The sequence below is a fragment of the Macaca thibetana genome, chromosome 7, assembly GCF_024542745.1.
Source record: "Macaca thibetana thibetana isolate TM-01 chromosome 7, ASM2454274v1, whole genome shotgun sequence".
NCBI lineage: Eukaryota > Metazoa > Chordata > Mammalia > Primates > Cercopithecidae > Macaca > Macaca thibetana.
In genome coordinates, this window is record NC_065584.1 from 87987062 (window position 1) to 88059150 (window position 72089).

The 72089-nt window shown below is 34.3% G+C and overlaps 4 protein-coding genes across 4 annotated transcripts; 2 read left to right on the top strand and 2 right to left on the bottom strand.

Annotated features, from left to right (window-relative positions):
- Window positions 1-9074: 9074 nt before the first annotated feature.
- On the top strand, window positions 9075-10204 carry LOC126958028 (olfactory receptor 4Q2). Its single transcript, XM_050796067.1, has one exon. The coding sequence runs from the start codon at window positions 9176-9178 to the stop codon at window positions 10115-10117; it is 942 nt and encodes a 313-aa protein (XP_050652024.1). The 5' UTR covers window positions 9075-9175; the 3' UTR covers window positions 10118-10204.
- An 11070-nt stretch (window positions 10205-21274) lies between these two features.
- On the bottom strand, window positions 21275-26376 carry LOC126959401 (olfactory receptor 4K14). Its single transcript, XM_050798351.1, has 2 exons — window positions 26209-26376; window positions 21275-22354 (listed from the first exon to the last, which is right to left on the bottom strand). Exon 2 carries the CDS (start codon window positions 22323-22325, stop codon window positions 21393-21395), a length of 933 nt encoding a protein of 310 aa, XP_050654308.1. The 5' UTR covers window positions 22326-22354; window positions 26209-26376; the 3' UTR covers window positions 21275-21392.
- An 11257-nt stretch (window positions 26377-37633) lies between these two features.
- Window positions 37634-38548, bottom strand: LOC126957934 (olfactory receptor 4K13). Its single transcript, XM_050795884.1, has one exon. The coding sequence runs from the start codon at window positions 38546-38548 to the stop codon at window positions 37634-37636; it is 915 nt and encodes a 304-aa protein (XP_050651841.1).
- A 30970-nt stretch (window positions 38549-69518) lies between these two features.
- On the top strand, window positions 69519-70448 carry LOC126958196 (olfactory receptor 4L1). The gene has a single exon (XM_050796380.1). It carries the CDS (start codon window positions 69519-69521, stop codon window positions 70446-70448), a length of 930 nt encoding a protein of 309 aa, XP_050652337.1.
- Window positions 70449-72089: the final 1641 nt, after the last annotated feature.

Here is a 72089-nt window from a genome sequence, read left to right on the forward strand (position 1 = left end):
TACATGGGGAGGCTTTAGAAAACTTACAAACATAATGGAAGGTGCTTCTTCACAGGGTGGAAGGAGAGAGAATGAGTGCCAGCAGGGCAAATGCCAGATGCTTAGAAACTATCAGATATCATGAGAACTCACTCATTATCATGAGAATAGTAGCGGAAAAACCACTCCCATGATTAAATTGCTTCCCACCAGGTCCCTTCTATGACATGGGGATTAGGGGAACTATAATTCAAGATGAGATAAGGGTAGGGACACAGCCAAACCACATCATTCTGCCCCTAGCCCCTCCCAAATCTCAGGTCCTTTTTACATTTCAAAATCAGTCATGACTTTCTAACAGTCTCCCAAAGTCTTAGCTCATTCCAGTATTAACTCAAAAGGCCAAGTCCAAAGTCTCATCTGAGACAAAGCAAATTCCTTTTACCTGTGAGCCTGTAAAATCAAAAGCAAGTTAGTTACTTTCTAGATAAAATGGGGGTACAGGCATTGGATAAATAAACCCATTCAAAATGGAAGAAATTGGCCAAAACAAAGGGACTACAGGCCCCATGCAGGTCCAAAATCTAATAGTGCAGTCATTAAACTTTAAAGTTTCAAAATGATCTCGTTTGACTCCATGTCTCACATCCAGGTCACACTGATGCAATAGGTGTGCTTCCATGGTCTTGGGCAGCTCTGCCCCTGTGGCTTTGCAGGGTACAGCCTTCCTTCCAGTTGCTTTCATGGGCTGGCATTGAGTGTCTGCAATTTTTAGGTGCATGGTGCAAACTGTAGGTGGTGCTACCATCCTGGGGTCTGGAGGATAGTGGCCCTCTTCTCACAGCTCCATTAGGTAGTGCCTCAGTGAGAACTCTGTGTGGGTGCTCCTACCTCACATTTCCCTTCTGCATTGTTCTAGCAAAGTTCTTCATGAGGGCCCCACCCCTGCAGCAAACTTATGCCTGGATATTCAGGTATTTCCATATATCCTCTGAAATCTAGGAGGAGATGCCCAAACCTTAGTGCACTTCTGTGCACCCACAGGCTCAACACCACGTGGAAGCCTCCAAGGCTTGGGGCTTATAGCCTCTGAAGCAATAGCCTGAGCTGTGCCTTGGACCCTTTTAGACACAGCTGGAGCTGAAGCAGCTGGAATGCAGGGCACCATGGCCTGAGGCTGCACAGAGCAGGGGGGCCCTAGGCCCAGCTCACAAAACAATTTTTCCCTGGTAGGCCTCTGGGCCTGTGGTGGGAGGGTCTTCTGGGAAGGTCTCTGACATGCCCTGGAGACATTTTCCCCATTGTCTTGGTGATTAACATTCAGCTTATCATAACTTATGCAAAATGCAGCTGGGTTGAATTTCTCTTCTATCAGGTCATCAGGTTGCAAATTCTCCTTGAACACTTGCTGCTTAGAAATTTCTTCAGCCAGATACCTTAAATAATCTCTCTCAAGTTCAATGTTTCACAGATCTCTAGGGTAGGGAGGAATTGCCACCAGTCTCTTTGCTAAAGCATAGCAAGAGTCACCTTTATTCCAGCTCACAACAAGTTCCTAATCTCTATCTGAGACCACCTCAGCCTAGCTTTCATTTTCCATATCACTATCAGCATTTTGGTCAAAGCCATTCAATATGTCTCTAGTATGAAAGGAAAATAAATCTCGGAACCCCCAAATCACTAAGCTAAAAGTCAAGCTGGGAACTGCTTAGGGACAACCTACCTCCCATTCTATTTAAAGTCACCCCTCTGCTCACTGAAATAAATGCATATCTGATTGCCTCCTTTGGAGAGGCTAATCAGAAATTCAGAAGAATGCAACTATTTGTCTCTTATCTACCTATGACTTGGAAGCCCCCTCCCCATTTCCAGTCTTCTTGCTCTTGCTTGGAGTTGTCCCACCTTTCCAGAACAAACCGATGTTCATTTTGCATATTTTGATTGATGTCTCATGTCTCCCTAAAATGTATAAAACCAAACTGTGCCCTGACCATCTTGGCACATGTTGTTAGGACCTACTGACGCATGGGCACACATCCTCAACTTTGGCAAAGTAAACTTTCTAAATTAACTGGGACCTGTCTCAGACTTTTGGGGTTCATACTAGGAAGTTTCAAACTTTACCACATCTTCTTGTCTTCTGAGCCCTCCAAGGCTCTAGAAAGTTCCATACTTTCCCATATTTTTCTCTCTTCTTCTGAGCCCTCCAAACTCTTCCAACCTCTGCCTGTTACCCAGTTCCAAAGTTGCTTCCACATTTTTGGGTATTTTTATAGCAGCACTCCACGCCTGGTACCAATTTACTGTATTAGTTCATTTTCACGGTGCTATGAAGAAATACCAAAGACTGGATAATTTATAAAGAAAAGAGGTTTAATTGACTCACAGTTCCACATGGCTGGAGAGACCTCAGGAAAACAATAATGGTGGAAGGCACCTCTTCACAGGGCAGCAGGAGAGAGAATGAGTACCAGTAAGGGAGATGCCAGATGCTTAGAAAACCATCAGATCTCAGGAAAACTCACTCACAATCACAAGAACAGCATGGGGAAAACTGTTCCCATGATTCAGTCACTCCCCACTGGGTCCCTTCCATGACATATGGGGGTTATGGGAACTCTAATTCAAGATGAGATTTGTTTGAGAACACAGCCAAACCATATCATACCCAAAAGAATATAAATCATTCTACCATAAAGGCACATGCAAACATACATTTATCACAGCATTATTCACAACAGCAAGGACATGGAATCAACCTAGATGTCCATCAATGGTGTATTGAAAGAAGGAAATGGAGTATATATACATCATTGAAAACTACAAAGCCATCAGAAAGAATGAACTCATGTCCTTTGCAGCAACATAGATGGAGCTTGAAGCCATTATCCTAAATGAATTAATGTAGAAACAGAAAGCCAAAATCTGCACTTTCTCACCTATAAGGGGGAGCTAAATGTTGAGTACACATGGACACACAGAAGGGAAATGTAGACACTGGGGTTTACTTGAGGGTGGAGGGTGGGAGGAGAATGAGGATTAAAAAACTACCTATATGGTTCTATACTCATTACCTGGGTGATAAAATAATCAGTCTACTAAACCCCTGTGACACCCAATTTACCACATGTAATAAAGATGCACATATACTCCCAAACCTAAAATAAATCTTGGAAGGAAAAAAAAAAACTACCTATTGGATATTATGTTTACTATTGGGTAGTGGTTTTTATAGAAGCCCAAACCCCAGCATTACACAATATATCCATGTAACAAACCTGGATATGTACTCCCTGAATCTAAAATTTAAAAATATTACATTGAAAAAATATAACCCAGAAAGTTTTCAAATCAACAACTTAACTTTACAACTTAAGGAACTTGGAAAAAATAAAACAAACTACACCTGACCCTAGCAGGAAGCAGGAAATAATAAAAAGTAGAGATAATTGAAATAGAGAACATAAAACCATAGAAAAATTCAATGGAATAAAAAATTTGTTGTTTGAAAAGACAACAAAATTGGCAAACTTTAGCTAGCTGAACTAACAAAAACAGAGAGAAGACTCAAATTACTAAAATCAGAAATAAAAATGAGAACAGTACATTACTACCAACTCCAGGGAAACAAAAAGAAATATAAAAGAGTACTATGAATAATTGCATACCAATAAAATGAATAACCTGGATGAAATGTACAAATTTCTAGTACGAGACCCAGGAAGACTTAATAATGAAGAAATAAAAAGTATGAAAATATCTATAACTAGTAAGGAGATTGAATTAGTGATCAAAGTCTCCCAACAAAGAGAAGCCTGGACATGATGGCTTCACTAGTGAATTTTACTAACATTTAAGGAAAAATTATTTTGCATCCATTGTCCTCAAAATTTTTTCAAAAAATTTAAGGGGAGGGAATACTTCCTAATTTATTCTTTGAGACCAGTATCACCTAGATACCAAAGCCGGACCAAAAAAACAAAAACAAAAACAAAAACAAACAAACAAAAAAAAACCTACAGGAAAAGAAAACGATAGGCCAACGTCACTTCTTAACATTGTTGCAAAATCCTCAACAAAATACTAGTAAATTGAATTCAATAGCACATTAAAAAGATTATATACTGTGACCAAGTGGTATTTATTCCTAGGATACAAAGATGTTTTAGCACAAAAAATCAATATAATATATCACATTGCATTAACAGATGAAGGGAGAAAACGATACAGAAAATCATCTGAAAAAATGCAACATCTTTTTATCACAAAAGCACTTAACACTAGGAATAGAAGGAAACTACCTCAATACAAATTAACAGGATACACAAGTTATCACATAACAATTGTATTTCTATACACTACTTATGAACAGTCAATAAAGAAAATTAAGAATATATATTATATATCTCTTTATACATATATAGAGAGAGAAAGAGAGAGGGAGATGAGAAAGATGAGAGAGAGAAAGATAGAGAGAGAGAGAGAGGAGATTTATTAGGGGAAATTGGCTCACTGATTACGAAAGCTGAGAATTCCTCCACCAGGACCCTCAGCTTCTTGGAAGGTACCTGTTCACATTGAGGGAGGATATTCCCTACTCAGTTCCCCGACTCTCACAGCAATCTCCTACATAAACTCCTTTACAGACACACCTTGGGCAGCCCAGTCATTCTAATCAAGGGCCAAACCACCTGGATTTCCATTCCAGAAGAAGGAGGACAGGTTCAGTGCCTACTGAAGCATTGAGAATAACTAATACAATGATTGAGACTAAATAATGCTTTATCAGCTATCTGGGTATCCACTAATGCAATCCATTTGTAACTAAAAATCAACTACCACACTAGGCTTCATGAAAATTAAGAACTTCTGTTTACTAAATGATACCACTAAGAAAGGTAAGCCACAGATAACATTAGATAATTATAATACATATATCAACAAAGGAGTTGTTTATATCATATATAACGGATTCCTACAAGTCAGGAAGAAAATGCAAGTGACTCAACAATTGAGCAAACAAATTGAATGGACATTTCATAAAAAAAAGATTTTCAAATAGAAAATAAACATATGAGATGTTCAGCATCATTACTTATCAAGGATATGCAAATTAACCACAATTAGTACCCAGCAGAGTGACTAAATTATTTTTCTTTTTAAAGGTAGATGTTGAGGAGAATGTGGAGCAATGTGAACTCTGTTACATCAGTGGTGGTATTGTAAATTTATACAACTGTATCTGAAGAATGTTTTATAGTTTCTTATCAAATTAGATATACATCTACTTTAGGATTGAAAAGTTACACTCCTAGTGTCCATCCATCAAAAATGAATGTAACGTCTGTCAAAATATGTACAGGAATGTTCATAAAAGCTTTTTTTCTATAAGCCAAAAATGAGAAACTACCCAAATGTCCAGCAACAGTATAATGCATAAATTGTAGTATGCTTAAATAATGGAAGAAATAACAAAGATTTTCAGTAATAAAAACATACAATGTCACATGCAATAACTAGAGTAAATTTCAGTCATAATGTCAAATCAAAATAATCAACACACATAGAAAGGGTATATATTTTACAATCCCATTTATACAAAGTTCAAACACAGGCAAAATTAATCAAAGGCGATAGAGGTTATAAAAGAGGTTAGCTTTAGACGTTTTGTTGGGAGGAGGAGTGAGGAAGTCATTTGAGGCATTGTTAATGTTCTGTCTCCATCTGGTTGGAAGTTTACATAAGCAAAAATTCATTGAGCTGTAAATTTAGGTTTGCAGTAAATGTTTCAAACATTTGCATTGTTTAATATCCTTGAAGTCTAGAGAACTTTCATACATTAATAAAGAAAATATGATAAACAGGAATTAAAGAGACAAACGAACATGCAATTTTTAGAATTAAAGGTGTGTGACTAATAAAAATCTGAAAAGATGTTCATTCATAGTGCTGCTGAGGCAAATGCAAACTAAAATGTACTATCTTTATTACACATCACATTTGAAAAATTATCATTAAAATTGAAGAATGATGTTATCTAGTGTAGGAAAGAATATGAAAATAGCATTGCATACACGGCTCATGGAAGTATGCATTACTACAGTTTTTTGGGGAAGAAATACCTGTCCACATTTGTCTCACAAATTTTACTTTCAGCCTCTGTCTGTTACAAATACTGAATAGCAGTCTGAAGAAATATGAACAAATTGTTCACTGTAGAACCTTTTATTATAATGATAAAATAATAGATGATCTACATGCCCATTGATAGAATATTTTATTATAATATACCATATTTGATGGTTTTAATATCACATATCAGTTAAAAAATAATTAGAGCTATAGCTGGGAGTGGTGGCATGGGTCTGTAATCCAGCTACTCAGGAGGCTGAGGCAGGAGAATTGCTTGAACCCAGGAGGTGGAGGTTGCGGTAAGCCAAGATGGGGCCACTGCACTCCAGCCTGGGGGACAGAGCAAGACTCTATCTCAAAAAAAAATTGGTAATAATAATTAGTGCCAAATATGGCACATGAAATCACATGCACAATGTATTACTGTATTGAAGAAAGCCTTTCTCTCTCCTTCTCTTCCCTCTCTCTCTTCTCCTCTCAGTGCTGTAGAGGCAGAAGTAGAAGAAAGGGGAAACTTTTATATTTACTTAAGACATTTTTGTAATATTAAACAGAATTAAATTAAATCTAAAGTCAATAATTCTGACTAGAAAAGGTACTCCAGATAAAGCAGTACAAGCAAAGGTGTACTGGTAGAAGAAATGCAAGGCCCCTGAAGCCAAATTTTCCTTAATGTTTCATCATCCTTTCCATTAACCTCAGCCGTGTGGACCAGGGGGACCCTTACCTCTCTATAAAATCCAGCTGACATTATTACAACTCTCATATCTTCTTTTCCCCTTCTATTAATTGCTTTCTACCCTCACATCCCAGTATCACTCAACACCTATATTTTTATGTTTCATAATTTCGAAAAAGTATTGATTAAACATTTTTAATGATTTCCTTTGTGATTTGTCTGTGAGTAGCTGAATCTTGAAATCCCTAAACATCAAAATTTCCTAATGGTGGCCAGTGTAACCAGGGGTTTTCATCTTAATTCATTAATTTTCTTGGTCGATAATATCTAGGATGGTTGTATATTGTTAATGTGCCAGGAGTCCATGACTGCAGGACCTAAGAATTTACAGACAAGAAGGTATGTAATTTGACTTAAAATCTATTGTACTGACAGCCTTTTTTCATGCTCCTGTCATCAGGACCCACCTGCAGAATCAGTATTCAATAATGTGCTCTTTTTCAATATAATATTGTCTATGCAATGTTATACTGTATAAATCAAACAATGCATTTTTAAAAGGTTTTCAGAATATATGGCTAGCAAAATTAACAATCTTTGCCTCTGGGAATTGGGAATATAATTATTTTCTTCATGTTTTTCATGATTCTGAAACTGAGATTATTTGATGTTATTTCTAGACAACAACTTTTACTCTCAAAACAAGTTAAATGGGTTATAATTAAGAGAAATTGTTACCTGAAAATTAAGTAAAATGTTAAGTAATAATTAAGTTGCAGAAAGATAAAAAATCCATTTTTTTATTTTTGTGTATAAAAATAAAATGTCATAAACCCTACAGATATGCATAGGAACTCTCAGTAGGTAAGAAAAAAGTCTCAATTGTTAAAGTGAATTTTTATAAATATTTTATTGCCTTTACATGTAGTCTAGTGTCTTACATAATTTAACTTTTCTGTGTATATAGATTGTATCATATTTTAAATATAGTTTTGTGTCCTGTGTTTTCTCTTATTATGTGACCATTTTCTAAAGTAAATAAATATGTTTTAAGCTTCAGTTCAACAAAATAGTATTTAAATTTGGAAATTTTACCTCATAGTGTCTTGATATTTTTAACCTTTAGCACATAATTGGATGTAATCTTTATAGTTACATAATTGCCTTAAATAAGGAATATGTAAATTTTAATATTTTTAAGCTTTTATTTAGTTTAAAATTAATTTTATTTTTAACATTTTTATTCTTGTCGATTTGCCCAAATGAAAGTATACAGTTTATAGATTTAGAAGTGGCACAAATTATAATAAGATGAAGAAAATTCAATATTTAAACTTTAAATTGCTATCTAATTATTACGTCTTAAGTCTTCAAAATGTTGCTCTGTGTATGGCAGAACTGAGCTGTAGAATCTGAGTGAATAATGGCTATCACGAAACACCAAAAACACCCCTCCCTGCAGTTCTCAGTGGACCATCACCCATTTCATCTCATACAGTAGCATGTTCCAGCTATTGCTCGTGTAAACGGATAAAATATACACAACATACGAATTGCTATTTTTGTCTCAGAGAAATAGTGGGTTTTTATTTGATTTGATAGACTAGTCGAAGGAGAGTCATTTCAATGCATGAATAACCATTTTATAATTATATTTAGATCATTATAAGCATAATGTATACCTACACGCCCACAGCTATGATTTAAGATAAAAAATATATCATTGACAATAATAAACTAGAAATAAGTGTATTATAGAATATGGTAAGCTGGAGAGGCATATCAAAGAAAATATAGTAAGAGGTCATTGAACTAGCAATAATCCCAAGTGGAATGTGATCTTTCCTGTAGCTATTTGCACAGGTTAGAGTCCTACAAGAGTTTTCTTGATGGCAAAGGGTACAGGGATTCCCTTTTCTCAAATAAAAGCTCTACAGATCTAATGTCCATTTACTGGAATCTGAAATTCTACCTTTGATTTTATTTTTTCCCAAATATTTTTATTAAAAATAATATTTCAGAAAAATAAAACATTTCTTGAGACTGAATGTGGAAAAGGAGAGAGAAGTAATGTGTTGAATGATGGAAAGGAGAAATGCATCATGTGGAAGTTAGCGGCTTGGAGCCAGGTAACTTCATGTTCTAATTAACATTGACCATGTTGTTAGTGTCACAAGGTTGCAGTTGGTGAAATAATATACATTTATATTAGGTAAGGAGAAAATAATTTCTTTCAGCTAATTAATCAGGATGTATCTTAGAGGATGAAAAATCTCTCTTTTGAAATGAGCAGAGTCTTGTATTTGATATGAATTACCTCATTCATTTTAAATATCACTAATGCCCTATTGTTTAATATCTTTGATCTAGGTAGAACCAGGTCAAATGGATAAAAACCAAACAGAAGTGGTGAGAGAATTTTTCTTGTCAGGCTTCTCACAGACATCATCTATTGAAGCAGGGCTATTTGTTCTATTTCTTTTCTTCTATGTGTCCACTTGGGTGGGCAATGTCCTCATCATGGTCACAGTGGCATCTGATAAATACCTGAACTCATCACCCATGTATTTCCTTCTTGGCAACCTCTCATTTCTGGACCTATGTTATTCAACAGTAACGACCCCTAAGCTTCTGGCTGACTTTCTTAATCATGAGAAACTCATTTCCTATGACCAATGCATTGTGCAACTCTTCTTCCTCCATTTAGTAGGGGCAGCTGAGATGTTCCTGCTCACAGTGATGGCCTACGATCGCTATGTTGCAATCTGTCGCCACCTGCACTACACCACTGTCATGAGTCGGGGGTTATGCTGTGTGTTGGTTGCTGCCTCCTGGATGGGAGGATTTGTGCACTCCACTGTCCAGACCATTCTCACTATCCGTCTACCCTTTTGTGGGCCAAACCAGGTAGACAACTTTTTTTGTGATGTTCCCCCTGTCATCAAACTTGCCTGTGCTGACACTTTTGTCATTGAATTGCTCATGGTATCTAACAGTGGGTTGATCTCCACCAGCTCCTTTGTGGTGTTAATTTCCTCCTACACCACTATCCTAGTCAAGATTCGCTCCAAGGAAGGAAGGCGAAAGGCACTTTCCACGTGTGCCTCTCACCTCATGGTGGTAACACTGTTTTTTGGACCCTGTATTTTCATCTACGCTCGTCCTTTCTCTACATTTTCTATGGACAAGATGGTGTCTGTACTCTACAATGTTATTACACCAATGCTAAACCCCCTCATCTACACACTTCGGAACAAGGAGGTAAAGTCAGCTATGCAGAAGCTCTGGGTCAGAACTGGACTTATGTGGAGAGACCAGGAGACATGAGACATTGATGTGAATTTTTCAAAGTAGAAAATCTGAGGTTAAAATAATTACTTTTTGAATAATGAGTTAGAAGGTAATTGCCTAGTTTTTAAATTTATTTCATTAAATCCAAATAGTCCTATTACTGACTTTATCATTCAACTGTACACTATAACTAATCTGTTTACTTTTTTATTGAATCAAATCTGTTTTTCTATCAGATTTTCTTTTTTCATCTCATCTATTCATCTCATCAAATTTTATTTCATCCACTGTTTCCATTTAGTTTGTCATTTAGAACTGGTACAAACCACTTTTTCTAAGCCTTCACTGCCTTCTCTACCTTGCTTTATTTTTTTCCTTCAATTTTAAGTTATTCTAACTACAGATGGTCCCTGAGTTATGATGATTCACCTTATAATTTTTTTGTCTTTAAGATGGTGCACAAACCATACTTTGAGTATTCATATAACCATTTCATTTTTCACTTTCAGCACAGCATTCCATAAATTACATTCAACACTTTATTATTATAAAATATGCTTTGTGTTAGATGATTTTGTCTAACTATAGACCAGTGTCAATGTTCTGGGCATGTTTGAGGGAGGTTAGGCTAAGCTATCATGTTCAGTAGGTTAGTTTTATTAAATACATTTTTGACTTACAGTATTTTCAACTTACTATGGGTTTATTCAGACATAAACCCATCATAAGTGAGGAGCATCTGTAGATATCTGCAGTCAATTTAAATGTATTTATTTCTGTACATATTTAAGAGAATATCAGTTAGATATATTAGAGTGAATTCAATTATGACTATATAACAACAAGCTAATGAAATACATTAGCTTCATCACCTTATCACATGTAATGGAGAGAGCAGCTGCTCAATATTGTGGGTTCAAATATCCCTCTTTGAATTACAATTCATGTAAACCTGAAAAACTGAAGCCCTAATTTCCTCATATGTAGCATGCATAAAATGATGTGTACTTCTCAGTGCTGGTGTGAAGATGAAAAATGAAAACAGACATGAATGTGTCTACTATGGTGCCTGCCTCATAACACAGTTCAAAAATAATTTATTCATTAAAGTTGATTTTTTCAATGATATAGGGTATAGAAGGTAAAGTTCTACATTGGCCGACTTACCATATTGCAACAACAGTTTGATCTGCCAGTTTGTGCAGGATACTTGAAAGTATATAGAAATGAGCTCATGACATTTTCACACCTGTCAATTTTTGGGAAGTTTATTTTATATTACTGTCGTCATTGTCGTCAAAAAAACCCTCATTGACATTGGTTGTATCCTTAAGTTACATTAAGACATATTCATAGGCCTGTTTACTGTTTACCAAATCTTTATAATTAAAGATAAAAAATTAAATTTACATTCAAGTTTACAAGAAACTGAATGAAAATTAAAATATAAAATACAAAAGAACTGTGAAGTACATTGAAGTACTTACAGCTTTTTTAGTCTTTGGATTTTAAAGCAATCGTAGCAACAAATCTGCATGACAAAGACAGAAGCTAAAGAGGTTTGGTAAATTTATTAATGACTGAGTTTATATCTTTATTATCTTTATACTCCCAAACTAACGTAAATACCTAAAACAAAATAAATAAAATGGGATGAAAATGTGTTAAATAAACGCGGGAAGCTTTTATATCTTCTCTCATCAATGTGGCATTGACAACAGAAGAAATATTTTAGAGAAGTTTTCTTTTCTCATATTTAGTAAAAATAACTTGTAAAAATTTCATTGAGACATAGAAACGCTTTCAGAGATGTTAAAGATGCAAGAATTCACCAGACTTGTATTTTATTTTATTTTAAGTTCTTGGATATACGTGCAGAAGGTGCAGGTACGTTACACAGTTATACATGTGCCATGGTGGTTTGCTGCACCTATCAACCCATCATCTAGGTTGTAAGCCCCGCAGGCATTAGGTATTTGTCCTAATGCTCTCCCTCCTCCTTCTCCCCACTCCCCGACAGGCCTGGGTGTGTGGTTTTCTCTTCCCTGTGTCCATGTGTTCTCATTGTTCAGCTGTAAGTGGGAACATGTGGTGTTTGGTTTTCTGTTCCTGACTTCGTTAGCTGAGGATAATGGCTTCTGGCTCCATCCATGTCCCTGCAAAGGACATGATCTCCTTTTTATGGTTGCATAGTATTCCATAGTGTATATGCAAACATTTTCTTTATCCAATCTATCATTGATTGGCATTTGGGTTGATTCCATGTCTTTGCTATTGTGAATAGTGCTGCAATGAATATATGTGTGGATGTATCTTTATAATTGAATGATTTGTATTTTGGGGGGTATATACCCAGTAATGGGATTGCTGGGTCAAATGGTATTTCTGGTTCTAGGTCTTTGAGGAATCACCACACTATCTTCCACAATGGTTGAATTAAACAAATTTTAAAATTTTATAGCAATACATCTAATGATTGATACATTTACATCTAAAATCCAACATACAATGTTCCTGTTCAAATAAAATATGAAGCTCAGAATTTTTTTAAAAATTACTAATTTTGACAGTGTGGGTCAGCTTACAATGAAATAACAATCCCTAAAATATTATTCACTTAACAAATGTTTATTTTATATTAATGCCACAATAATAATATGGGATGCATGTCAGCCGTTGATCTCTGCTTCTTGTAGTCACCAATAGATTCATGCTGATGAATTATTTACTTCCACATGTAATTTCATTATTGCTTGGGTAGGAAAACAGCCACGTGGTGAATCTCACCCTGGCTCTTGAATCTTCTCATATTGCATTGACCAAATGAATTATACCAATAAGTTCAATAATTGGAAAAACTTCTTTAAAATATGATTATTCAAGGCACTCTGCAGAAGACTTGGAAAATCTGTAATAGACTGGGATTCATTAAATATATTAAATCTATTCTTTTTTTTTTTTTTTTTTTTTTTTTTTTTTTTTTTTTTTTTTTTTTTTTGAGACGGGGTCTCGCTCTGTCACCCAGGCTGGAGTGCAGTGGCCAGATCTCAGCTCACTGCAAGCTCCGCCTCCCGGGTTCACGCCATTCTCCTGCCTCAGCCTCCCGAGTAGCTGGGACTACAGGCGCCCGCCACCTCGCCCGGCTAGTTTTTTGTATTTTTTAGTAGAGACGGGGTTTCACCGGGTTAGCCAGGATGGTCTCGATCTCCTGACCTTGTGATCCACCCGTCTCGGCCTCCCAAAGTGCTGGGATTACAGGCTTGAGCCACCGCGCCCGGCCTAAATCTATTCTTAAATTTCTTCCCACAAAGAAAACCTACATTAGCGAATTCTTTAAACATACAAGAAAAACATAGCACCAACGTTATACAAACTCTTCCTGTGAGTAAAAAAATAGAGAATACTTTTTATTTCTTTTTGTTGCCAGCATGTTTTACATTTCAAAATCTGACCATGTTATAATAATAATAAATTAATTATAAATTAATCTCACCTATGAACATAAATATAATGATCACTTAAATAATTAGCAAATTATATCTATTGATACATAAAAAGATAATACAATATGAACCACTTGTCTTACTCCAGATTTGTAAGACTAGTTGAAAATTCAAAAATCAATCCATGTAATTAACTATGTTTACAAATTGATAGATGTAAATTATTGCAAAATTCAATACCAATTTATTAAAAAAAGATATCAAATTTGTAAACTACGAATCCCAAGTAACCTTATGCTAGGGAATCCTTAATCTGATAAAGAGTATCCACAAAAACATTCTAAAATAAATATTATGCTCACTGTTGAAATATTAAGGACTTTCATGCTGAAACTAAGAAACAAATAATACTTGATATTGCCACCATAATTCAACATTATTCTGGAGACTTAGGCAGTGTAATGAGACAAGAAAAAATAAAACGGTGTAAGAAATGGAGAGGAAGCAATCAAATATTCATTATTAACAAATGTCACAGTATACATATATAGATAACTCAAGAAAATGTACAGAAAATCGAATTAATAAATTAAGTTAGCATAATCACAGAATATGAGAAAGTCAATAGTCTGAAAATAAATTGTAGACTCCCAGTTCTGGAGTAAAATGGAGTAGATACACTTTCCCCTACGCATGCTACTAGGCACAACTAAAAACTCTGGATATTATAAAATGCAAACATTAAAAAAAAAAGAAACTCTGAAAGATAGAAGCAGCAAATCAGGTAGAAACTTCAAGACCCAATACATGGCATGGTAATTTCCCTTTTTGCATTTTTTATTTCTTTTAATTTGCCTCATATAAGTCCAATTGGGTGTTGGAGAAACCAGCAGCCCAAAAACACACCAACAGACGCAGACATAAATAGTACCCCCACGCCCCCTCGCCAAAAAAAAAAAAAAAAAAAAAAAAAGAAGAAGAAGCCTGCTATCTCTAACCAGAGGACAAGAAAAAAAGAAGCCTGGAAAGATAGAAAACTTCAAGACAATAACTGTTCACCATCCACAAAAGGCCACAAATAAGCGATGGCCTATCTTCCCCCAAAATAAAGTAAGGAGTCCAGATTTCTAACCTTTCTGGTAGTAATAACCCTCTTCCCATTGGTGTCATTAGAGGCTATGTGAAGAGCTGGCAATTCTACTCCATCCAGTGAGGTAAATTTCTCCTCACTGCCAAGGTGATATCAAAGAAGGTTGAGTTGGAAGCCAGTTCATCAACACTTTCCAGCAGTAAAGAGTACCCCCGTCACCATAGTGTCAGTGGAGGTCATATAGGGAGTAATAAGAAGATGACCTTTTCCTTCCCAGCCAGCAGAGACATAGTAAGGAGCTTGGACCCTCACCTCTGCCCAGCAGTAATGAGGCACCCTGCTGGGCCTTCTCTATAGAATCAACAGAGGCCAAGAGGGGAATCTAATTTCTACTTCCGTTTTGCAGATGGCATAGTGCCAGATGAAGCCTGATAAAACAAAAGATTTTAATAGTATCCAGAGTCTCATTACATTGAAAAATTTAGGATTTAATTTAAAAAACAAAAACAAAAACTCCCACCATACAAACCAGAAAAATCTCAGCTAGAATGAAAAAACAGTGAATAGATGCCAATTCTAAGATAAAACAGATACTAAAATTATCATAAAATTCTTCATTGAGAAATTACAAGCATATTTGAAGGAAATACAAAATAAAAAGTCTCAGCAAATAAATAAAGACATAAAAAAGAAACAAATGTAAGTGGAGGTTTTATTATAGAACTGAAAAATATAACAGAAAGAAAGAAAAAGAGAGAGAGACAGAAGGAAGGGAGGTAGGGAGGGAGGAAAAGAAGGAGGGAAGGAGGAAGGGAAGGAGGGAAAGAGGGAAGGAGGGAAGGAAGGAGAAGGAAGGAAGGAAGGAAGGGAGGGAGGGAGGGAGGGAGGGAAGAAAAAAGGAAGAAGAAATACAGAAAAGCAAGCAAGAAGGACACCTCAGTGAATGGAATTAAAAGCATACTTGGGAGGACAGAGGGAAGAATCAGCAAACTTCAAGACAAAACAATAAACATTGAAAATGTAAGAATCCTAGAACACCAAAAGATAAAACAATAAAAAGAAACATATGTGTAGATACAATAGCCTTTACTTCTCTTGAGTTTTCCAAATTGAATTTGACAGTTAAAGCAAAACTTATTGCATTATTTATTGTTGTACCCAATGTATATAAATAGTTAGGAAAATTTTGTATTTAAAGTATGGGAGGATAAAGAGACTGAAAGAATGAGATTTCTATACTGTATTTGAACTGGTAAATTGATTACATAATGTAATAGCTAGAATGACCACTAAGAAACCTGTAGAAAGAGATACACCAAAAACTCTATAGATAGATCAAAATAAAATTCTAAAAAAACATTACAGTCACCCACAGGATAGTAGGGAAAATAGAACAAATTAAAAATGAGGGAAGAAACCAAAATCAAAAATAAAATAGGTGACTTAATCCTAACATATCGACATTACTTTAAATATAAATGGTTTAAATTCACCAATTTAAAGACAGAGATTGGCAAAGTAGAAAAAAATGACCTTTTACATGCCATCTAGAAGAAACTCAATTCAAATATAATGACACAGGTGTGTGAAAAATAAAAAGATGAAATAAGATGCACCATGCAAAAAAAGACACTAGAGTAACTGTGCTAGTATCAGCTTTATTCAGAGCAAAGAAAATTACCAGGGACAGAGTAAGATATAACACAATGATAAAAGGGACAAGCCATAGCAATTCTAAATATGTATGTACCATACAAGTTAGCGACAAATTATGTTAAACAAAAACTGATAAGACTGAAAGAACAAATAGACAAATCTACAATTATAATTAGATACTTCAACATGCCTCTTTACACAATTAATAGAGATAGTTCATTAAGTATATAGAAGAATTCAACAACACTAACAACCAACATGACCTAATTGACATTTTTAGGACACTCCATCAATGACATCAGAACACACATCCTTTTCAAACACCCATAGAACATTTACCAAGATAGGTTATATCCTGAAACGTAACACAACAACCTAAATGTCCATCAATGATAGACTGGATAAAGAAACGTGGTACATATACACCATGGAATACTATGTAGCCATAAAAAGAACGAGATCATGTCCTTTGCAGAGATATGGATGGAGCTGGAGGCGATTATCCTTGGCAAACACAGTTACAGAAAACCAAATACCACATATTCTCACTTATAAGTGGAAGCTAAATGATGAGAACAAGTGGACACATAGAGAGGAACAGACATTGGGGCTTATTGGAGGATGAAGGGTAGGAAGAGTGAGGGGATCAGAAAAAATAACTAATGGGTACTAGGATTAATACCTATGTGATGAAATAATCTATACAACAAACCCCCTTGACACGAGTTTACTTGTGTAACAAACCTGCACATGGACCCCTGAACTTAAAATAAAAGTAAAAAACAATATTAAAATTGCATGACATTTGCCAGAAGCCATCAAAATAAAAGTATACAGCTTTGAAAACAAACTAAAAAAATGTAAAATAATTGAAATCATATGGAAGATGCTCTCTAGCTGTGATTCATTCAGACTATAAAGTAAGAATAGAAAGATGAGACAATCTCCAAACACTTGGAAACAAGCCAAATCATTTATAAATAAGACATGGTCATAGAAACAAAATTGAAATGAAATAAAAAATACATTAAACTGAATTAAAATGAAAATATAATATACCAAAATTCAGAGGACAAAACAAAAGGAATACTGAGACGAAAATGTATACCACTAAGTGCTGATATTATTAATCTTTTTTGATATTGTTCCATGTATCATTGTTTTAGTGCTCTTCTTTTGGTTACATTTCATTTTTGCATTTCCAGTATATAGAAATACAATTGACTTTTAAAAGCTTTTTATTTTAAACACAGAGCCACCAAATGTTGCAAAATATAATGCAAGCATACCATTCCTAGATAGAACATCAGATTCTAGATATTGGATACTGGGGAGAAAAGGTTGCTTAAATGAAATCTTAGAGTTGCAGAAATTAGTCACTACCCTGTGCATGATCCACAGGTCACTCATGATGGAAGGAGCCACAAAAGCCAATGTTTGGGGATACATTTTCTTAAAAGTCTTTCTGACCTCATCCTCTTCAAACTGCTTCTGAGTTCAAATAGAAAGAAATTAAGTGAAAAAAATAGTTTGCGCATTTATAGGAAAGACATTTTACTTCATATGAAAACCCTTAGGCCGGGCGTGGTGGCTCACACCTGTAATCCCAGTACCTGGGGAGACCGAGGAGGGCGGATCATGAGGTCAGGAGATCGAGACCATCCTGGCTAACACGGTGAAACCCCCCTCTACTAAAAATACAAAATATTAGCCAGGCGTGGTGGTGGGCGCCTGTAGTCCCAGCTACTTGGGAGGCTGAGGCAGGAGAATGGCATGAACCTGGGAGGTGGATCTTGCAGGGATCCAAGATCATGCCACTACACTCCAACCTGGGTGACAGAGCAAGACTCTGCCTCAAAAAAAAAAAAAAGAAAAAAGAAAAAAGAAAAAAAAAGAAAACCCTTAAATTTGAAACTCTCTTATGAAAATTTAGTATTTAAAATGACTTACATTAATAAAAGTCTTCAGACAAAATAATTTGATTTTAACATTGTTTTAATATTCATGTTGAAGAAAAGCATGAATATATCAAAGAGAATTAGGAGAGGAAGCAGCAGATATCTTAATGATTGCAGTTAGAGACATGGAGGGATATTTAAGATTCCTTCAATTTCACAGAAACTTATCATTGACCTGGTCTTATAACCATCAATAATGTATCTTAGGAGGTTGTGTTTTTAAAAAATTAGTATATCCTAATGATGGATTTCTAGGATATTTAATTATGAAAATGCATCCTGGTCCATTAATAGAGACTTATATGTTAAGAAAACCCTTCCAACCATTCCTTAATAGCATTTACTCCTGCAGATAACATCAGCAATTATTCAGTGGTTCTCAGTCATAACAGTGAATGAGAATCACCTGAGGCAATTTATAGTAAAAAGCAGATTTCTGGCATTGGTTCCTAACGTTCAAATTCAGCTGGCCAATTATGGAACCATATTATTTGCACTTTGAAACATTCACTGTAATATGTATTTAACTTACCTCATTTCAAAATCAGAAAATGAGCTTTGTAAATGCTTCCTCACAATTCAGGAAGCTTCCTCTAATTTGAAATCTGTGGCTTCTTATGAACTGACGGTGACAAGTTCTCTGCAAATGCACATTGTTTGTGAAAAACAAAAACTGGTGATTTCTCTCAAGTTTCACTAACCTATCAATAGCCAGGTTTACTCAGTCCAAACTACTAGATAAACCCCAGGAATGTCTGTGCCTAGAGAGTGCAATGATCCACATTTATCTTTATGGATCTGGACAAAGCAATGTGGAGAGTTGAGCAGAGATTAGGAATGGAGCATGAGCCATTGGATAGTTCTGAGAACTCAGAAACACCTCATGGGATTTCGTATATATTTGGGCATTTACTACATGACTATTCCTATGCTAAACACACACACACACCAACTATATATATATATTTATATACACATACACACATTATATATACATACAATATATCATATGTATTTATAGTGCATAAAGCATATACACACTATATATTATATATAAATATATTTTAAATATATAATTATATATATAAAATTTAATAAGAAAGAATCCTAGAAAATCAGAGAAAAGTTGAAGGAATAAAGTCTTCCTAAAAATCAGCATTGGATTAGGTTTCTCTTTGATGGGCCTTCAGAGGATATCCTGTTTATTTCTATCATAGTTTTCATTTTGCCTCATATTTTGTGATTGTCTGTATACTTGTCTTTATTTCACTAATTGAATAGATCCAAGTGTCTGGTAATGTATGTTCTTAAATACTCTATCTCCACTCCTAGATCATTGCCTGGAATCTGAAATGTTGTAGGTACTTGAAAAGCATATAATAATTGAATAAATAAATATATAGATAGTATTTATTATATTTTGATTAAAAAATTATGTCCAAAGTCTGCAGCAAGTCAGTGATCAGTATTACATCAATAACAACAAAGAAAATTACTTTTAAGGCAGATCTTGATTTCTCTTTAAGTTTTTGTTAATGTTCACATATATAGGTGTAATTGATTGTAAAACTTGACTATGTTCAAAGTCTATAAAATAAAAAAAAGAGTATTATAATAGGCAAGGGGACTTTATCTTAAGGCAGAAATTGTTTTCCTTCTGTGTTCTTTTATATTTATGCATATGTTTGGATTGCAATTATAGGGCAAGTTGTAAGTACCCAGAAGCATGCCTTCCTGGATTGAATACAATATCCAAAGTCATTGGTCGTTCCATTCAATTGCTTAAGTAACTCAATCATTACTCAATTTTCTCCTTTGGTTTAATATCTCACAGTCAACCCAGGAGAAAATTGCTTGAGTTCCCTGCACGTTAATTTAGTAAAAATGAAATTTAACTCTTGTTTATAATTGTCTTCTTAAGATCCATGGACATGTAAAAATTCAGCACATCTGCATCTGTGGCATTCAAACATACGCTTCCTGATAAATGACTCCCCAGGAGACAGAATCAAATCAGAAAGAGATGCAGTTTTTATTGAAAATCTACTTTGGGTGAAAATGTGTTAATTTAATAATTGAATATGTATTAAATGTAACACTATCATTTATGTTTACATTATAAAATATTTAGCTGTAAAATATGGATTTTTCAATGTTAAAATGGATTTCTGTAATGAAAATCACTGGAATGTATTCATTTTTTAAATAAAAGTGTTCAGTATAACACACATCTACTAGGAAAAGTATATTTTTAAAATCAATAAGATCTTGAAATGGTGCTGTCTTTTTTCTCCTTTCAAGCTTCCAAAATTAGGACAAATATTTGCTGGGCATTACTTAATCCCAGGCATGCCTCCCTGTGCCTAATGTCTCGTGTTTTGAATAATGCACTTTGCAGTACTGAGCTATGATTAGGAAATAAAAATGTCTTTTCATATTAACTTTTGGGGCAGAATAAACTAGTAAGATAAATCTGGTTTTAGAAAATGCAGAGTTCATTCCAAAATATATGTGTGGAGTTGAAGATATATATACATATGTGTTATGTGTGTGTGTATATACACACACAGATATATTTTCACAGATATATATATCATTTTATCTTATTTTACTAATATATACACATACATAGATACATTACATATATACATATACATGCGTGCATGTATATGTATATTTCTGTGTATGTAAAATACATATATGCATACATACATGTAAGTATATATTTGTAATATAAAATAAAATGATATATTTTTGTTGAAATCAACTGTTTCTCTGAATAAATGATGTATATATCATTTCTCTGAATATATAGTAATATATATAGCTTCTCTGAATAAATGACATATTTTATATTACATATATACATGTATGTATGTATATATATTTTAAGCTTTGTATATATATACAAAAAATATATAAATACGTGTATATATTTGTTATATAAATACATACATTATGTATATATGCAATACATTATATTTACAAATTTGTAATATAAAATAAAATGATTTTTTTTGTTGAAATCAACTCTTTCCCTGTAATATAACACATTACAAATTATATCAATGTAGTGTCAGAATGAAATCTTTGAGCAGAGTTATATTAAAGAAATTATATCCCCTGTATGAGTAGAAACATGTCACACTATGGAAGGCTGGAATTCATTGAAAAGTCATGAGTTGGTTTTGCAGTTTCTTCATAGCTGCTTTCATCTCCTCATTTCTCAGTGTGTAGATAATGGGGTTCAGGAGTGGAGTAAAAATGGTATAAAACACAGACAGCAGCTTGTCAACAGAAAACCTACTGAAAGGCCACACATAAATAAAAATGTAAGGGCCAAAGAACAGCGTCACTACCATGATATGTGCAGAGCAAGTGGAGAGTGCTTTGGATGTGCTACCGGCAGCACGCTGTCTGACAGTGAGGAGGATCACAGCGTAGGAGATCAGGAGGAGCAGAAAACAGCTCAAGGAAAGCAACCCACTGTCTGAGATCATAATTATACCCAAGACATAGGTGTCCATGCAGGCAAGTTTGATCACCAGAGGGAGGTCACAGAAGAAGCTGTCTACCTCACTGGGGCCACAGTAAGGTAAATTTGCAGTGAAAGCCACTTGACTGATGGAGTGCACAAATCCAATGACCCATGAAGCCAGCACCAGCTTGATGCAAGTCTGCCAACTCATCAAAGTCATGTAATGCAAGGGTTTGCATATGGCTACATATCTGTCATAGGCCATGGAAACCAGGAGCACCATCTCAGCCCCACCAGTAAAGTGCAAGAAGAAGATTTGAGCCATACATCCTCCAAAGGAGATGAGTTTTCGATCACTAAGGAAATCCCTGATCATCTTGGGAGTGGCAAATGAAGCCAACCACATGTCCAGGAAAGATAGGTTCCCCAGCAGGAAGTACATAGGGGAGGAATGCAGGCGGGGATCAGAAATTACAGTGACCAAAATGAGAAGGTTACCCAGCATAATGGCCACATAGATCCCGAAGAAAAATATAAAGAACAAATTTTGAAGATGTCGTGAAGTGCAGAGTCCATGAAACGCAAATTCTGACACCAAGGAATAGTTCTGCATGTGCATTGCCTCGAGTTTCAGACTTTGTTTGTAATCTAAATAAAGAAAAAAATCCTGTCATTTGCAACAACACCTCAAGGACATTGTGTTAAGTGAAGTAAGCCAGGCACAGAAAGACAAATATCAAATGATGTCACTTAATATGTGGAATATAAAAAAGTCAAATTTACATAAATAGAAAGTAAAATGGTGGTTACCAGAGACTGGGAAGGAGGAGGGTGAGGGATAAGTTTGTGAAAGAACAAAGTTTCAATTAGACAGAAGGAAAAATTCAAGTGATCTCATCATTGTGATTATAGATAATAGCAATATATTATACACTTGAAAATCACTGAGAGAATAGATTTTGTATTCTCATCACAGAAAATAAGTATGTGATTTAGCCATTCCATAATGTTTACATATATGAAAACATCATGTTGTACATTATAAAGGTATATAGTTTTTATCGTCAATTAGAAAGAAAGAGAGAGGGAGAGGAAGGAAGAAAAGAAGTAAGCAAAAGTGCCTGTCAATTGCTTGGCACATGAAAGTGATCAACTGAGTGCTATCTCTGTATAATTTTTAACTTGCAAGAGATACTGTAACATATAGAATGTCATATACTACCAAGCATGTATATTTGCCTTTTTCACACTTCAGTGATTCCTGAGGGGCAATTAGACATTCTGGAAGACTTCTGCATAGGTGAGAGTTGTAGGAACTTTTTTTTTCCCCTTCTTTCCGTGGCCTTTGTCCATATAAAAACATGGATCAATCAAGTGCAGTAGGTGAACCAAAATTCCTTAAGAGGACTGAGAAGGTGAAGATTTTTTCAGGGGTACTATCTTCTCACTATCTGTGTCGATATCACTGCCCAGTGGATAATTAATTATTCTTAAGCACTAAATATTGAAGTTAAAGCTTCACTTAAAAATAATGTCAACACGTAAAACATGGGCAACTGAATGTACATTATTGTCTCTTCCTCTTCCTCTCTCTCATTTACACATACAAACACAAAACAAAACCTAGCAAAGGCATGTTGATAGGTAGATGTATCTACGTATCTAAATATGATTAACATGTCTTTCTCCTGAATCCAAGAGAAGCAAATTTTGTTTCTCAATGACAAAATTTAAAGGAGAAAAATTACTTTAAGCTAAAACGCATGTTTTGGATATAACAACTATGGGCGGGGGATGATGTATAAATACAGACGAGCTCCCAAATCGTGTACCCAAGTTATGTATGTTGCTTAGTAATGCTATAAAAGCCTCATTTATTGTGTTATATGTGAGTTGTAGAATGGCTCTTCTTATATTCTCACATGACATCTTTGAGGAAAATTTGATCTAAATAATAGCTCAGTTTCATAAAGTTTTAATCTAAAGTGTTAATCGTTGCTATCAGGGAGGACAGCCTATAATTGCAGGCCACAGGACTCTTTCCTCTTCCTTGCCCTTCATCAACAACCTGGATATGACATAATTTGCAAGTTTGCAGATAGCACAAATCTGAGATGATTTACTTACAGACTTATAGAATATTTCAATATTCTGGAAATATGGGCTGTAACCAGCAAACAAGAGATAAAAGGTGAAAGGAGGAAGAGAGAAGAGTGTAGACTGATAATTATCAGTCTAACAGAGACATACAGTATTATATTATTAACACATTTCTTTATAATCATGCTTTTAATGTGTTATAATTTTTTTCTCAAAAATGAATAAAAATATTTATGGTAAAATGTGTTGTAGTGCTTTTAATTAAGTGAGTGAAAAAGGATCCAGATCTGGTTCAGGGCATTCATATCTTATTCTCCAGTTAAATTTCAGCTCAAGAAATGGCTTCCTATAGAGCCATAATGTTGAGACTTCTCCCATATTAAATCTGCTTGGAATATTTCTTTTTTTTTCCGACCACTATAAAATCACCTATTCGAAATGTTTGCTCAATTATTTTTAAATTATTTTACAAACTTGGTTATCTCCGTAATACTTCCTTTGGAATTCTGAAAATCTCAGTCCCTTCCAGGACCTCTCCTGGCAGTAGTCAAGCTATCTACTTCCTTATTCATTTACTCACTTACACACTCATTCATTCAGACTGTATCTATAAGACACTAACACGTTGTTTTCATCTCACTTTATTTGGCATAAAAACCAATCAATACAAGAAGAAATAAATCACTTAACCTAGGTTTTATTTAGTTTCTTCACCCCACAGATTTTTATTTTTGCTCTTATCATTTTTAAATTAATTGCATTTGGGATAAAAAACCATTGATTTAATTGATTTATATATAGATTTATTATTTATAAACTTTCTCTGAAATGATTTAGAATGACTTTCTTTTAAAAAATACTTTAAATTATTATGTGGAAGCTAAACAAAATAAACTGATGGATATAGAGAGTATAAAAATGGTTACTAGACAATGGGAAGGGTAGTGGGGAGGGTTGGAGGATAAAGGGAGGATGATTAATGCGTATAAAAATGTAGTTAGGATGACTTTCAATGAAAAAGATATTTCCAAGACCTCTCAACAAGGATCAGAGCATAAAACCAATGAAATAATTTTTTGGGGGGGGGTTTCACTATTACACATGATTGACTAATAAGTTCATCATGTTATTTTGAAATGTAGCTCTGAGTTTGCAGATGAAATGGAACAGAATTCACAGGTTCCATTATTAGTTATTTTTTATGAGCAATAAACTGGAGTCTCACTCTTCTCACTGAGAAGAAAATACTGTATAAACCTTTTTATAAGGGGTATCACATAGAATCCTTCATGATAAATTACAAAAAAGATGCAGGACTCTCCTTCATATGAGCTTTTTAATGTTGCTCCTTTATAAAACTGAAGAATATACCATAAAAGAAAAGTCTTGTAAGGCTTCTACAGGGAAATAAGGTAACTTATTCTAGTTGTGAAATAGCGTAACAGTGAGAATTTGATACAGTAATAGATTTTTAGAATCTAAAGGGATTAATGATTATCATATCTTCTTTAGTCCACTCAAATAGCACCCATCTCACCCAGACTGTTGTCAAGATAACGAAAATTCAAAATTCCTTTGGTTCTCCCTGAATTTTTATAAAAGTATTACATTAAATCATTTAATTGCAACACTTTTTTTTGACAATTAGATGCTACCCATCTTTAGTCTGAAATTTTAAATCTGAAGCCAAAATCCCCAGTGGGCACAAGGGACATAATCACAAAGCAAGCATTCTTAGGAATTTTACTTAGATTCTTCTGATACCCATTCTAGCACACACATCACAGGTCATAGAGCTACACTTTTTCCTTTTTATGCCCCTGAAAAATTTCACTTGTAAATCTAAAATATAATTGTATTTAATATACTGTTTTATGAAGATTAAGTGAACAGAATGTTGAAATAATCAAATGGAAAACTCGGGAGACAAACATAAAGGAACTCAATTTGCTACTGAATCAAAGATGTTCTACAGTTAGATACTGGTGATGGTTGTACAACTCTGTAAATACACGAAAAATCACTGAATTGTACATGTAAAAATAAGTGAACTTTATGATATATAAATTATACCTCAATAATGCTTTTAAAATGGATATTAAAAGAAATGTAATAAAAGTCTCAATTATAGTTCTAATTTCTGAGAACTCTTTATGATGTGTAAATCATCTAAAAGCAAATAAACATTAAGTTTGTAATCAGAAAATGACATTGATTTTGTATACAAACCAATGGTATTTTTAAATTAAAATATAAATTCAACTGATAATGAAAAACATTAATTTTAACTTGCAAGTTATTATGATGTAATCCAATGATTTAATATATAAGATAATATAATAGTCTCTATTCAACTTATATCTCATGCATGTTCATATTTATTACAAAAGTTCTTTACTAACCTGGAGTTAAGATGCTCAGTGCTGACACTGTAGCTCACCCAATTTATATTTTACATCTACTATACTTAAATGGAGCTATTGAAAATACACATATTTTATCCCAGAGATGATTTAATCATCTTTCTTCTTCCCCTTAAAAATAATTCGGGAAAAGCATTATCTTAAAGTTAGAGAACTTCAGATTTGAGTCTTCCTTGGAGTTAAGATATAAATATACCCTGTCTCCCACCAATTAAGAATGCTTTAACTACGGACCATTTGTGACCAATGACCATAACAAAGGCTGGGGAATAAATCATCTGAGGATGGAAATTTGCAGTAATGAATCATGTTCATTTCTCCAGGTGACAAAAGGAAAATAATTACAGATCTGCCAGATTATATAAGCTGGATTTATATTAGTATATATAGCTGCATTTATTTTAGTAATTCAAGCAGAATTATATATACCATTATCCAGTTAATCAAGTATAAAATGACAAATTTATCTTTAAGTAATCAAATTAACAAGTTACACTCTAAAAATATGCTGAAAATTTGCCAACTTTGCACATTATATAACTTTGATCAAGCATTACACTTTGAAAAAGATTTACTCATACAAGGAGAATCAGATTTATATGTGCCAAAATATTTGCCTTCTCTAGATTTGTATGGTCAGGCATGATGAAATCTCCAGGTGTGTGGGTTACTTTGTTCATCATTTATTATTGATAGCCTACTTACTTCCCCAAATCATTCAAGGTTAATGCAGGATTCTTCTACTAATGGGTCCATGCTGAAGATAAATATTTCAAAACATTCTGATAAATGATCATCACATTTACAACTATTCACATGACATTTACAACTATTCACATGACATTTACTTCCATATTAGGTATGTAGGTTCTACTAAATGTATAAGACATTTGACTACCAAGACAGCATCTGAGTAGAGTAAAATGTCTCAAGTGGCACATTGGCATTAGATAATTGTGTTTCACTTAAAATGAGTTGCAAAATCTAAGTTCTGTTTCTGTCTTTTAAACATACAGATAACGATTACTAAAGGAAGTCTGCAGAAGCAATCTATCAGTTTCAGTGTGATTTGTTTCTGAAATGCAGTCATTAGGTGGTACAGATATATTGTGTAAAATAAAGAATTATAGAGAAGTTTTTGATAAACAGATTAAGTGAATACTGGATTTGGAGATAAGGAAAGATTTACTGAATGTGGTGGATTTATTTATGATTCAACATAGAGGGTATTTTTGGGTAACATTAACATTTAAAATGGTGAGACTTGAGTAGAGTGGACTGCTCTCCATAATGCGGGTGGAGCTCATCCAGTAAGTTGAAGGCCTGCATAGAGCAAAAGGACCAGACTTTCAAGGGAAGGGAGAATTCCCCATCAGACCATCAGACTGCCTCAGACCTTCATCTGTGTCATCAGGTCTCCTGGGTCTCTAGCCGGCAGGCCCACACTGTAGATTTGGGACAACTTTTTGATAGCTACTTTGGAAACATAGAACAGACCCACTAAAAAATGCTAGTAGATCTTGACCTAGTCATTTCTATGTTAAAATATGTCCATATCATTACTGATTAATAGATCAAGAATTATTAAGCAAATTACTGATTTATAGACCAAGAATTATTAAGCAATTTACTAATTTATAGATCAAGAATTATTAAGCAATTTAAATTTGCCAGAATAATTAAAATCAATTAAAGTATATGTATGTGATAGAAGAGAACAACACATGAAAAAATATGTTTTCAACAAACATTTTAATATATGAAGAAGGATTCATGGTGTTTTGTTAAGGCGAAAAAAAGAGGACGGCTAACTATATATACAGTATAAATCCTTAGGTTGCATCAATGAATGAAACAGGTAAGAATTACTTTCCTCTTGACGCTTACAATCTAGCAGAAAACACAAACACATAAATAAAAATAAATGAGTCATCTGTGATAAGCACTAAGGAAAAAATTAAGCAGAGTAAGGAATATTGAGAATGCCAGAAGAAGGATTGCTTCAATTGCCTACAGTGGCAAATAGTTTGGTAATGTGCTGTTTATTGGTTCTCTTCTCCCTTCTCCCATTTCCTCACTTTACCAGAAAACTACCAGATTTTCTTAGGATCACTTTTGGCCAGTAAAAGTATTTGTACTCCAATCTTGATCTCAGAGACTTCTGGATGAGTACAAGGTAGGACAGTTAATACTAGACCTGCTTCTACAGAACAGATTCTCAGAATGAGATTTTGAAATTAAATTGCTCACAAGCCCAATGCAACAGTCCCTCATTGTTGATGGTAAGTAAGATCACGAGAATCTCTGGCACACTGTATATCACAACTACCAGACTCTCACTTGTGATGATTTAAGTTGGGTTAGAGACCTAGAATTTGAGAGCAGGACAATGCTACTTTATAAAAATAAGGAATTGGCTGGTTATTTCTAGTTGGCATCGAAGTGCTTGCAGAAGAAAATAACAGGCTCAAGTCAGTCAACTATCAACTCAGGCCACAGTATAAAAAATAGAAGACCCCATGACAGTATACAAAGCAATCTCTGTTGTCTAGAGTCTAGGGACAGCCAGTGCTATAAATCAGGACAGATACTAATTGTGAGAATAGTGAAGTTACAGAGAAAGCTGAATTCACAAATCTGGAAACTCTTTTATGCTAAGGTCTAATAAGAGAAATATTAGAATCTAATATCTGATATAAGAATATCCTCCTTTGAACATGTCGGGCCAGCAGAAGTGGCTTCCTCCTTCTTACTGGAAAGTAGCACTTTCACTTTCCCTGGAAAAAAAGCTGAAGGCTCTAACTAAGATATATGCATTGCAAAATAATACACATTCATCTTAAGATCAGTCCCATCTATCCTCACTGCTTCTAGGTAAATAACTAGAGTATAGGTACATAATATGAGACTGGGGAAATACTAACCCTACTCTCAAATAAAAGAGAAATAACCAACAGAACTTCGTGAACTGGTTAATATGCACTGGAAAATGAATGAATGTTGGAGGCTGGAACAATGCGTGGGGGCAGAGTGTGGGATGATCCATTCTGTCCAAGGTAGAAATGCTGGAACTGCCTTGGCATATCTTAAACGAAAGGCTCAAAAGTCTAAGTAAGCTTGGAAAAATCAAATGGATTTAGCTTATAATACTAGTGCACCGACCAACTGACAAGGTTACAAGCGAAGGTCTAGAGGGTCTTTCACTAAAGCTTAAAGAATGGACTCCTTATTGTCAGTCACAACAATAGGAACCTGGACTATAAGAGGATGGGTAGCAGTCATTAGCCATCAGAGGCAACTATAATAATTTTGACAGTGTGCAATGAGTCTGTAACAAAAAGCTTAGATCTTGACCTGCAGGTGTCTGTTATGATAACTAGATGGAGCAAGAGCTATAGGCAGCCAACAGAAGTATTGCTTGACTTACATATTCCAAGGAAGAAAAAGGAAATCAAGAAGTGGTAAGCAAAATGTTGGTAAAGCCACCATAATGGAATAAAAACAATCTATTACCCAGTTTCTAAAAATGAGTGAGTCATGAGATCTAGCACCCATCAATTCAAGAGGCCAGGTCCATTTGAAGAAGAGCTCCGCACTACAGTAAGTATATACAAAAACAACTCCCCCAATCATTTCCCAGAATTAATTATGCCCATTTACTAGAGTAACCGAACAGTGAATAAAGGGAATATTCAGATATTTGAGGTCTAGAGTCTGAGACAGTACTCATATCTGGGAAACAAAAATCCCATTATGGTTCCTGTTAGAGTAAATCCTTTCCAGTGGGTCTATTTGTGTCATTTTCCTGGCTCCTGATGCATAATTAGAATGAATATACTAAGTGGCCAACAGAATTTTCAGATTGGTTCCTTGGCACATAGAATATGAGTATTGAAATAGAAAACACCAAGCGGAAGTCCCTGAAACTGCAACACCGACAACAATATGGCTAACTAGAAGCAACGTGACATCCCAGATAGAAAGGCAGATTGTTGTCATTTTAGAAAGCTTTAGTTTACCAGTCTGATATCGCAAAAAGGAAAGCAAGCAACCAAACAAGAAAGAAGAAAAAATAGAGGTGAGAGAAAGGGGGGAATGAAGGAAGGAAAGAAAGGAAAAATTTAAAAAATTATGACAAAATACAATGGAGTGAGGTAAATATAACCAATTGGTAGGTCCAAATGCAACGATTGTGCTGAATATAGTGTATTTACTAGAATTCACTGATACAGGTTCTAGTAATTATGTAGCCATCAATCTGACAAACGTGTTCTCAATTCTTAACATGGAAAACAGTCGTTTGTAATTTGAACTCACTTTGAAATGACGGCACTATGCATGCATGATCTTATTCCAGTAGAATGTTATTTCTCCTGTCATAATATTGTCTGAAGAGATTTTGACTATCTGGACATCTCGCCAAACACCAAACTTCTCTACTGTATTGATGACTTATGAATGGTACCTGGGGAGTAGTAACTGGATGTTACTACTACTAGTCACTAATGTTTCCTGATAAGACACCTGCATACCAGGGAAGATATTCAGGTACCTGCCACATTAATAACATTTTTAGGCATCCAGTTGTCTGATTACTACAAAACATAGCCTTGGGAATTCTCCTCCAACCAATTTATCAGGTAACAGAGAAGGTTGCCTTTTTTTTCTGTTTTAAAACAACTTTGTTGAGATATATTTAACCTGTCACAAAATCATTCATTTCAAGTATACAATTCAATGATTATTAGTAACTGTACTGAGTGATGCCACCATCTCCAAACCTCAGTTTTAGAATATTTTCATCTCTCCAGTAAGATCCTTCAAGCTCATAATAGTTAATGCCTACTCCCTACCTGGCTCAAAACAACCACCAGTTTACATTCTGTCTCTATAAATTTGCAATTTTTAGATATTTAATATAATATAAATTATATAATGTCAGATCTCTTGGTGGCTTTCTTCACTTAGAATAGTGTATCAGAGGCTCATCCATGATGTAGCATGTGTCAGTGTCAATACTTTCTTTCTTTGTGTTGCTGAATATCACATTTTATCTATCCATTAAGCAAATGATGGACATTTAGGTTGTTTCCAGGTTGGGGCTATTATGAATAATGATGCTATGAGCATATGTGTCCAAGTATTTATGTTGAAATATATTTTCATTTATCTTCTGTGAATATTGCTTGTTCATATGACAGTTTTAGGTTTAACTTTTTGAGAAAGTGACAAATTGTTTTCCAAAGTGACTGTATCATTTTACATTCCCAGCAGCAATTTATGAGAATTGCAACTTCCCTATATTCTCACCAGCATTTGTTATTGTCTATCTTATTTTGAACAGTCATTGTAGAAAGTATGAAACGGTATCTTATTGTGGTTTTAATTTGTTTTTTTCCTAATAAATAATGATGTTGAAAATCTTTTCATGTGCTAACTTATGTGTTTTCTTTGGTGAAATGTTTGTTCAATACATTTTTTTAAATTTTATTTTTAATTGACAAATAATTATGTCTATTTATGAGACTTAATCTATACATTGTGTGAAGAGCCAATCAAGTTAATTAATATATGTACCACCTCACAGACTTATCCTTTTTTTTTGTGATGAGACATTAAAAATCTATTCTTTTAGCAATTTAAAACATAGAAAACAGAGCCAGGTGTGGTGGCTTATACCCGTAATCAGCTACCTGGGAGACTTGAGGCAGGAGGATAGCTTAATGTCAGGAGCTTGAGGCCAGCCTGGACAAGGAGTCTCTAAAATGTTTTTTCTAATCAAGCAGTTGCAGTGGTGCACACCTATAGTCCCAGCTACTCAGGAGGCTGAAGTAGGAGAATTGCTTAGGGCCAAGAGTTCCAGGATGCCTGGGCAACAGAGCAAGATCCCATCTCTTCCTTTCTCTCTCTCTCTCCTCTCTCTCTAGATACATATATCTAGAGATGTGTATATATCTTCAGAACATTATTATTAAATGTGGTCATCATGCAGTGCAATAGATCATTAAAAGTTGTTCCTCCAGTCTGAGATTTTGTACCCTTTCCTCTTCATTATCGCTTCGCTATTCCCTTCTCAGCCTTTAAAAAATGTTATTTATTTATTTAAATTATAATTTAAGTTCTAGGGTACACGTGCACAACGTGCAGGTTTGTGACATAGGTATACAAGTGCCATGTTGGCTTGCTGCACCTATCAACTCATCATTTACATTAGGTATCTCTCCTAATGCTATCCCTCCCCTAGACCCCCACCCCCTGATAGGCCGCGGTGTGATGTTCCCCGCCCTGTGTCCATGTGTTCTCATTGTTCAGTTCCCACCTATGAGTGAGAACATGCGGTGTTTGGTTTTCTGTCCTTGTGATAGTTTGCTGAGAATGATGGTTTCCAACTTTATCCATGTCCCTGCAAAGGACATGAACTTATCCTTTTTTATGACTGCATAGTATTCCATGGTGTATATGTGCCACATTTTCTTAATCCAGTCTATCACTGATGGGCATTTGGGTTGGTTCAAAGTCTTTGCTATTGTAAATAGTGCAATAAACATATGTGTGTATGTTTTTTATAGTAGAATGATTTATAGTAGAATGATTTATAATCCTTTGGGTGTATACCCTGTAATGGGATTGCTGGGTCAAATGGTATTCTAGTTCTAGATCCTTGAGGAATCCCCACACTGTCTTCCACAATGGTTGAACTAATGTACACTTCCACCAACAGTGTAAAAGCATTCCTATTTCTCCATATCCTCTCCAGCATCTGTTGTTTCCTGACTTTTTAATGATCACCATTCTATCTGGCATGAGATGGTATCTCATTGTGTTTTTGACGACCAGTGATGATGAGCATTTTTTCTTGTGTCTGTTAGCTGCATAAATGTCTTCTTCTGAGAAGTATCTGTTCATATCCTTTGCCCACTTTTTGATGGGGTTGTCTGTTCTTTTCTTGTGAATTTGTTTAAGTTCTTTGTAGATTCCGGATATTAGCCCTTTGTCAGATGGGTAGATTGCAAAAATTTTCTCCCATTCTGTAGGTTGCCTGTTCACTCTGATGATAGTTTCTTTTGCTGTGCAGAAGCTCTTTAGTTTAATTAGATCCCATTTGTCAATTTTGGCTTTTGTTGCCATTACTTTTGGTGTTTTAGTCATGAAGTCTTTGCCCATGCCTATGTCCTGAATGGTACTGCCTAGGTTTTCTCCTAGGGTTTTTATGGTTCTAGGTTTTACACTTAAGTCTTCAATCCATCTTGAGTTAATTTTTGTATAAGCTGTAAGGAAGGCATCCAGTTTCAGCTTTCTACATATGGCTAGCCAGTTTTCTCAGCACCATTTATTAAATACGGAATCTTTTCCCAATTTCTTGTTTTTGTCAGGTTTGTCAAAGATCAGATGGCTGTAGATGTGTTTTTTCTGAGGGCTCTGTTCTGTTCCATTGGTCTATACATATCTGTTTTCATACCAGTACCATGCTGTTTTGGTTACTGTAGCCTTGTAGTATAGTTTGAAGTCAGGTAGCATGATGCCTCCAGCTTTGTTGTTTTTGCTTAGGAATTTCTTGGCTATGTGGGCTCCTTTTTGGTTCCATATGAACTTTAGAGTAGTTTTCTTCCAATTCTGTGAAGAAAGTCATTGGTAGCTTGATGGGGATGGCATTGAATCTATAAATTACCTTGGGCAGTATGGCCATTTTCGCAATATTGATTCTTCCTATCCATGAGTGTGGAATGTTCTTCCATTCGTTTGTGTCCTCTTTTATTTCATTGAGCAGTTGTTTGTAGTTCTCCTTGAAGAGGTCCTTCACTTCCCTTGTAAGTTGGATTCCTAGGTATTTTATTCTCTTTGCATTTAAATATATAACTGACACATAATAATTGTACATGTTAATGAGGTATAATATAATGTTTCAATGTATGTATGTGTAGTATAATAATCAATTTTGGGTAATTACTATATCCATTAATTTAAACATTTATCATTTCTTCGTGATGACAACATTCATAATCTTCTCTTCTAGCTACCTTGAAATATATACTACATTGTCATAATCATCCTACTGCTTAACAGAACACCAAGCCTTATTGTTTCTGACTAAATGTAACTTTGTACCTATTGACCAACCTCTCCCAGTACTCTTCCTCTCCTTTACTTTCCCAGGCTCTGGTTACCAGTTTCTACTCCCTGTGTCTATAAAATCAGCTTTTTTGGGTTCCAGATATGAGAGATTATAGAGCATTTATCCTTCTGTGCCTAGTTTATGTCACTTAACATGTCTTTTGGGCTCATTCATGTTGTTGCAAATGACAGGATTTGATTCTGTTTTATAGCTGAGTAGTATTTCACTGTATGTGTGTGTATGTATGCATGTGTGTTTATACATATATATGTACTTATATATGCTGCATTTCTTTATCCATTCATCTGTAGATGGATATCTAATTTAATTCCATATCTTGGCCTTTGTGAATGGCACTGCAATAAATATAGGGGTGCAGATGAACTGTTTTCATTTCCTTTGGGTATATGTGAAGAAATGGGATTGCTGGATCATATAGTAGTTCTAGTTTTATTTTTTTGAGGAACTTCTGTACTGTTTTTCATAATTGCTTTACTAATTTACACTCCCACCAAAAGTGTATAAAAGCTCCCTTTTCTCTGTATGTTTACTAGCGTTTATTTTGTTTGTTTGTTTTTTGATACTAGCCATTTTAACTGGGTCAACAGGATATCTGATGTGTTTGTAACTTGCATTTCTCTGATGATTAGTGATGTTGAACATTTTTTCATATATCTGTTGTATCATTCATAACTCCTCTTTTGAGAAATGTCTTTTTAGATCTTTTTGCCCATTTTAAATTGTTTGTTTTTGAGTTCCTTACATGTTTTGGATATTAGCCCTTTATTATATATATGGTTTGCAAATATATATATATTTCAATATGTGAGTTGTCTCTTCTCTGTGTTAGTTGTTTACTCTGTTGTGCAGAAGCTTTTCAGTTTGATGCAATCCGATTGTCTATTTTTGCTTTTGTTGTCTGTGCTTTTGGAGTTCTATATAAGAAAACATTGCCAAGATCAATATTGTGGAGATTTTCCCTGTTTTCTTCTCTTAGCTTTACAGTTTCAGGTTTTATATTTAAGTATTTTATCCATTTTGAGTTTATTCTCGTGTATAATATAATGGTCAATTTTATTCTTCTGTATGTGGATATACAGTTTTTCCAACATCATTTATTAAGAGATTGTCTTGGCCGGGTGTGGTGGCTTATGCCTATATCCCAGAACTTTGGGAGACCAAGGTGGACAGATCTAATATAACCAGCTTAAAATACAACCAGCTTAAGTATCTCCCCTCCCCGCTGCCCACCGAGCCCCCAACACACCCATCCATGTCTACCACCCCGCTCAGAGGCTGAAAACAAGTGAAGCCAGGAGTAGTAAAAGACAAACAATTTTATTCGAATGTGAGCAGATGGGAAATGGCCAGGCTCATGCCTTTAACAGATCATTCTCCGTTTGGGGGCTGAGTAAAGGAGTTTAAGACGGAAAAGATATGGGAAATATGTGAGAATAGTGCAGGAAGGTGCAGGTCTGCGTGTCTTGTTCTGAAGGTTATCTTGAGTAATGGCCTGTCCTGAGGTCTGATTTGCCTTTTCCTGACTGTGGCCTGGTAGCGGTGGTTTAACTGTAAGTAATTCCCGTCTCAAGGGAGGATTCTGCAGCCAGGTTTCCCTGCCTTGTTTGTTTCAAAATCGGCCCCTAAGATTTCTAAGCAAGCACTTAACTAGATAAGAAACACTGTGTATGAATGTACCTGGTGGGAAAGGGAGATAAAGTCTTACAACACAAGACTACATTCTGAGATTCAGAAAGAAAGAAAAAAAAAGTTTGAAAATGCATTTTGAGGCTGGGATCGTTGGCTACAATAATTCAACTTGTATATAAAATGTTTTCTCCATAAAACTGGTTGTTCAGTATAAAACAACTAAGGCTGATGTTAGATGCCCTTTATGTAACAAATGATCTAATGGCATGTTAGAGACCTAATATTCAATGTTTTATCTTCAGTCTCTGGAATGGCTTTTCTGGATACTAGGTATCCAATAAAAGGCATAAAGTTCTTTTTGGATTTATGCTGAAGTTGAAAGACAGTAGCCATCTCCCATACCAGTTGCCTTAAATTTGCTTTTGCCTTCTATTGAGTTACAGGCCTAGTTGCCTAGATGGCAAAGAGAAATATGAACAGAGCTAAGAAGGAGGAGGTAAACTTGGAACAGAAGCAGTACAATGTACAAGTATGGACAGGAATGGTCTATACTTACTTTTTTTCCCTTCCTGTCTGTCTTTTAAATTTCAGCATGACATGGCTTTGAATTCCAAAGAGTGTCCTATATTTTCTATTATATGATCAGACTACATTTGACATACCTCTCTATCTCATCTCTTGACATCATAGCCTACGACCCAGCTCAGTGAAATTATGTGTAGGTTCTCCTCTGTGTCATGCTTCTACGCATTCTCAACATACTATTTCTTTCTCATGGAATGTCTTTCTTCTCCATCTAGCTGATGCTAACTATGAGTGGAAACCTTCCTGCCCTGCCCTGATTGAGACGTCATTCCTCTGAACTCTCAAAGCACCCTGTGCATCATGTAACAGTGCTGTTCGTGCCACAGAACAATTACTAATTTAGTTCTCTCTATCCATCCATAGGTATAAGTTTCTTGAAGCCCTGGCTATATCTTCTGGCATTCTGTAGGCTCACAAAATATGTGAAGAATGGTTGAACACACTGTGCTTACGGCAAGCAAGTTAGTATAATTTAATACACACTAATCATGGATTACCCAGAACATGCAGTTTTCTAGTCTGTAAGGCACTTGGATAAATTACTGTGATGAGATGTCATCTGTGTGCTTTCTCTAAACATAGATTACCACCACCAACAACAGAAATCGTAACAATAATAATGTGTTTTCTGAGGTTTAAGAGTATGCTAAAATAATAACGAAAGATGCATATAAACAAAGTTGTATAGACGAAAAAACTAAATCACAGGTAACTTATTTATTTTGTTCAAATTTGCATCAGAGAAACAGATAAAGGTGGGAGTTAAATGTATACAAGCCAAACTGTAGATGTTATGTGTTTGACCATAAAAGATCACGAAAAGGTGTTTGCTTTTTAACAATTACATCTACTGTTTCCTCATACAGACTTGAACTATTAGCTGGTACACAAGTTATAGCGGTTTTTGCCAGCACTTTAATTTTGTCATTTACTTTAATGGCAAAAACCACAATTACTTTTGCACGAACCTGATACATTAAAAATGAGTTTCTTAAATGTTCAAACAAACAAGACAGTGTCTCTTCAAAAGTGTCAACTAAAAAGTATGTTTTACATTTATATGCAGAGTATTTTTTTAATGGCTGCTTTTACCTCTTGATTTCTTAATGTATAAATAATAGGATTTAAGAGAGGTGTGAAAATTGTGTAAAACACAGAAAGAATTTTATCTACAGAGTATCTGCTGAAAGGCCATACATAGATAAAGACACATGGAGCAAAGAACAGAGTCACAACTGTGATGTGAGCTGAGAGAGTGGAGAAAGCCTTAGAGGATCGACTAGCAGCACGGTGCCTAACTGAGAATATTATGACTCCATAGGAGAGAAGCAAGAGGAGGAAGCAGACCAGTGACAGGAGCCCACTGTCAGCAATGACCAGGAGCTGTAGGATGTAGGTGTCCTTGCAGGCAAGTTTAATCACAAGGGGAAGGTCACAGAAAAAGCTGTCTATAACACTGGGACCACAGAAGGGCAAATTCAACATGAAAGCCATTTGACTAGATGAGTGCACAAATCCAACTGCATAGGAGGATAACAATAGCCCAGTGAGCACCCGTGGGCTCATGATGGTCATGTAATGGAGGGGTTTGCATATAGCAACATACCTGTCTATTGCCATGGTTACAAGCAACATCATCTCACTCCCACCCAGGAGGTGCATAAAGAACATCTGAGAATAACATCCCCACCATGAGATGGTCTTACGTTCTCGGAGGAAATCTACGATCATCTTAGGGGTAGCAAAAGAAGCCAGGATCATATCAATGCAGGAGAGGTTGATAAGCAGAAAATACATTGGTGTGTGAAGGCGTGCATCAAAGGTCACAGTCACCAAGATGAGAAGGTTTCCTAAGACAATCCCCACGAAGACCACAGAGAATCCCAAGAAGAATAAAATCTGAAGATTTTGAGATTTGCAAAGTCCCAACAAAATAAATTCAAATACCACTGAATGGTTTGTTCTTTCCATATTGTCAACTTTATCCCATAATGATCAAAATAAGTGAGAATAAGGGGTAGGGAAATGATGCATATTGGAAAGAAATGTTCACGTTGGTGTCCACATTTGGCACTCAGTCAAGGCACTTGAACTTACAAGGACCCTTACTTTTGTGGAATTTTGTCAGTCAGTGATTTTACTAATGGCCCAGAGAAGTATACCAAATAGTCAGTAGAATTCAGAATATAAGTTTCTGGAAGACAAAAATAAAAACATTAATAGTACATGAAACCACAAATATATAGGTCGTGAATTAGAATCAGAAGACCTCTACAGGACACCTGGGTAAGCTGCCCACTGGGTGACATAGGACAAGTAACTCTCCTTTTGAGGATTTTCTTCTCAGTTAAAAAAAAATTGGACTCTATGGTATCTAATGCCTCTTTGTGCTATAAAAATCTCTATGAATAAGATAATGATTCTGGTGAGTTTTATAGTCACATAATAATATTGAGTTTTATTAACATGAAAATGATATAGAAAATACATCCAGCATTCTCAAGAACCATGTTTTGAAATGGACTCTGGTAAAGATACATGAATTAGGTCCTGAGAAACTTACCTTATTTACTCCATGCTCCATTCTTGCATTAATCCCTCACAGATCAGTATTAGTAATAGCCACTACATACTTTTGAAGTGTCAAATATATGTATAGTATATATATTATTTATAACATGTCTATTATATAAATTTCACATATTTGTATATAATTATTTACATAATTTGTTCATTCAACATTTCATATTTTTCACATCAAATACATCCTCTATATGGTTAGACAATGTGTACAAACAGCCCACAGTCAAATGTAACAACTAATTTCATTTTCAACTTGTATTTATTCATTCATTTACCTGGTTATTGCTATGTAGTAGTTAGCTGGTTGGCCTGTGCATGGTTATTTGTCATAGGTTTCAGAATGACTTAGCTTGACGTAACATTTATGTTGGTAAAACAAATACAGTTCTTTCAGTATAATCATCTAAATTTATGACAAAATTTGTCATCAGCCCGTGCTTATTACAAACTGGGTCTATTGGTTCAGCTTTTTAAAAAATTACCTTCATTGCTAATATTTTTAAATTAATCTAGGTTTTTACAAAACACCTTCAGTAAATAAAGTATGTGTAGTCATCTTTTTGTGCTGTTATTACTTACAAGACAAGGGAAGAATACTTTTGTGATGGCGCCTTACGTGAATCCCAGGAATGGCCTTTTATCTCCTTTTCCTGTATCCCTAACAGTTATCTGCAATTTACTCTCCCAATCATCAGAAACAGGAAAAAGAGAGACCGCAGTGCTATATGTTTCTTTGAGATAATCTCATAGGAACATTTATCCAACTAGGGATTTATTTTTTTTCCTATGTAAACATATCTGTTGGCCAATTTCCCGCTCTGAGAAAAATGATGCAAAATATTAAATTGCATCAAATATGTAATTAGAGCCATTCACTTATATGTCTAAAAAGGTTATAGCTCCCTTCAGTTTTATGTCTCATATTTAAGAATTCCTACTAATGCTTCTTTTTGAAACCTAATTTTTGAAGCTGCATTTAAACAGAACAGAACAATTTTCAAATACATACAAAGCAGTTTATAAATGCTCCAGCATCTGGAATAGTACACATCAAAAGCACTAAGTGAATATCTGTTGAATGAATAAACTATGTAGTACATATTCATCATCTAGATTAAGTCAGTTGACTCAATCCACAGAAAAATCCACAAAATCGGGGATTTTAACAACATTTATTTTTAAATGTCAAATTGAATGCTGAAGTATTTTTAAAATCAGAAATATAACAGCCATTTTAAAAAAGCGGTTAAAATACGTTTTTTTCTTTTAATTATCTTTTAAAAAAGTAGTTTATGCTATTATGAAAAAGCACATCACAAATAACAGAAAGATAACTGACTGTGAACATTTTAAGAGTTTCTTAGATAGCTTTCCAGAAAAACAATACACACTTCAGTACAGTGTGTGTGTTAGTGTTACGGGTATTAATATTTACATTTATATCATTTTTATTAAGACTGAAAATTTTATATTATATGTATAGTTATTTTTCTTGAGTTTTTAACTTATTACATTAAAATATGTTGATATTAATATACAGAAACATAACTTTTTAATAGGTATATAGAATTCCATTTTGTAGATGTTGCATAATGTAATCTCCCCACAAATATAGTTTATTCTTAGGAAATTCACATTACTTATAAAAATTCTTTTTCATCATATCACTTTCTTCTTTATAAACCTGTGGTAACTGCCTTATCAATCCCAAAATTCTCCTGGATAGTCACAATCAACTCCTCACTCACCCTAAAAATCCAATTTTGTTTTCTAATATTTCAGTAAAAACAGCCTCATGGTTTTCTGCATTATTGATACTTTTTTGTCCTATTCCTACTTGTTTTATTATTTTTAGCTAAACAAGTTCCTCTGTCTATATGTAACCACATTATTCAGTATATCTCAAGCCTTCTCTCCTAAGTAGTAAAAACTTTTCTAGACATGGAACTCATATCAATCTCCACTATATCTGTGGTTCATTTCACTTACTCTGCCACTTAATTACTTTCCAGTTATATCATTTGTGCTGATATTCTGAAACAGAAGGAACACTTGAACAAGAGTTATACAAATTTGTTCTAAGCCTAGATCCCTTCATTTTTCATTCTTTTTTCCTCAAGTTAATTTTAAGTTCCTTGAATACAGACAAATTACTCTTATCTTCCTCATAATACATGTTATGTAGGTTGTCAATAGATTTGTCAATAGAGTGTCTGACTAGAAGCAGACATATATCTAAAAAGAAAACCTTTGAAAATATTTTGCTGGGCATTATGCAACTAATGATATTTAACTATGGAATAGATGGATTGCACGCCAAATAATTTTTCAACTTTTCAGTCTTTTCTGCAACTTAAACTAATCAATAATTTTCCTTTACAGAAGAGTTTGTAATTATAAACCCTACACACATACATATGCATGCACACTTTTTTTTTTTTTTTTTTTTTTTTTTTTTTGGAGACAGAGTCTCGCTCTGTCACCCAGGCTGGAGTGCAGTGGCCGGATCTCAGCTCATTGCAAGCTCTGCCTCCCGGGTTTACGCCATTCTCCTGCCTCAGCCTCCCAAGTAGCTGGGACTACAGGCGCCCGCCATCTCACCCGGCTAGTTTTTTGTATTTTTTAGTAGAGACAGGGTTTCACCATATTAGCCAGAATGGTCTTGATCTCCTGACCTCGTGATCCGCCCCTCTCGGCCTCCCAAAGTGCTGGGATTACAGGCTTGAGCCACCGCGCCTGGCCTGCATGCACACTTTCAAATGGTGTTGAGGAAGCGGGGGAGACAGAGAGAGAAAAGAGAAAATGTTTGCTTTCAAAAGGATCATTTTAATCTTTCTGGCATCCCTCCTTCCTGCAGAAACAAAGATCCTTAGCTTTCTTTTTACTGTGAAACACTTAAAGTATATTCTAAAATGATTCATGCTACCTAACTTCAAACAATACTACAAGGCTACAGTAACCAAAACAGCATGGTAGTGGTACCAAAACAGACATATAGACCAATGGAATAGAACAGAGGCCTCAGAAATAACACCGCACATCTACAACCATCTGATCTTTGACAACCCTGACAAAAACAAGCAATGGGGAAAGGATTCCCTTTTTAATAAATGGTGCTGGGAACGGAAAACTGAAACTGGACCTCTTCTTTACCCTTTATACAACAATTAATGCAAGATGGAATAAAGACTTAAATGTAAGATCTAAAACCATAAAAACCCTAGAAGAAAACCTAGGCAATACCATTCAGGACTTAGGCATCGGCAAACACTTCATGACTAAAACACCAAAGGCCATGGCAACAGAAGCCAATATTGACAAATGGGATCTAATTAAACTAAAGAGCTTCTGCATGGCAAAAAACTATCATCAGAGTGAACAGGCAACCTACAGAATGGGAGAAAAATTTTGCAATCTATCCATCTGACAAAGGGCTGATATCCAGAATCTACAAAGGAACTTAAACAAATTTACAAGAAAAGTAACAAACAACTCAATCAAAAAGCAGGTAAAAGACATGAACAGCCACTTCTCAAAAGAAGACATTTATGAAGCCAACAAACATATGAAAAAAAGCTCATTATCACTGGTCATTAGAGAAATGAAAATCAAAACCACAATGAGATACCATTTCATACCAGTTAGAATGGCGATCATTAAAAAGTCAGGAAACAACAGATGCTGGTGAGGCTATGGAGAAATATGAACGATTTTACACTGTTGGTGGGAGTGTACATTAGTGCAACCATTATGGAAGACAGTGTGGTGATTCCTCAAGGATCTAGAACTAGAAACACCATTTGACCCAGCAATCTCATTACTGGGTATATACCCAAAGGATTATAAATCGTTCTACTATAAAGACACATGCACACATATATTTATTGCAGCACTATTCACAATAGCAAAGACTTGGAACCAACCCAAATGCCCATCAATGATAGACTGGATAAAGAAAATGTGGCACATATACACCATCAAATACTATGCAGCCACAAAAAAGAATGAGTTCATGTCCTTTGTAGGGACATGGATGAAGCTGGAAATCATCATTCTCAGAAAACTAACACAGGAACAGAAAACCAAACACTGCATGTTCTCATGTTCTCACTCATAAGTAGGAGTTGAACAATGAGAACACATGAACACAAGGAGGGGAACATCACACACTGGGGCCTGTCACAGGTTGGGGATCTAGGGGGAATAGCATTAGGAGAAATACCTAATGTAGATGGCGGGTTGATGGGTGCAGCAAACCACCATGTCTTGTGTATACCCATGTAACAAACCTGCACGTTCTGCACATGTATCCCAGAACTTAAAGTATAACAAAAAAACTGGGGATAAAGATACATGAATTTGGAAATCAATATTTTAATTCCAATGCATGGACTCATGAGCAATAACTATAATCCAATGAGTATTAGAAGCTAAAATTTAATTACAGGAGACTATATTCATCAAAATATGAAGAGAAAAAGACAAATTATAATTGAACACCTACTTGTTGTTTGTACTGCTTAAGGAATAAAAAATATGAAGATAATTCATTATGTTCATGACATTGTAATATGTTGTTATTTTACTTCCTGTAATTAGACATATATTCCATCTCATATTAATATTTTGTGTATGATATGAGGTAAGGAAAAGGAATATTTATTTTTCTAAGTGAATATCTAATTGCTCCCACACAATTTATTTAAAAGGCTATATTTTTCCCCGCTGAATTACAGCAGCGTTTTGTTCTGTATCAAATGGTTGTATGTATGCTAGTCAACTTCTGGCTCATGAACGCTATTTCATTAATCTTACTTGTATATCCTTACACCATAACCACAATGTCTAAGTTACTATAAGGTCTTAAAAAGCATTCAAATCTAGTAGCATAAACCTTCCAGCTTTGTTCTTCTTCTTTAGTGTTGGCTATTTAAAGCCTTTTGCATTTTCACATATATATTTTTATTGTTGTGTTTTTGAGACTTTACTGTTTTTAGAGCAGCTTTAGATTCATGGCAAAACTGAGAAGGTACAGAGATTTCCCAAATAACCCCTGCCCCTCACATGCATAGATTCCCCCGTTATCAACATCACACATCACAGTGGTACAGTTGTTACAATTGATGAGCCCACATTGACATGTCATAATCACCCAGAGTCCATAGTTTACATTCTAGTTCACTCTTGGTGTTGCACATTCTGTGGGTTTGGATAAATGTATAATGACATGTATACATCATTATAGTATCACACAGAGTATTTTCTTTTTTTAAATTTTCTTTATTATTATTATATTATACTTTAAGTTCTAGGGTACGTGTGCACAATGTGCAGGTTTGTTACATATGTATACACGTGCCATGTTGGTGTGCTGCACCCATTAACTCATCATTTACAGTAGGTATATCTCCTAATGCTATCCCTCCCCCTCCCCCAACCCCACAACAAGCCACTGTGTGTGATGTTCCCCTTCCTGTGTCCAAGTGTTCTTATTGTTCATTTCCCACCTATGAGTGAGAACATGTGGTGTTTGGCTTTCTGTCCTTGAGATAGTTTGCTGAGAATGACGGTTTCCAGCTGCATCCATGTCCCTACAAAGGACACATACTCATCCTTTTTTAGGGCTGCATAGTATTCCATGGTGTATATGTGCCACATTTTCTTAATCCAGTCTATCACTGATGGATATTTGGGTTGGTTCCAAGTCTTTGCTATTGTGAATAGTGCTGCAATAAACATACATGTGCATGTGTCTTTATGGCAGCATGATTTATAATCCTTTGGGTATATCCCCAGTAATGGGATGGCTGGGTCAAATGGTATTTTTAGTTCTAGATCCTTGAGGAACCGCCACACTGTCTTCCATAATGGTTGAACTAGTTTACAGTCCCACCAACAGTGTAAAAGTTTCACATATATATTTTTAAATTTTCTTGTGCATTTTCACGAAAAAGCTTGCTAAGATCTTTAAGGGAATTGTACTAAATATGGTGGGAGGGGATTGGATGTCTGAATAATAATGAGTCTTCTACTTCTTAAATGTAATATATTTCTTATTTTTCTTAAGTTTAAAAATTTTATTCAGCAGTATTTTGTAATTTTCAGTGGAGATGTCTTGCATACTGTTACAATTAATTTTAGTATATTGATCTTAAATTCAGAAACCTTCTTGACTTCATTTATTTATTGAGACAGAGTCTCATTCTGTCTCCCAGGGTGGAATGCAGTGGCGCCCTCTTGGCTCACTGCAACTTCTGCTACCCAGGTTCAAAGGATTCTCCTGTCCTCAGCCTCTGGAGTAGCTGGGACTGCAGGAACGCCACTGCGCCCAGCTAGTTTTTGTAATTTTTGGTGGAGACGGGGTTTCAGCATGTTGTCCAGGTTGGTCTGGAACTCCTGACCTCAGGTGATCCACCCGCTTTGGCCTCCCAGAGTGCTGGGATTACAGGCATGAGCCACCGCACTCGGCTACTAACTAATTTTAATAGAGATTACTTTATTCTTTTGGAATTTTTATTAGATAATCATGTTGTTTCTGCATGAAAATAGTCCTGTTTATTCTTTTCCAGTATTTATGCTTATTATTTCTCATTTTTGTATTATACATTTGCTAGGACCTCTAATAAAATATGCATAGAAGTAGTAATAGTGAAGACTGTTTTTCTGGTCTTTATGTTTTTCAATCCTGAATATAACTGACGGACAACTATTGCTACTATCTTTAATCAAATTGTTGAGGTTTTCTTCTATTTCTACGTTACTGATAATTTTATTTTTTAAATTATAAATGAGTGGCTGAATTTTATCAAATTGTTTTGGGGCATCAATTGTTATGACCATATGCAGTTATCCTTTATTCTGTTAATGTGATGAATTATATTGATTAATTTTTCAGACGCTGTCAACTTGGTTATCATACATTTTATGTATTTGATTTTTAAAGATTTTCTTTATATTTTGCTCTATAGTTTTGTATTTTTTGTATCTTGTTAGGTTTCATATCTTTAGTAAACTTGATATCAATTTTATTCTAGACTAATACAAATATTTGTGAAGTGTTCCTTCTTTCTCTGGATTTGCATTATCTCATTCTTAAATGTTTGGAAAAGATCATCAATGAAGACAACTGGTTCTTCTGTTTTTTAGAAAGACTATTTAATTTTAATTTTTAACTCTTATTTTAAGTTCTGGGGTGCCTGTGTAGGTTTGTTACATAGGTAAACTTGTGTCATGGGGGTTTGTTGTACAGATTATTTCATCACCCAGGTATTAAGCCTAGTACCCACTAGTTATTTTTCCTGATCCTCTCCCTCCTCCCAGCCTCCACCCTCTGAGAGTCCCCAGTGTGTGATGTTCCCTTCTATGTATCCATATGTTCTCATAATTTAGCATTATGGTTTTCAGTTCTTTAATAAATATGTAATAGCCAACTTTTTCTTCTTTCGTTGGTCATGTAATTGTGCTTTCAAGGAATTTGCTTATTATATCCAAGTTGTCAGCCATTCATGAAAATGGGGCAAAAAGCTAAATAGGTACTTCACAAAGGGGAATATCCAAATGGTTAGTAACAATATGAAAAGAAGTTCTACATAATTAAAAATCAGGAAAATGCAAATTATAACCATAATTACTATTGGTAGGTACGCACAAAAAATAGCTAAAATTAAAAAGTCTTGAGAATACCAAAGTCTGTAAGCATGTGGAACAACTAAAATTCTCCTGCATTGCTAGTGGGAGTGTAAAGTGGTGCAATCACATTGGAAACCCATTGGCAGTTTCTAATAGACATGGCTATCCCATGGTTCAGTAATTCCACTCCGAGTTACATAATAAGAGAAATGAGTGATTATATTCATAACAAATATCCAACTTTTATAGAAACAAAGTAACTGTTTCTATAAGAGGTAAGTGGATAAGAGTAAGAGGTAAGTGGATAAAAACATTGGAAGATCACACACTGGCATATCACTCCACATTTAAAAAGAAGAAACTTCTGATATGACATGGATGAATTTCACAGATATTACAATGAGTGAAAATTACAGTCACAAAATAGTACATACTATTTAATTTGATTTATATGAAGTTCAGGCAAAGAAAAGGCAAAACTAATAAATGACGATAGAACAGTTACAGCTACCCATAAAGTTGTGCTGTGCTTCTTTCCTGGTTCTACTCCCTCGCAACCTATGTAAAGTTAGTCTGACTTCTGTGTCTTGATCTGAGCTGTGTTTACACTGGAAGATACATACATAAAAATAAATTATTTAACTGTAAACATGAATTTTTGAATCTTTGCATACTTTATGTAAAACCATTTTGCACAATTTGTCATATATGTGTTACACCTCTTAAGAAATAAACACACAAATGTTTAAGATAGGAATAAATTAAGTACATTCTTTCATATAGTATTTTTAATAATCTGTTATCAAGATTATAATGTCTGAAAAGACAAGGTATTTTATTTGTGTCTGGAATAGTGAAGCAGAATGAAAGCCTTGGGTAATAAGTATATTGCAGTTGCCTAAAGGATCTTTCAGAAGGAATTTTATTTGGGGACACAAAGAGATTGAAGCTTTAACTGGCTATATTAAAAAGAGCAAAATTTGTGAAGAAATGTAAACACAACCATATTGATACAGCAGTTTGTAGGAAATCTTTCAAATAAGCACACATCTGAATTATGTAACAAACTCAATAGTTTATTTTGAAAAAGAAAAAATAAATCAAACAAAGAGAAGAAAGAAATGAAATAATCTTTTCCTTTATATGAGTGGTAGGTTAATGTATACTGATACTGTCATTTTTGGAATCTCTCAATAGTGTGTGGCTTTTCACCATAAAGAAGACACAAAAATAAGACATTACTAACCAAAAAATATAGCCATAATTCCATGCACAGACATAGATATAAAAGGTATCTATTTAGAAAATAGATAAAAATGAATTTTCAAGGCTCCAAAGTAAGAAGAATTTAGGAACACAATATAGAGAAGATTAATAATATTATATTTCACTTTATTATGGAAAATTTCTTAGACAACTTTGGTGGCCATAAATTTCTTTCTTTACTCATATTATCTAAATGAAGATCAAGTGTACCAATTTAATTGGAAATATTGGAAATAACTATTTCCTAAGAGTCACATCTCTCTGATACCTTTGTTTACCTTTGTAATTTTCCATTATAATTAATTCCTCTTGGATTTGGGAGCTGTGTTGGAACTGCATTGTGCCAAAACAGTTAACAGTTAAAATAAAAGAAATTCACTATTTTTAATTGTTTGATCTCTCCCATCACAAATAATAGCTGACTAATTTCTTGTCTCTTGCATTTGATGACCTGCATTTATCATGTCAGCAAACGGACTATACAGCCAACTGCTTTGTCAAATTACACTGTGATTTCAGTGAAAAGCCTGGTCAACAGGGTTCAAAATAATTTTATTGTTGTTGTCTCTGAATTAGTAACTTCATTTATTGATTACTTACACACTCACAGCTTAGATCCTTTTAAGGAAATAGCATGGCTATTAAAGGTGTTGATGAAATGGATTCATTTTTCATTTCCTAGTTCTGTTTTTCTCCTATAGCGACTGGATATAAATATGTGTTTTCATTTTCTCTCCCTATATCAGGAGATAAAAACCATCTCAATTCCAAATACAAATTTGTCTTTATTACGTATTAAAAATATACAAAACGATTCCAAACAGTCTAACTTCCCAATTCCATGGCCTTTAATTGCTGGGGGAATTCATTTATAAGACGCAAGGTTTTCTCAGGGTCATTAATCGACACATTGTTCATGCTGTCTTATACAACTTTAAAATAAAAGGAATTTCTACTTTATGAGAATTGGAACATGAGAAAGAAGACTAAACAAAGTGGGGACAAGCGAAAAAATCCTAAAAGTTGCAGTAACTTCCGGTCACAACTTCCAAAGCTAGCAAGAGGTATGCTGGAAAAGTAACGTTGAAGACATTTTTATGTTAGTATTTTATTAATTTTTTTTTCAAATTTTAAAAGTAAACCATGTTCATTACAGACTATTTGTGAAATATCAAGAGATATAAGAAAAATATAATGAGATGTAATTTTACCTCCAAAGCAAATCACTAAAGCACTTTGATGTGCATGATCTCAATCTATTTTTCTACTGAAATTAAACTATTTTTTTCAGTTGTTTAAACATCATTTATATATTTTCTTAAATATTTTTTATATTTCCTCAGTTGATAATATATTTCAAAGATATACCTGTACTCTCATGTTTATTGAAGCATTATTTACAATAGCCAAGAAATGGAATCAATCTGTGTCCATCAACAAGTGAATGGATAAATAAAATGTAGTATATATACAAAATGGAATGCTATTCAGCTGTAAAAAAGAATGAGATTCTATTATTTTCAGCAACATAGATGAACCTGGTGGACATAAGGTTATGTGAAATAAGCTAGGCTCAGAAAAACAAATACCACACAATCTCATTTATATGTGGAATCCATAAAGTAGAGCTCATAGAACTAGCAAGTAGAATAGTGGTTGCCAGAGGCTGGGGTGGGAAGTAGGAGACAGAGGGAGAAGTTGGTCAATGGGTACAAAATTATAGTTAGAAAGGACAAGTTCTGGTGCCCTATTATGGAGTAGGGTGACTATAGCTAATAGCAATGTATTTTATATTTCAGGATATCTAGAATAAAGGATCTCAAAATTATCTACTCACTCTATGTTACAGAGTTACCACATTGCAAGAATAAGGGTTCAGAATAGGAAGAGTGAGACAGTGAACTACAACAGAAAATTATTATCCAGATATAGATACAAATATTTATATAAAAGTGACATATGATAGGAACAGATTTTTTTATCAACAGGGAAAATATTGAGTATATGATGACACCACAAAGAAGTAATAAATTAATCTACTAATTCTACTTCTTTATCACCACAAAGAAGTAATAAAGGTTATGAAGTGATGGACATGGTAACTACTGTGATTGATCACAATACAATGTACACATAATCAAAATATCACACTGCATTCCATAAACTTGTACAATTATTATAGGTCAGTAGTAAATACACAAAAATTTTAAGATGATAAATGATTTAGAATATATTTCCAATCTATACTATCTGTAGTAAGTTGCCTAATCAATAGTCGTCAACCTCAATTTTCAGTGCTGCGGCAACTCTCCATGTTTTAGATAGTAGATGGTGAATCAGCACAGCCAGTTACCATCACAAACCTCAAATTATTTACAGGTTATTTTTTACAGTTATATATAAAATAAGTGAATCTCTGATTTGAAATCTTCGGTAGTGAAATGCCAACTACATTTTTAGAGACAGGGCTAGAGTCTAATTGTACCTTATAAAATTTCATAGATTTTGAACTTGTAAAAACTAGAATCTGAGTTAAATCCTATAAGCCAATATATCAGAGATAAGCACTGTTGCTAGTGTGATGAATTTATGGTTCACCTAGATTTTTATGATGCTAATATGCATATATGCATAATTTTTCATTAATATACTATCACAATGTAAAGCATGACATTTAAAATTTTAGTAATATACATTTTTCATATCAACACATAGAGATTTCTATTTTTAAATCACTCTATTAAGGATGGGTTTCTCGGGTGCTAATATTTTCTTATTAAAGACAATGTTACAATAAGCACTATTGATTATATTTATTTGAAAACTTAGGTATAAATTTTATAAACTATAAATCCTAGAAGTAAAGGTTCTCTGTTCAATTGTTGAAAAACTTTTACGTATAAGGAAAAGTGTCGTTTCCTCCAAAAATATTGTGTTGATATATAAAAAAGTAGTATATGAGACTTTTTATAGCATCATCACACATCTTGACCAAAATTGAATTTATATTTTAATATGATAGATAAAAAATGTGCATTTTGTTATTTTAACTTGAATGTCTTTAATTATAGATAAGGTTGAATACTTTTTTTTTTTTTTTTTGAGGGAGTCTCGCTCTGTCGCCCAGGCTGGAGTGCAATGGCGCAATCTTGGCTCACTGCAAGCTGCACCTTCCGGGTTCACGCCATTCTCCTGCCTCAGCCTCCCGAGTAGCTGGGACTACAGGCACCCGCCACCATGCCCAGCTAATTTTTTGTATTTTTTTTTTTTTGCAATTTAAAAAATATTTATTGACAATTTTTATTTCTTCCTCTGAGGATTTTTCTAGTCTGATGGTCATTTGCCCATTGCAGTGTTTGTGTGTTTTTCTTGCTAATTTCAAAGAGTTGGTCTTAATCTTTTAAAGATATTGACCCTTTATTGCATATATGTAATACATATTTTCAAATGTTTTAACATTTGTATGCTATGTGTTTATTTTTATTTTTATATACAACATGTTTGGGATACTAAGGTTTTTCTGTGTGTAGTAAAATCTGCCAATATTTTGCTTTATGATTTCTGCTTTGGTTGGCAGTACCTCCAAATTACAAAAAATTGCTAAATTACATTTTTTTTATTATTATTATACTTTAAGTTCTAGTAGAGATGGGGTTTCACCGCGTTAGCCAGGATGGTCTCGAGAATACTTTTGTTTTTAAAGATATTTGTACTTCTTCCGTGGACTGACAATCCATATAATCTCTTCACTTTTCATTGCTTCTTTAATCTTTCCTTTCTAAATGCTACAAGTTATTCATAAATCAGCGATAACAGCTCTTTATTTTGTGTTTCAAAAATATATTAGCATCTCTTTTCTTGTGTTTACTCTTTTTTTACTTTTTCACTTTCGTTGTCAAATGTATATCTTTGTTTTCATGGATTCAAATTTTATGTCTAGAATGTTTTTATCCATTCCATTATGTTAAAATAATATTCACCCATTTTTCTTTCACTAATATTATAATTTTATTTTTACAGATGTAAATATTTTACCTCTCTGAAATTTGTTTTCATATGAGATTAGAATCTGATACCGCTCTCCAGGCATTAGCAAATTACCCTGTCATCATATACTCAATATTTTCCTTATTGATAAAAAATCTATTCCTATCATATGTCACATGTATATAAATATTTGTGTCTAGATCTGGATAATAGTTTTCTGTTGTATTTCACTGTCTCACTCTTCCTATTCTAGACCCTTATTCTTGAAATGTTGTAACTCTATAATGTAGAGTGAGTAGAGCATGAAGGAACATGCTGCTATGTCATATAGCATAGTCACGCGTAAGAAAGGCAGGATTTATTAGGGAAGCTTATAAGTAAACATTTAGAAAAGCATCTCCTTATCCTGTCATCTCATGGAGAAGCATGCATGGGCCAAGTTACTGCTGTGTGCAGCATTGTAATGTATCCTAGGAAAGCCATCTCATCCGCTAATGACTACTTTTTTTAATTAGGAAAACTTGAAAGCAAACTTAGAAGAAAGGATTAAATTTCCAAGCCGTAGAAGCTAGGCAATATGAATTTTGAAGTCAGCTTCATTAAGAGAACATAACAAAGCCAACTGCTGGTGTTTATTGATACTGTGCACATCTGACATCAGGAAGAGCCCCCTTTCCTAAGGAAGAGCCATGAGCAGCAGCTAAAACATCATACTGCAACCTTCCTGGAGACTAGTGAACCGTGCTGTTAGTGTCTCCCAAATGTTGTAGAATGTTTTTGTTCTTATCATGTAGAAAATTTAGAACTTTGCTTACGTTTTCAGTTTCATTTGGTTTACTTTTGTATCCTTGAGTCAACACCAAATTGTTTTATTATGTAGTTCAATAGTAGGTCTTGCTACACAATAGCATAAATTCTCCATCTTTGTTCTGTTGGATTGCCTTTGTTTACTTTGCCTTTTGCATCTCCATATACATGTTAGAATTAACTTGTCAATTTTCAGAAAAAAACTTCTTCTGGAATTCAGGTTGAGATTGTGTTGAATATACAGATGAATTTAAAGATACTTGACATATTTAGATTCCCTAATATTGAGGCATTCTTGCATTCCTACAATGAATGAGAGCTAATAAAATACCCAGATATGTAGGGAATCAGCAGGATAATTATGTATAACCCCTTGTTGAGAATTTTGACAATATTTGATTAGTTGAAAATGGCCTACTAATCTACTTCTTGTAATCTAAGCTTGAAAAAGTCTTTGATATGTAAATATATATATTGCCTAATTTTTATAATAGCAATTAGTTAATAAAACTAAAATTTTTATTTGTAGAATGGTATGACAGGATACCACTTATTCAATTTTTAATAAATCACACACAAAATACTAAGATGAAAAACTGTTCTTTTGCCAGTATTCGTTATTTTATTGAAAAACTGTGAAGCAATGTGATAAAAATATGTTTATTAATTCTGAATAGTAGTATGTAGATCTTTATTATATTTTTCTTTAGTTTTTCTGACTCCTTAAAACATTTAAAAATATTTAAAAACTACATTATGTCTTTTCTATTAGTAAGGTCTCTTTGGCGGAGCACCGTGGCTCACACCTGTAATCCCAACACTTTCGGAGGCCAAGTTGGGAGGCTCTCTTGAAGTCGGAAGTTCAAAACAAGCCTTGGCAACAAAATGAGACCCCCTGTCTCTATTAAAAAAAAAACGTTAGCCAAAAGTGGTGGCGTGCACCTTAGTCCCAGCTACTCTGGAGGCTGAGGTGGGAGAATTTCTTGAGCCCACCATTCCAAGGCTGTAGTGAGCTATGATCACACCACTGCACTTCAGTCTGGGTAACAGAGCGAGACTGTGTCTCAAATAAATAAATAAATAAATAAATAAATAAATAAATAAATAAATAAAAGATTTCCAGTTATATATAAACTATTTCATCTTTTTCTGTTTATTTTAGCTCTCATTTAAAAAATACTGTGTTATTATGTCTTAGCTAGCTTGTTTCAAAAATTTTGGTTACCGTTATTTATATTTAAATGGGTGTCGTTTCACATGGGTCTGCTTTACCTATCTAGAACAATATGGAGGTGTTCCCTGTCAATCCCCCCACTTTTTATTTTAACCAGAGTTCTGCACTTTATAATAGCATTATAAATAGCATGGATAGATAAGAGATCTGTTTGGACTTTCAGAGAAAGTAAGTTAAGTGAAGCAGGGAAGCCAGTAATAAATGCTCATTATGCTATCTCGGCGCGCTATACTTCCCAATATACTAAATTCATATGCCCATAGGAGGAAAGTCAAATATTGGACCTTTCTTTCATTCTCAGGAAAAAGGTGAGAGGCTACTTCAATTTGCACAACCATAGACTGATGTGTATCAAAGATTCATTCTGTTTATCATCTCTGCTTATCTTACTTTCAGCAGCAACTACAGAAGTGACTCATAGTATGTTAATGTTCTATATTCCATCTTATCAATTTCATTTTTCTTGATCCTTCTCAATTAAAAAACCATTTGCTTCCTCCTTCACTTGCATGTTCCTCATTATTTTTGAGTGTAGAAAGAGATTTGGAGATGGACAGGCCCTCTTCTTTGCCTATGGAGGATCAATAAATCTGTTCCTCAAATTCTAAAGAGGTGACAGGAAACTTTCATACTTCCTTCCCAACTGGGTTATTCATTTTTCTCAAGATTGATGTAGATATGAGTTACATATTGACAGCTTCAAATTTATTCAAACATATTGGCAGTTATTCATAATCTTTGCTGAGAAATTATGTCTACTCTTTAAAAGATATTGGATTTATTGTTGTTCAATACTTTTGATTCTTTTTGCACATTTCAGTGAATTTTAGAAAGCCGTGTTAAGTGCATATGTATTTCATTTCTCATATCTCTCAGAATTTAATCGATTTTTATTTTGTTTTAGGTCATATATGCCAACAGACAAACAAATGGAAAAACAAAATCAGTCCATGATGGCTGAGTTTATTTTGCTGGGATTCAAAAATCTCATGAGCTACAGATTTTCTTTTTCTTATTTTTTTCCATTATCTATATATCCATAATTAGGTAACCTAATCATCTTTGTAGTGAAACTGGATCCTCAATTGCATTCTCCCATGTACTTCCTACTGGCCAACCTGTCTTTTATTGATATACCCCTGGCCTCCTTTGCTACTCCTAAGATAATCTATAATATAATTAGTGAATAGAGGACCATCTCCTATGAAGGCTGCATGACCTAGAGGTTTTCCCTTCACTTTTTAGGTGGAAGTGAGATGATGTTACTTTTAGCCATGGCAATCGATAGATACTTTGCCATATGCAAACTCCTCCATTACAAGTCCATTGCCTCAGACTTGCTCCTCGCTCCTGGACCACGGATTTCATGCACAACATGAGCCAAATTGTTTTCACAGTGACTTTGCCATTCTGTGGTCTCAGTGTTGTGGATATTTTTTGCGTGTGTGATCTGCCTTGTGATCAAACTTGCCTGTGCAGACCCTTACATCTTGGAGCTATGAGTCATTGCAGACAGTGGACTACTTTCTTTGCTGTGTTTCATCTTTCTGTTAATCTCCTAAAGCATCGTCCTGATTACTATTTGACATCATTCCTCCAGGGGGTCTTCCAAAACTTTGTCCACTCTTTCAGCCCACATTACAGTGGTGGTACAGTTCTTCAGAGCTTGCGTCTTTATCTATGAAAGGCCATTCAGCACTGTCTCCATTGATGTCTGTGTTGTAAACAATTTTTGCTCCCCTTTTAAATCCAATCATCTACACATTCAGGAATAACGACATGAAGAAAGCATTAAGAAAAATAAAGATTAACTTTGTGAGTTCTAGATCCACTTTATAACTAAAATATTATAATCACTAAAAGCATCACCAGTATTGCTGTCATCATGATGATCCAAAGACACTGAAGTGGATGATTTTTGTACCAAACATAAGCCATATTTTGGGATACAATAATCGATCCCTATGTAAGTGTATATGCAATAAAACATTATTGTTTTTCCTCCAAGTACAAACTATTCCAATATGTTATTTGCTTATGTTGTAATTTTATGTTGCTTATTGATTAAATGATATTTTTAAATGTAATTTAATGAGTGCTATTCATGTATGAGGCACTTTCCATAAATTTTCTCCTATTTCACAACAAGGAAAATAGAGAATATTATTTACATATTGTCAATAGGTAACAAAACTGAGCATTATAAAATGTAATGAACTTGCCACAGAAATGTAAGTACTAGATCCAGTATCAGATCTTATACCTAACTACAAAATCTATGTTTTTCTAACTAAAAATATTTTCCTATCTACATTTTAATAACATAAATTTTTTGTGTTCTGTACCCTTCTTTACAGATCATAGTCCTCAATAAATAAGTCTTTGCAAAAAGAAAATAAGTAGTATTTTATTAACCTGAAAGTAAAAACTGTCACCAAGACCAAGACATTTGAATCTTCTTCCCCTCCACGTTTTTTTTCTCTTTGTTTGTGTGTGTTTGGTAATTTGTTTTGAGACAGGGTCTCACTCTGTCACCCAGGCTAGAGTGCAGTGCCCCTATATCAGCTCACTGCAGCCTCTGCCTCCCAGGTTTAAGCACTTCTCCAGCTTCAGCCTCCCAAGTAGCTGGGACTACAGGCACAAGCCACCAATGCCCAGCTAATTTTTGTATTTCTTGTAGAGATGAGGTTTCACCATGCTGCCCAGGCCGGTCCTGAACTCCTGAGCTCAAGCAATCGATCTCGCTTTGGCATCCCAAAGTGCTGGGATTACAGGCGTGACTCACCACACCCATCTCAGACGTTTCAGTCATCTTTCATCTCTAATTAAAATGAGAAGAGCTTATTAAACCAGCTAAGTTGATTCACTCCAATTATCAATGCATACTAGAATTGCTGTTGTATGGTGGGGTAGGGAAGACCATGTCTGAAACCCAAGTGATTTGCTGTGGTACTTCATATTATTTGCATATCAAGTAATAAAAATAAGTGAAAATTACATCGCCTAGGAAAAATAAAATTTTTATTCATTCTACCATGTAAAGAATCACCGTCATTGGAGATCTGAATGCATACAAAGAGTAATAAAATAGGCAATAAAAGAAGGCAGCCATGAATATTGTCTCACAACTTGTTAGTAAAATGATGATTCTAGAAGCTACAATATTTTTTATATATAAATTGCATTTGTTCATAAATTCCTGATTCCTTTTTTCCTTTTAATTTTTCCTTATCAAGGAGACTAATTTACAATTTAGTCTCTAGGTTACAGAATATTAATGTGGGATTATGACTGAATTTGAAAAGATGGCATCACCATACAGAAATGGATATAGTAACCAATGAGGATTTTTGGTTTTCAGTTAGAGAAAGGAGGCCAGAGTGTCTTAATTTGTTTGCAGGATAGATGCATCTTTAGACTGAAGCTATTGTCATTCTTTGGAAGTTTAAATAAATGTAGAATGATGTGTATTGATACTGAGTAACCAAAGTGGAGCATTCTGAATGTTTGTCTGTTGACTTTCAGCCCCATGTCAGCCCTATAGTCTTCTCTCTACAGTAGGGAGTTACAAGCCTGAGAATTGCATTTCCTAGACTCTCTTGTAAACGTATTCCTGTGAGTTTCTGCCAGCGGAAGACATTCATGACAATAAAAGGTGAAAAAAAAAAAAAAAGGAAAAAATGGAGAAGCCTTCGATCTCTCTTCTGTCTTTCTCAGTAGCAGTAGCAGGCAACTGTGGGCTGTAGAAGTCTTGCTGGGACCAGCAGCATCAGCAAGATTGAAGGCTCTTGAAGCTTCCTTAAGTATGTGAGCTCTTAATTTTTAATACAGGATAGAGGTTCCAACAGCAGCAATGATAGCACTCTGCCATCAGGAATTGTGGGCTCTGTATAATATTGCTTCCTCTTTTTTTCTAATCTAGCCTTTAGAGTGGTAGTTGCTTTCTGCAGGTACCTAAATGTTGATAATATCATCTAACCTTTTTTGTTCCTCATTTCTGAGCTACTCACACATTTTTATTTTCGACTTCCTACTTACTCTTCCCCAGCTATCTTGAAGGTATCTGTAGGCCGAAATGCAAAAAAATTAAATTACCTAACTTCCAAAGACTGTTATTTTTTCTGTACTCCCTATTTGAAGTAATATGATCATTATCAGGCTAATGTCCAATCCAGAAGCCAAAGCTGACATTTCATAACACATAGATGGGTGCTCTCACTAGTGCTCCACATTCTCTGAGGCTCTATTTATTTTTCCTTATTTTTATCCCTCTCTGTTGAGATGGCATAATTGCTATAGATATGTTTCCAGGTCCACTGGTGCCAGCTCAGATCTACTGGTGAGCTCCTCTATTGATTTCTTCATTTGAGTTATTATATTTTTCAACTTCTGAATTTCCATTTGGTCCTTTTTTATAATTTCTATATCTTTATTGATATTTTTTATTTGCTAAGACATGGACTTTATACATTCCTTTAATTCTTTAGACATGGTTTTCTTTAGTTCTCAAGATATATTTATAATAACTGTTTTGAAGTTGTTCTCTACTAAGTGTAATATCTTGGTTCCCATAAGCAGTTTCTATTGCCTTTTTTCATGTATACATCACACTTTTGTGTTTCTTTGCATTTCTCATCATTTTTCACTTGAACATTGGACATTTTATTGTAGTAACTGATTACTGACCACCACTCCCATCCACTGATGATTTTCTTGTTATTGCTTGTTTAATTGTTTATTTAATGACTTGGCTTAATCCTGTGAAGTCGATTTCCCCTGCAGTGTGTACTGTCTGATGTCTTTACTCCAAATATATCCCTTTTTAAAATTCTCCTAGCCTGCTATTTGTGGATTATCTCAAAGACAGCACAAGCAACTTATGGAACAAAGATTTTGCTTAAGTATCCTTCTTGACAAATTAGATTTTTATCCTTTATCACTAGATGTGGGTGTGGCTAGGAGGCTTCTATCACAATTCAGGAAGTTTACGCTTTTGCCCCACATTTGTTTAGGGACTAGAATGTTCCCCCTCCAATCACTCCTGAAAAGCACACACATGTGGACATTCACTCAGTCCTCCAGGCTGCCAGGAATTTGTGTAATTGTATTTGTAAGCCCGACTTCCTAAGAAGTTGCTCTTGGTTCAATGTTGTTTGTTTTTTAGCTAGCGTTTGCTTAGAGGTTTTGCTTAAGCTTCTTGTGCCAGTAAGGCTTCAACCCTTTGTCAGTGGAACTGTGTGTGGCTTGAAGAATGTTTTCATTTCTGCCACATACCTTTCTCTGATTTTCTTCTAAGTGGATGTAGCTGGTACATATCCACAGTGTCTCTTATTCCCAGGATTATCTGTGATTCCAGTAGGGTTTCTCTTAGCAGTTTCTATTGCCTTTAAAGTCTCTACTTATTAAAGGCACAACTGTTTCTTTTGAAAGAGGTGATCTCTTTTATGAGAAAATTTGCAAACTCCACAAAACAGTTTGACTCATGCCATATCTATATTATTACTCTCAGCATTTTATCATTTGGGGTCAGTCTTCAATGATAAAGCTTCCTGAGGACAAGTTCCTGACATCCAGTTTAGGCTCAATAAAGCTTTCAGTTTTGCTGAGTTCAGTACTTAACTTCAAGGCCTTATTTTAGTCCCTTGTGAACTACTTGTGGATAATTTCCTTATTTCTTGGAACAAGAGCTACACTATAAGTATATATGCTGCCAGAAAACAAATTTGAAGTTAGAACAGCTTAATTTGTCACCCAGTAAAATGTTCAAAGAAAATCAAAAGAGAATATATACAACATCAGAGAGTTGAAGGACATCAGGGAAGAAGAAGCAAATTTATTAAATCTACCAAAAGTAAGACATTAAACTAGGGGTAGAGATGTTTGATAGATACAATCCCTGCTACCACTGAATATATGATAAAGGGAATATAAATTAAAAATATTAAGTACTTGAGACGGGGAAGGAATAATTTAAGAATCTCAGAGTTTTATTCTAGCCAATAAGTTAGGATAAAGATTTAATCAACCAATAAAAAAAAAAGAAAAGAAAACTATTAGTCTGGGAAGTACAGAACCTGGAGGAATATTTAATTGGGTCAGAATCCATATTTGATCCAAAAATGAAGGTTGAGTTAGCCAGTTACTTAAACCCATTTTTTTTCCCAAGGCACAGGGAATACTTTAAAGCCAGCTGCAGACAAGCAGGTAACAAAAGAAAAATAACAACATCTGTTGTTATCTCTATTTCAATTTGAAGAGATAAATTTTTAGAAAGCTTTATTAATATTTAATAGACAGATAATTTTTGGTGCCCTAGTTGAATCTGTATGTTATCTGGTCATATGTTATACATGATGTTTAAAGTTTTCTGAGGAAAGTGTGAGTTAACCAAAAGAGCAGTTGAAAGCAGTTTGCTTCTTAATCATTTGCTTTGAACATATTGTTATGTCTTTCAACTTTGGTGTGCCCAATTAAGGGGAAGAGAGAGATTAAAGATGTCATTATATTATTTTAGCTCCATTTTGTTCTCCAAAATTTATAAGGGGCTTATAAAATATTTTTCCACTTTAACTTTGGATTGAAGATGATTCTAATTATTAAAACTCACATGAACAATTATAAAATGGCCGTAAGAATTCTACATATAGTAGGAATTCACTCTGTCAGCTACATTACAAAGTAAAAGAACAATTAACTATCTGAACTGATAGTAAGCAAGCTAAAACATTCTAAGTTATTAAGAAATATTATCTTACAATATGGATTTACTTTTGTTGTTAATATTGAACTTGACAATCTGTACTGTGCCTTGATTTATTATCTAGTGAAGTAATCATGACCAACAAAACATTTAAAAAGTAAATATGTACAACAAAATAAATTTATATAATTTTCTTTGTAATATCTCTAGTTATGGAGGGCTTTACATTTTTAGCTATTTGTAATAAACAGTGTTTAAATTTTTCTTACCAAATAGCAAAATAACCAAAGTAATATTTCACTGAGAAAATACTTACACTCTCCGCCATGGTATAAATGGTTATAATGAGCAACATGATATAAATAAATGCACTCCTTGTTAGCAAATGCTATCAAACACAGTAAAAGTATGGGTGGCCGAGTGCGGTGGCTCACGCCTGTAAGCCCAGCACTTTAGGAGGCCAAGGTAGGTGGATCACCCGAGGTCACAAGTTCGAGACCAGCCTGGCCAACGTGGTGAAACCCCATCTCTACTAAAAATAAAAATTAGCCAGGTGTGGTGGCATGTGCCTGTAATCCCAGCTACTTGGGAGGCTGAAGCAGGAGAATTGCTTGAACCCGGGAGGCAGAGGTTGCTTTGAGCTGAGATCATGCAACTGCACCCCAGTGTGGGCGATAAGAGCAAAACTCCATCTCAAAAAAAAAAAAAAAAAAAAGTATGGATGATTCCAACATTCATAATAAAAATAAATTTAATCAACCGTTATGACTCCTTCAATAAAAGTCTATGAGAAAAATCTAGATTAAGCTATGGGTTAAGTGGTGAATTTAATAGGGACTAAGCAAAGACTTCAAAATAGTGACAAATGTCAATTAATTTGAATTTATTCACAACATCCTTTGTTAGCAAGTCATTCAAATAAACTATGAAGCCTGAGATTTATGGAATACCAGAATCATCAATATGATTAATTTTGTAAAAGCAATACCTTGTAAAATAAATATTTATTGTCATGTTTTATAGTAAAAGGGCAATAATTATGAAACTCTTTTTTGCTACAGATATTCTCTGAATATCTCAAAGCAAGGTACCTAAATCAAAAAATAACTGTTTATATTTTAGTGAACACAAAACGATTGTATCATTTCTAATGTCAAACTTTAAATTATTCAACACAACTGACTTAAAAAATTTCTACTTCTTTAGTATGTTTTCTTTATACATATTGTTCACTTTTAATAGTACATTTATAACATATACATGTAAACTATTTATATGGAAGAACTACATGCAGAAAAGTTTGAAGATTATTCTTCTTGAGAATTACTCACAAAGTTGCTAGAGGGAAGATAAGAGGAGAGCTTGAGAGTAATGTGAGGGAAAGGAAGCTCCATTAAATCAAAGCTATCTACTCTACACTTACTGTATCACAGCCAATCAACCAACACTCCTATGGCTATTTTAGTCAAGCTACCATTCAGAGAGAGCCACAGCATATTACAGGGCCAGAAATTAGACGTAAACATCTCTCCTGGTCATACTAGGGCAGAAGCCTCAGTGGTTTCACAAGTCCCACTGAAATTTGGATTCCCAGAACTCCAGCAAATCTGCCCCCAAAGTGGTTCACATCTTTTCTAAAAAGACAGAAAGCAGAATGCAGAATCATATATGGGGCATCATAGAGAATAAAAAGATTTTTAATTTTGAATAACCTCTTGAACAACTTGTTCAACTCATACTGTGCCTTTAGAACAGGTAAGTAAAAATATTGTAGCAAGCTGACTTATTAGAACTTCAATATACTGAGGATGATATTTTAATTTGTTTTGGCTGGAAGGAAAAGCCTTTGGCATGTAAGGTATTAGATCCTCTTTAATTGGGAGATCACGTAATAGTATCTCACAAAGCTGAAATCAACAATTTATATGAAAATTGAAAGAAAATATGCCATCAAAATTATATTGGAGAGTAAAATTCGCTCGTAGATGGTAAGTGATTAAGTATGATGAATAAACAAAAAAAAGGGTAAATTCTGATCATTATGAAAAACTCGTACTATCATTGAAAATAATAGAAAAGCTAGCAACTCTTTTTGGCAAATAGGGAATATTATTTCTTTTCGTAAACTTTCAGGTGTTGACAGAACATGTAAATAAACATACCATCTTGACAGTTGAAGAAGGAACTGGAGAGAGATAGAATTAGTGACCATAATTAGATATTTGGAAAATCTCCAAGTAAAACTTACCATTAAACAATAAATACAAAGGAGATCTTACAGAAATAATGAGGAAGAAGTCCTTAGAAGATGTCCATAGTCAAGGGAATAAAGAAAATGTAAATAATTTAGAAATCTCAATATGAGTATTCTAAATAGTAGAGAAAGCAGAATAGCAAGTTTCCAAATCCAGATGGCAGCTAAAAATACAAATTCAAATACAAGAGTTTAAGAAATTTTAAAACTAGATTAAATTGGATTTGCTGTATGTCCTTGATTATTTCAGAGTGAAATATATTTGAGTTCAAGAAGCTGGATAGTAATAAAAAACTATTTAAAAATACTAAATTAAATTATTTAAGATAATTTTAACTGTAGAGAGAAAACAAAAAAATGTAAAACAGTTGAAATTTTATTGCATGTAATTCATATACTAAAAATTCACTCATTTTAAGTACACATTTCAATTATTATTATTATATTTGCATAGTTGTGCAACCATCACTACAATCTTATCAATCCATTTTCATTACCACAAAAAGAAACATCACGCCCATTTACAGCAAGCTTTGGCCAAAAGCAAGCACTAATATCCTTTCTGTCTCTATAGAGTTGCCTTTACTGGACATTTTCTGTAAGTAGAATTATATAGCCTGTGGTCTTTTGTGTCAGACTTATTTTACTAAGCATAATGTTTTTGAGATTCATCTCTGTTTTAGCCTAATTAGGTATAACTTTTTTTGAAAATCATAAAATCAGTCAAAATTGAAATTATTTTCTTCAAATGGCTAAAAGAAAAAGAAAAGCAAATATTTAGTTTAACAAATTATTTTAATATTAAGTAATATGTATTATATATGCATGGACAAGAGCAGAAATGTTTATATTCAACTACTTAATAAAATGAGTCTCGGTCAATTCCTTTCATAAGAGGGATTTATACAAAAAATTCCCAGGATTGTAATCTTGGATTTACACAAATGACATAGATTAAACACATATCCCCTCAGTGCCCATCCTCTGCCTTGCCAGGAGCTTATACCCACATCATCTCACCTAATACTCATGACATCTTGGGGGTGGTTCTGCCTCTATGACCTGGGAAGATTTATTTAATTATGTGGATCTTGATTTTTCATTTACTAAACAAGATGGGTAGAATAATACATTACAAACTTCTCTCTTAACCCTAATATATTGTCCTACTTTCAATTTCCTTCAGAGAATATAATAAATTATTTAGTAAAAGTAATTATTATAAACTGTATAATTGATTATCAATGGAAAGCAAATTGTTCTCATTAATAGAATTATGTAAGCTTTATGATAATTTATTTTCATTAATCTATGTAGCTTTTGTACACTCAATTATAAGAATAGGCATACTGTATTAAGTGTAGACTAGAGAAATAGTTTTAGAAAGCTTGCTTAGAAAGGGAGAAGAGTAAAAAGAGAAGCAAATGCTGCGAAAGCCATCAACATAAATAAATGCCAGCTTTTCCTCTGAAATAAAAGGCAAAATAAAGCTTTCTTAATCAACTTATGCTAAATTGTATTGATTTCTTACCTAAGTTTTTCTGTTGTCACTGTATCTCAGGGCATAAAATCCCAGGTAGCAAAGCTATTTACCCTCAGATTACAGCTGGTATCTTCATTCTGTCTAGCAATTGTCAACTCTTGCTGCTTTCCCAAATGTATCTAGTTATTGTTACTGCTGTTACAGGAGTCTCAAAAGCAAAATTATTGCTCCTTTACATGACAAGCATTCAACACAACCCTGTAACGAAGATGTGGCCACCGATGCAGTGTCCTCCAGGGCCACAGCCTGTCATTGAGTACCCATTCAGTGTGTTCCTACAGGTTGACCTACAGGAACTACATTACATCATCTTTATCTTTATTTTCTCTAATTTGTAACCATTATCCATTTCTTAAAAATCTCTAAGATAGGAAAACAATAGAGGTAGTTACACTTGGATGATGATAATACAATATTTTGGCAGAAAACTGAGGAAGAATGCAAACAAGGAGAGAATTACAGGTCATTGGAGAAAAGAAACCAGGCATTTCCTATTCATCTAAATATCTTAATCCAGTCTCCTTTCTAAGTATATCACTCTTTCTTTGCACTGATCTTCAATCTTTTCATTTTATAGATGCTCACACATTTTCTACTCCTCATCCTTTTTTGTTTACTTACCATAAAAAATTGGTTTTTAAAAGTGTTTTGAAGATAATACGACCAAGCCTGAAGTCATACCTAAAAGTGTCACTTGAAATTGATCTCCACTTTTCTAAACCTCTTACGACATTTTGCATATACCTTGTACCAAATTACATGTTTTCTCACAGGGCTCATTTGCTATTTTTTGTTTGATAATCATATCTCTCTAGATTGTAAAATCTCTAGATATGGGGGATTGATTCATTCTGTATGAGAAAATAATACAGTTAATTGTAGAACAGATGGATCCCAAAATACTTGTTGAATCATATCCCCAAACCCACTCATATGGAACATACATATTCAATCAATAATTAAAACTTTGGCTGTAATGTACAGCAATTTAATTTTTGAGACAATATGGTGTTTTGGTATAAGCCCAGATTCTGGTGTCAAACTAACTCAGCTTGAATACTAGCTCTCATTCATGTTAGCTGTGTAACCATGAATAAGTCATTAACTATTTGAATGCCACAGTTTCCTTACATGCAGCATGAAGACAAAAATAGTACTTACATCATGGTATTGTTATGAGCATTAAATTAACTTATATGAAACAATTAGGATGGAGCCTGGCACATACTAATCACTTAATTGTGGTTGACCACTTTCGATCACTCTAGATCCTATGAACACTGTCTAAAAAACTGAGTAACGATGATTTAGTGTTAAACTTTACACCCAAATAGAAGCAATACATTAGGACTAAATCACTTTAGTATTTACTTCTAAACCACCACATCTGTACACATATACACAATGCACAAGCTCCTCACCGTGAACAGCGGTAACACAGGATTTGAAAAAACAAGCTCAAAAAGATTTGAAGCTGAGTCCATGTTTCCTGTTATTCTCAGTACAGGGATACCTGAGAGATATTGCTGGTTTGGTTCCAGACCACTACAATAAAGTGAATTTCACAATAAAGTGAGTCACAATTTTTTCGGTTTCCTAGTACATATAAAAGTTATGTTTACACTTTACTGTGGTCTATTAAGTATGTAATAGCATTATGGCTAAACATATATACTCTAGTTTTTAAAAGTGTTAATGATTATCTGAGCCTTTAATAAGATGTAATCTTTTTGCCAGTGGACAGTCTTGCCTCAATGTTGATGAGTGCTGACTGATCAGGGAATTAATTGCTGACAGTTGCAATGGATGTGTCAATTTCTTAAAATAAGACAATAATAAAATTTGCCACATCAATTGACTCTTCATTTCACAAACTATTTATTTGTAGTATATGATGCTATTTGATAGCATTTAACCCAAATTAGAACTTATTTCAAAATGGATCAATCCTCTTAAACCTTACTGCTACTTTATCACCGACATTTATGGAATATTCTGAATCTTTTGTTGTCATTTTAACAATGTTCACAGCATCTTCACCAGGAGTAGGTTCCATTCCCCCCAGATCCCCCGCAAAAAAACACTATTTGCCCATTCACAAGAAGCAACTTCTTATGTTTTAAAGTTTTGTCATGATATTGCAGCAATTCAGTCACATCTTCAGGACTCTCTTCTAACTCTAGATCTCCTGCTACTTCTACTACATTTGCAATTACTTTCTCCGTGGAAAGTCTTCTTCATGGAAAGTCTTCTCCATGGAAGTCTTGAACTCTTCAAAGTAATTCATGAGGATTGGAATCAGCTTCTTCCAAGCTCCTGTTAATGTTGATATTTTGATCTCCTTCCATGAATCATAAATGCTCTTAACGGCATCTAAAATGGCGAATTATTTCCTGAAAGTTTTAAGTTTACTTTGCCCAAATCCGTCAGAGAAGTCATTGTCTATGGCAGCTATAGCCTTACAAAATTTCTTAAATAATAAGATTGAAAATGAAAATTACTCCTTGCTCCATGGGCTGCAGAATGGATGTTAAATCAGCAGGCACAAAAACAACATTAATCTGCTTGCACATCTCCAGCAGAGCTCTTGAATAACTAGGTGCACTGTCAATGAGCAGTAATCTTTTCAAAGGAATCTTTTTTTTCTGAGCAGTTCTCAGCAGTGCTCTTCAAATATCAAGTAAACCATGCTGTAGACAAATGTGCTATCATTCAGGCTTTGCTGTTCCATTTACAGAGCACAGGCAGGGTAGATTTATCATAATTCACAAAGGCCTTGGATTTTTGGAATGGTAAATGAGCATTAGCCTCAACTTAAAATCACCAGCTACATTAGCTTTTAACAGAAGAATCAGCCTGTTTTTTGAAGTTTTGAAATCAGGCATTGGTTTCTCCTCTCTAGCTATGAAAACCCTAGACAGCATCTTCTTCCAATAGAAAGCCATTTCATCTATATTGAAAATCTGTTGTTTAACATAGCCATCTTTATCAATGATCTTAGTCAGATATTCTGGATAACTTTCTGCAGCTTCTATATCAGCACTTGCTGCTTCACCTTGTAGTTGTATGTAATAAGAATGGGTTCTTTCTTTAAACCTCATGAACTAACCTCTGCTAGCTTCAAACTTTTATTCTGCAACTTCCTCTACTCTCCCAGATGTCATAGAATTGAAGAGCGTTTAAGATCTTGCTCTGGATTAGGCTTTGGCTTAAGGGAATGTTGTAGTTGATCTGAACTTTTATCCAGATCACTAAAACTTTCTCCATATCAGCAATAAAGATGGTTCACTTTGTTATTATTCATGAGGTCACTGGAGTAGCACTTTTAATTTCCTTTCAGAACTTTTTCTTTGCATTTACAATTGACTAATTGTTTGGTGCAAGAGGCCTAGCTTTCAGCCCGTCTCAGCTTTAGACATACTTTCCTCACAAAGCTTAATCACTTCTGGCTTAAAAAACTTTTTTACAGACTTTGTTGTTTGGAGCAGTTTTAAGTTCATAGCAAAATTGAGCAGGAAGTACAAGAGTTCCCATATTCCCTCTGATGCCACATACAGTCTCCCCCACCATTAACAACCTGAACCAGAGTGGTAAATTCTTTACCACTGGTGAACCTACATTGCACATCATTATCTCCCCATATTTGCAGTTTACGTTAGGATTTACTCTTGATGTTATACATGCTATGGGTTTTGACAAATGTGTTACGTATTTCCAAGTATAGTAGATACAGAATTGTTTCACTATCCTACAAATCCTCTGTACTTCTCCTATTTCTTCATTTCTCCCTTTTTCATTCTAACCCCTAGAAACCACTGATCCTTTTACTGTCTCCAGTTTTTTTTCTTAGTTTATTTCAAGTAAAAGACACGCAACTCTTCCTTTTACTTGAACACTTAGAGGCTATTGCAAGGCTACTAATTGGCCTAAATCCAATATTGCTGTGCCTCAAAGACTAGCCAGGCCTGAAGACAAGGAGAGAGATGAGGGAAGAATAGGTTGGTGGAGAAGTTAGAAACAACATTTATCAATTGTCTGCCATTCTACATGGGCACGGCTTGTGGTGCCCCAAAATAATTAAAATAGTAACATAAAAGATTACTGGTCACAGATCAAATAACATATATAATAATAATAATACAGTTTGAAATAAATATTTTGGGAATTAGCAAAATGTGACACAGAGACATAAAGTGAGCACAAGTTGTTGGAAAAACGGTGCCAATAGACTTGCTGGACCCAGGGTTGTCACAAACCCTCAGTTTATAAAACATTAAATAACTGCAAAGCACAATAAAGTGAAACACAGTAAAAGAAGTATACCTGTATATTAAAAAGAAAACTTATTTTTAATAAATTTATATACTTTCTTCCATGTATAATTAGCTCCTGATTTGTGTGTGTGTGCTTTTTTGTTTGTTTGCTTATTTAGTTTAGAACCATAGAAAAACCTTCACAAATTACTTCACAGATGCAGAACAATGTAATTCTTCATTTTCTAAATCTTGTATTCCTTATATACTGGGATAACATAATCTCAATACGTGCAGGTACCAAATACTATAATAATAAAAGGCAAAATAAAAAGGAATTGACTAGTATCTAATCTTTATATGTGAACAAATGAGTAAGAAAGCCAAGATCCATTGATAAGAGTATCATTTTATGGAATAAACAATAGAAAATGGAACTTCCAATTCTTCAAATGATTTGTAATTACTGCATATCTATAAGAATATTGTTTCAAAGTGATATAATATATAATCTAATCTCAAAGTATAAACATTGCTGTGTTGATATATTTAAAATTATATGATCTCATATCATCAACTATTATCACCAACTAATAGAAACAGAAAATTATTGGTGTTAACTGTGACTTATTTTTTAATTCTCTTTGTATATAAAGAACTTCCGGAAACTTTCTGAGTTGAGTAAATGGATCTTAAAAATGGATCTCTGGTGACCGAGTTTATTTTACAAGGATTTTCTGGACAATGGGAACTACAAATTTTCTTCTTTGTGACATTTTCCTTAATCTACGGTGCTACTGTGGCGGGAAACATTCTCATTATGGTCACAGTGACATGTAGTTCGACCCTTCATTCTCCCATGTACTTTCTCCTTGGAAATCTCTCTTTTTTGGACATGTGTCTTTCCACTGCCACGACACCCAAGATGATCATAGATTTGCTCACTGAACACAAGACCATCTCTGTGTGGGGCTGCATGACCCAAATGTTCTTTATGCACTTCTTTGGGGGTACTGAGATGACTCTTCTGATAATCATGGCCTTTGACAGGTATGTAGCCATATGTAAACCCCTGCACTATAGGACACTCATGAGACACAGGCTGCTACATGGGTTTGTGACACTTTCATGGATAATTGGTTTCATGCATACCATGAGCCAGATAGTTTTAACAGTGAACTTGCCTTTCTGTGGTCACAATGTCATAAATAACATATTTTGTGATCTTCCCCTTGTGATCAAGCTTGCTTGCATTGAAACATTTACCCTGGAATTATTTGTCATTGCTGACAGTGGGCTGCTCTCTTTTACTTGTTTCATCCTCTTGCTTGTTTCTTACATTGTCATCCTGGTCAGTGTATCAAAAAAATCATCAGTTGGGCTCTCCAAGGCACTGTCCACATTGTCTGCCCACATCATTGTGGTCACTCTGTTCTTTGGACCTTGTATTTTTATCTATGCTTGGCCATTCAGTAGTTTGGCAAGCAATAAAACTCTAGCTGTATTTTATACAGTTATCACACCCTTACTGAATCCGATTATTTACACCCTGAGAAATAAGAAAATGCAAGAGGCCATGAGAAAATTGCGGTTCCAATATGTTAGTTCTGCATAGAATTTCTAGATGTTAGCACTATATAACTAACTGTTAAATACTATTGTAAGATAGTTTGACTAGATTATATATAATGCATCATTTCACTTTTCTTATGTTATAATAATAATTCATGCATAAAAACAATACTATATTACTTTAAATTTTACATTTAAGACTTTTATAAACATAAGGATAATTAGAGATCTGCAGGAAAATAGACATAAAAATAGACATAAATAGACATAAAAAGGTTATTGAGGATTTTTATCATATACATTCAATATATTCATTAATAAACAACTGTAAATGAATAAATGAATATATGAATATTATTAGAGATTATTTTAATATATATTGATAATTAATGTTATTCATAAATTTATACTATTATCAAATGAGGTATCATAAACAAGTCATGAATTAAATAATGTAATGGGAAAAACAGAATTCTAATTTCTTGAATCAATGGAAGCAAAAAGTAAGAATGAGTCCACAAATTCAACAGCACAGTGACTATAAGATGCCAGAGAAAAAAGCCAATGGAGGAACAATTTCAGTAGAACTACAAAGAACAGCCCTTGAAACAAAATGCTCTGAGGAATATAAGTAAACACAGCTGACTTTCAAACTTCAATAAATAAAAACAAAAACAAAATCCTTTTAATTTTGTGTAATATACCACGTAGCTTTACCTTTATAAGGGCTTTACATAAAATTACAGCTAAATTTTCCCCTGGTAGGATTCTAACCCTTATTGCAATTATAAGCTAAATCTGATGTTTGTGCATGTTGGAGAGGGAAGTGAGAAGTGCATTCAAAATTTGAAATAGTATGCATTGATAGTTAAGCTTACATATTTTATCTTAATTAAAGACATCATCATTTCTTGCTTGTGCTAGGTGATAGAACTTTGTAATTAATCCTAAATCAGTTACATAAATCCTTTCTTCCATTCAATGCATTCTCTACAAGCAGCCAGAGTTAGGTCATAAAAATGCAATTCTCAATGTCATTTTCTGGATTAAAACTCTTTTACGGCATGAAGACTTAGATTCAAATTCTCCACTGGCCTTCATAATATGGCTTGCCTCTGGAATTTTGCTCCAATCTATTCTTTTCCATAATAGTAGAGTTACATTGGCCTTCTTTCAAGTTCTCCAAAACACCAGACATCATGTTAACTGACTTTTTCTAAACTCTTCCCTTTGCCTAAAAGAATCTTTCATCTCCTCTTCACCTTACTTACTTCACCTCCTCTTACCATCTGAGAGGTAACAACTTCTCAGAAGACCTAGATGAAATATTATATTTTAGATTACTTTTCCTGCATGTTCTTGGCCAATTTAGATTTCTTTATTTTACTCATTTATGGTATGCTACAATTTCCAACCTTCTCATATATTATGGTAATAATTGCTTGTGTAATTATACATTAATATCTGCTTTGTCTTAGCCTATGAATTCTTTAGATCTCTAGTATCTAGCACAGATATTAATACATAGTAGTTCATACATATTGAATAAAGAAAAGATGAAATAACCATATTCTAGAATAATAGTATTCAATTTAACCTACTACTATGGAGAACATGTATTCTTACTGTGAGATGTGATGTGTTAAAAAGATTAGAAGTACACAAGGCAATGGTGCTCGTATAC

What these genes read in the sequence shown, in the direction of transcription:
- LOC126958028 (XM_050796067.1), top strand. Translation starts at nt 9,176, where the DNA reads ATGGATAAAAACCAAACAGAAGTGGTGAGAGAATTTTTCTTGTCAGGC.
- LOC126959401 (XM_050798351.1), bottom strand. Translation starts at nt 22,325, where the DNA reads ATGCACATGCAGAACTATTCCTTGGTGTCAGAATTTGCGTTTCATGGA.
- LOC126957934 (XM_050795884.1), bottom strand. Translation starts at nt 38,548, where the DNA reads ATGGAAAGAACAAACCATTCAGTGGTATTTGAATTTATTTTGTTGGGA.
- LOC126958196 (XM_050796380.1), top strand. Translation starts at nt 69,519, where the DNA reads ATGGATCTTAAAAATGGATCTCTGGTGACCGAGTTTATTTTACAAGGA.